The sequence below is a fragment of the Carassius gibelio genome, chromosome B20 (genome assembly GCF_023724105.1).
Source record: "Carassius gibelio isolate Cgi1373 ecotype wild population from Czech Republic chromosome B20, carGib1.2-hapl.c, whole genome shotgun sequence".
In the NCBI taxonomy this organism is placed as follows: Eukaryota; Metazoa; Chordata; class Actinopteri; order Cypriniformes; family Cyprinidae; genus Carassius; species Carassius gibelio.
This window is the reverse complement of record NC_068415.1, coordinates 8,923,542-8,975,214: the sequence shown is the minus strand read 5'-3', so window position 1 is coordinate 8,975,214 and position 51,673 is coordinate 8,923,542. Positions and strand designations below refer to the sequence as shown.

The 51,673-nt window shown below is 36.2% G+C and overlaps 6 protein-coding genes and 1 long non-coding RNA gene across 10 annotated transcripts; 3 read left to right on the top strand and 4 right to left on the bottom strand.

Moving 5' to 3' along the window:
• Positions 1–231: 231 nt before the first annotated feature.
• On the top strand, positions 232–10,177 carry pnocb (prepronociceptin b). 2 transcript variants are annotated; one of them, XM_052587149.1, is made up of 3 exons: positions 232–372; positions 5,758–5,952; positions 9,266–10,177. In XM_052587149.1, exons 2-3 carry the CDS (start codon positions 5,830–5,832, stop codon positions 9,845–9,847), a joined length of 705 nt encoding a protein of 234 aa, XP_052443109.1. In that variant the 5' UTR covers positions 232–372; positions 5,758–5,829; the 3' UTR covers positions 9,848–10,177. The 2 variants fall into 2 exon arrangements, with proteins under 2 accessions (XP_052443109.1, XP_052443110.1); XM_052587150.1 differs by having other exon boundaries at positions 284–372; positions 5,825–5,952.
• Positions 10,178–11,006: 829 nt separating this feature from the next.
• On the bottom strand, positions 11,007–16,765 carry LOC127984490 (zinc finger protein 395-like). Of its 2 annotated transcripts, none has more exons than XM_052587147.1 (10): positions 16,627–16,765; positions 15,125–15,236; positions 14,889–15,034; positions 14,557–14,663; positions 13,415–13,614; positions 13,197–13,297; positions 12,786–13,026; positions 12,550–12,639; positions 12,336–12,454; positions 11,007–12,112 (listed from the first exon to the last, which is right to left on the bottom strand). In XM_052587147.1, exons 2-10 carry the CDS (start codon positions 15,185–15,187, stop codon positions 12,001–12,003), a joined length of 1,179 nt encoding a protein of 392 aa, XP_052443107.1. In that variant the 5' UTR covers positions 15,188–15,236; positions 16,627–16,765; the 3' UTR covers positions 11,007–12,000. The 2 variants fall into 2 exon arrangements, with proteins under 2 accessions (XP_052443107.1, XP_052443108.1); XM_052587148.1 differs by lacking the exon at positions 16,627–16,765 and adding an exon at positions 15,494–15,645.
• A 17-nt stretch (positions 16,766–16,782) lies between these two features.
• Positions 16,783–19,562, top strand: LOC127984492 (uncharacterized). Its single transcript, XR_008160605.1, has 4 exons — positions 16,783–16,906; positions 17,641–17,841; positions 17,931–18,029; positions 18,323–19,562. It is a non-coding gene; the product is annotated as an uncharacterized LOC127984492 (long non-coding RNA).
• An 847-nt stretch (positions 19,563–20,409) lies between these two features.
• On the bottom strand, positions 20,410–24,317 carry LOC127983666 (uncharacterized). 2 transcript variants are annotated; one of them, XM_052585877.1, is made up of 4 exons: positions 23,700–24,317; positions 23,078–23,225; positions 22,579–22,654; positions 20,410–21,381 (listed from the first exon to the last, which is right to left on the bottom strand). In XM_052585877.1, exons 2-4 carry the CDS (start codon positions 23,206–23,208, stop codon positions 20,953–20,955), a joined length of 636 nt encoding a protein of 211 aa, XP_052441837.1. In that variant the 5' UTR covers positions 23,209–23,225; positions 23,700–24,317; the 3' UTR covers positions 20,410–20,952. The 2 variants fall into 2 exon arrangements, with proteins under 2 accessions (XP_052441837.1, XP_052441836.1); XM_052585876.1 differs by having other exon boundaries at positions 23,078–24,317.
• A 157-nt stretch (positions 24,318–24,474) lies between these two features.
• paqr8 (progestin and adipoQ receptor family member VIII) lies at positions 24,475–27,427 on the bottom strand. The gene is made up of 2 exons (XM_052585875.1): positions 27,285–27,427; positions 24,475–26,655 (listed from the first exon to the last, which is right to left on the bottom strand). The coding sequence occupies exon 2, from the start codon at positions 26,621–26,623 to the stop codon at positions 25,565–25,567; it is 1,059 nt and encodes a 352-aa protein (XP_052441835.1). The 5' UTR covers positions 26,624–26,655; positions 27,285–27,427; the 3' UTR covers positions 24,475–25,564.
• Positions 27,428–28,249: 822 nt separating this feature from the next.
• LOC127984533 (DNA replication licensing factor MCM3-like) lies at positions 28,250–34,723 on the top strand. The gene is made up of 17 exons (XM_052587232.1): positions 28,250–28,423; positions 28,576–28,688; positions 28,790–28,998; positions 29,084–29,214; positions 29,516–29,754; positions 29,887–29,995; positions 30,134–30,287; positions 31,229–31,360; positions 31,453–31,661; positions 31,772–31,946; positions 32,049–32,175; positions 32,291–32,441; positions 32,553–32,693; positions 32,895–33,001; positions 33,189–33,274; positions 33,627–33,711; positions 33,885–34,723. The coding sequence occupies exons 1-17, from the start codon at positions 28,349–28,351 to the stop codon at positions 34,081–34,083; spliced, it is 2,442 nt and encodes an 813-aa protein (XP_052443192.1). The 5' UTR covers positions 28,250–28,348; the 3' UTR covers positions 34,084–34,723.
• Positions 34,724–39,329: 4,606 nt separating this feature from the next.
• Positions 39,330–48,646, bottom strand: LOC127983470 (stathmin-4-like). The gene is made up of 6 exons (XM_052585678.1): positions 48,505–48,646; positions 47,442–47,497; positions 42,389–42,484; positions 42,105–42,310; positions 41,828–42,019; positions 39,330–40,507 (listed from the first exon to the last, which is right to left on the bottom strand). The coding sequence occupies exons 2-6, from the start codon at positions 47,452–47,454 to the stop codon at positions 40,448–40,450; spliced, it is 567 nt and encodes a 188-aa protein (XP_052441638.1). The 5' UTR covers positions 47,455–47,497; positions 48,505–48,646; the 3' UTR covers positions 39,330–40,447.
• Between the last annotated feature and the right edge of the window lie 3,027 nt (positions 48,647–51,673).

The window sequence follows — 51,673 nt, the reverse complement described above, 5'->3', positions numbered from 1 at the left end:
ATACAGTCAATATACCTTTGGATAAAACCAATGCATTTTTAGTCCATTACAAATTGAATGATGTGTATTTTTAGCCCAGGTAATATCTTCTGGGGTGGGGAAAGAGGTGACGTAGGTAGTGTCTTGTACGTCAGTCTTGACTAAGGGTTGTATGGCTGTCCAGGTTGTGCGTAATACCCTGCCTTGGTGTAGCCCCATCCAAAGGGGGGGGGGGCTGATCCAGAGGAAGGGGTGTGCCGTTATAAGAGGGGAGAGAAAGGGAGCAGGCAAGCAGTTGAACAAACCAAGAAGCTGAAGATTGGACATAACCGCCACACCTCAAGACCGAAAGTGAGAGACAGATTGAGAGCAACCCGTTATCACAGACGGCAGGTAAAACAAGGGGTCATGTGATACCTCTTTTGTATTTTTGTATTGATTCTAATTCCACAGTGAAAGAATGAGGATTAGACTGGTTTTGCTGGGTCAGTTGTTGTTTTTCTTTTGATTTGCTTGATGTCACAAATGTTTTGAGATTACACACTTTCTTTTGCTTGTTTATTAATATTAAATTTTGTTTAAGCAAAAGTGACTGCAGCTGTAATCACAGTCTGTTTTTTTTATGGCAGTGCGATTCGGCTAATATTATTGTGACTAGGTCCCTGGATGACATTTTAATGATAAGTGCTGCTCTGTAAATAATATTTTTTCCATTACTCATAGCTTTTCTGCATTAATCATCTTCGTGGCTACCAGTTAACTGACATTATCCTTTTTTGTTGTTGTTTGTTTGTTTTTGTTTTATTTTATTTATTTTTTATTTATTTTCTTTTTTTTTTTTGCTTTGTTTTCGTTTGCCTTTATCAAATTTCTTTTTTTAATAAGCTACTTTTTCAATTGTTGTTTTTCTGTGTATGAACAAAACAGAACTTGTCTGGATTATATTTTTTTTTGGAGGTTAGAGAGGTTAGGGTTACAGACTCTTTCAAAATTATTACTCTACTGACTATTAACTGAAATTCCATATAACATATAACACTCTAGAAGACAGTGCTGGACAAGTGTATTTCATTCAAAGCTTTGATCACAGGGACCTGAGTGCACAGTTTGAAGTCAGTGATGAGGGAAGCACAGCTATTTTGACTCAGTTTACTTCTAATTCTATTTATTTGCAGGAATTAAACTAATCTTAACACAATGTGTCCACTGAGACTCCCTTTAACCAACTAGCATAGCATTTTGTGCATAATGCTTATTCCAGTATTTCATGCAATTACAGCCTGCGCAGAATAGCAACAAGTGCCCTATTCGTTTATATAATTTTTTCCTGCTTTTAGCATGACAATTAATTTACACTAAATAACACGATGGTTTGGTTATGGTTTATTGTTTAAGTATAATTTGTTTTATAAAAATATATCATATATAACAATTCAAAAAAGAAGGATCAAACCATATTTCATTTAGAAAATTAACCTATATAAAACTAAATAAAGCTTAATTTCAGATTTTATATATATTGAATGATTGATTTTTTTTTACATTATTGATTTTCCATTATTTTATGTTCTGTGAAGCAGTTTATACTCCATATGAAGCAATCCAATATCTTTTTAAGGCCTGCAAATGTCTTCACGTATTCATACATGGAAATTTGCACATATATTTTGAATCAATTTATGTTTCCATAGATTTTTTTTTTTTCTTGCATCATTGGATTAAGGCAAACTCAAGGTGTACACCGCGTCTAAATATATCTTCCAAATTGTGCATAATATGCATGCCGTAATAAATTCATGCAAAATTGAATTTAAACATGAAAGCTGCTTGTCTAATTTAGTGTAATTATTTTAAAACTTTGCACTGTATTAGGGTGACTAGTTTTCCTCAGATTAATTACCTGAGTCATGTAAAATCCATTAGAGAAGTGTTGCATGCATAATTAAATACATATATCAATTAGAGTTGTATTCTCTTACTTTCCGTGAGTCAATTGATCTAATATATGCATCTGGCTATTTACTTTCACCACTGCTTTTGGTGACAGTGGCATTTATTGCATTATCTTCTTGCTATTGGAATATCATGCCCAGTCCTTCAAAAATCAATAAAGAAAGAAACTTTTCACTCCCTCCCCCCATCTTTTTATGGTAAATTCTCAGCTCATTGTCATGGCCACGGGGAGGATAATGCAATGATTGCTGCTGTTCTGCCAGTAAAGAGGCAGTGTGTGTGGAGGGGAACCATGATCATCTGCAACGGGACTGCAGACTCTGAGCCCTCTGGCAATCATTGTGCTCTCAATTAAAGTAACCACGCGAATCCCCCATTCCTCAACGGAAATGGTTATGACAATGAAAAGAGCCTAGATTATTTTGATACAATGCTATTACGAATGACAAAAAAATTGCTACATATAGCAAACAGGTGAGCTATCATTTACTGCATAATAAATCCGAGATGAAGTGCCTTCACATTCAGGGGATGATATTAATGTGGATGAGAAATGAAAAAGAGGTCATGGTCCTCCTTCCATCTACTGTGTAGCAAACAAATAAAAGTAATTATTATTTGCTCTTTCTTGACATGTCATGACACAGTTGACCAACGCAAATGTTAATGGGAAAAATCAAAGACAGAAAGCATGAAGAAAAGCAGCTTTTCCGGAATCTGGTGTTGACTCAGACGTTTGTGTTTCAGCCACGGTGCGGGAACAGAATGAGAATGGGGTTTGGTGTTTGCCGTGGAGGTGATACGATCAGGTGGCTGTAGGAGAGGGCGAGCAGACCGGTCAAATCAGATTAGTCGCATTCCCTTAGATTAGTCAAAGACTGCAGACAGAGCACCTCCTCTGTGAGCACTGCATCATGACAAAAAAAAAAAAAATCACCCCCTTAATATTTTGTCATCATTTACTCACCTTCATGTCAATCCGAACCTTTTTGTTCAAACTATAGAAGTCAAAAACAGGGTTCAAAAACAACCATCTTTAATGATGTGAACAAAACTCCTCATTATGGATCAGTGTTTTATTTATTGCTTTATTCTTTATTTCTCATATTATTTAACTATTGATGTTTTATTTTATTTGCTTCTATACTGGACAGAACTTCAGCTCAGCATCGGCTTATATCCTATAAATGAGTTGACTTAACTAGAAAAATAAATTACAACTTTGATTTAAAATGATCCATTAAAGCATAATATGTGTGTGTGTGTGTGTGTATGTATAAACATATATATATATATATATATATATATATATATATATATATATATATATGTGTGTGTGTGTGTGTGTATGCATAATTGCATAATTGCATTTAAAATATTTATTTTTTATAATTTTTTGTATGTAATGTGGCTAAAAGAATTAGTACAACAATTCAACACTGCTTCGAAGTTAACGTTTTTGTCATCATTTACTCACCCTCATGCTGTCCCAAATTGTTTGTCCAGAAAAAGAAAGTTATCAAAACGACACTGGACCCCACTAACTTACATTGTATGGACAGAATAAAAAAAACTTAGGTACTTCAAGGTAGAAAGCCTTAGAGTTTTGTACGACATGTATCATTAATATTTTAAAGACATACTATATATCCTTACACCTTCTAAAGATTGAGGGTCAACAAGTACCTTACAGGTCAAACAGGACACTTCTATCTTTCTGCTAAATAATAGGCACAGTATTAGTACTGCAGATGACAGTTGCTGAGGTTGATGCTTTTGCACTTTCCCTCCAGCTGTTTTCATGTTTTCCATTATCTCCGACAAATAAGAGACAGTAGCAGGGGATGATCGTAAAAAGGTTCCATCAAATCACTCTCCAAATTGAACTGTATTAATGATGCAAGGGATTTAATTGGTTGGAAAACTTTTTTGGTGCTGAGCTTTTTGGTAGTCCTTCTCTCAGAGTGCTCTACACGAAGGGCTATAATTACACTCTTTGCTCACTGAGCAGAGACTTCTCAACTGGCTTTTATTGTCAACTTTTCATCACTGCTCTGGAGTTCACCGAAATTTTTTTTTTTGGCTTTCATCAAAGAAAGCTTTTAGAGATGAGCATACATGTGTGCGTTTCTCTCCTAATGCGGTCGTGACTTAATGTGTGCTGGTGCAGTGCGTGAGTCAGAGTTTGATGGAAACTGCATTCCCGCTCTTTCTCTCCCGCACTCATTTCCTTCTCATTATGCCACACACACACTAATTCAGACATTAATTAGGCCCTATGATGAGTTTCCTTAATGAACTTCAGTATGTGTGGGGGGAAAACAGATGGTGAATTGCAAATTTTGACATGTTTCAGTGGTGACAGTAGTGGTGGTGATCATTACCTTATACTTTTTTAATGTGTGTATTTTTCAAACATGTTTGATTCACTTCTTTGGTTCTGTGTTCATTGTGATTGTCATAAGGTGATCTTATCTCTAGAAGCACATGTGTTTGGCTTTAGGGAAACTGGACCCATTTCTGGGTTTATCTTTAAAACGCCTGATTATCAGTCCTAATATCTGGGATTAGCAGGAATTCGTTTAGCTGATTGACATAGGTTAAAAAAGGTGTTTCCAGAGCGGATTATAGCTACAGGTCAAATTGGCAAATGTGCACACACAAACCTGTGAACGTCCTTGTGAAATATTCTAGACCAAGTGTTTTCAACATGTATAGATTCATCAACACTCCTAAAATAAAATGTTCCAAAATGCTGTTTTCACAGAAGAAGAACCATTTTTGCTTCCACAAAGAACCTTTCAGTGTACAGTACAGTACCTTTTTTTTTCTTAGTGTGTGAACGTTTAAAAAATATATATTTAAAAACACTTTTCCACTATAAAGAACCTTTTTGTGTGATGTTAAAGTTCCATGAATGTTCATGAATATCAGAACCTTTTAATAGAAAAAGGAAGTGAAAGATTGGGGGAAAACAGAATTGCCTGGTATTATTTCATGTTTTTATTAAGAATATTAATCAGTTCGATCATGGATGATTAGTAAATGTTCATTCAAATAATTAGAAAATTTATGAAAATACCTTAAATGCTGCATTTATTTGATTAAAAAACAGTTAAAACACTAATTATTAAGTATTATTATCATTTTAAAAATAAAAAATTTTTATTTAGATAGGCTGTATTTTAAAATGCAATTTATTCTTGTGAACGCAAAGCTATATTTACAGCAGCCATTACTCCAGAAATAATTAAAATCATGCTGATATATATAATATATAACTCAAATGATTATCAATACTGAAAACAGTCGTACAGTTTGAGGATTCTTTGACAAACAGAAAGCACAAAAGAAAAGTATTATTTAAAATAAAATAAAATGTCTTTGTCACTTTTTATTAATTTAATGCGTACTTGCTGAATTAAAGTATTTTATTATAATTTTTTTGAACTGCCCCTAAACTTACATGTGTTCTCCTTGGTTGAAGAACATGGTACTGAGCTGTAAAATGAGTTTAAGAACCAGGCAAGATGAAGCAAAGGGGCAAAACTGAATCAAACTAGAATCCCTGGTGTAGCTAAATTGCTTAACATATTCCATTAGAGTTTTAAGATTTTCTTTTTCTGAATATCTTGGAGCCACTTAAAATTTTCTCTGTTATTTTATGAAACTACACTGTCTGAGCCACTATAAAGTTCTTAGAGCATCTGGAGAATCATTCATTTATTCTCCCCTATACAGTAAAAGTTAATTTTATAAGCAGAAAATTGAAGAATAATTACCACTGAAAAATCTCACCCTCTACTCTTCTCTTTCCTTCATCAGATATCCCATTGGCTACTTTGACTAAGTTCCTGATTTATTTGTTTGTTCCGGTGTGTGTTCCGTGAAGAAGTCATGAAGACCCCATTTTGGACCCTGCTGCTCTTATGCTTGTGCTCCTCGGGTCACAGCAACTGCCAAGGGGACTGTTTGACCTGTGGACTCATCCTACCTGAACACCAAGCGTTTAACACACTGGTAAGCACCACATCTAACTAACATAAAAGTAAACTCCCTATTAATATTTGTGGTTTTGAAACTAAATTGGAATAAGTCAGATGTGTCTTATCTTACTTCAGGAGTGGATGAGAAATGGTGATACAAATTAACATTGTTAAAAGTTGGTCACTGTCTTGATAGTAGCTGTAATCGAGTTGCTAATGACTGTTCAGACCAAACAGCTGTGACTGGGGTGATTGGGGTAATGTCAGCCCATAACTGGCTGCTGTGGTGCTGTCGGCTGCTGATGTTGTGGGTAGCAGTGATTGACACTTGGTGGAGGAACTCTTGCCATTACCAGATGGGTCCTTGTGGGCATGCTTTTACTCTGTGACACCACAGTGGTGCCAGATGTTGAAATTTCATCAACAGATTCATACACAGACATAGAAGATACTGTATTCACACTCACATCCAAAAAGGGGGTTCGAAAGATGAATCATTTTAGTTCCCCAAAGAAAACGACAGATTAACCATTTTTAGTTCCCCAAAGAAAATTTTAGGTTAGCCTTATTCTTTTCTTGTTGTGAAGAACATTTTAAAAATCTAAAGAACCCTTTTCCACTATAAATTACTTTTTGTACAAAGGAAAGGTTCCATTTATGTTGAAAGTTCTTCATTGAACCTTTTATGCCCATAGAGAACCATTCTTTTTTTAAGTAATAAACATCTGTATTTCGTAACTGTCTTCTATCTAAATGTTTTCAATTTGCCATCAACATTAAATTTTGCTGTGGCCTATTACTTTCCATGCATTCAACTTTTAGTTTCAGTCCACTGTTATAAGTCCTGTAAAATTTAAGGTTTTCTCCCTTTAAATTGGAGATTCAAAAAAGGCTCTCCCGTTACATACCCATCCTTAAAAGGGGCATAAACATTTTGTGGAAAGAACCTGCAATTGTCTACAGCTGATGATTTTTATCCCATTCTAGTCACTCAATTATCATATCTTTTCTTGCACCAATGCCACATAATTTCAGTAGTATTTCAGACCGTTGCATGCAGAATTGTGCCAGTTTTTTATTAGTCTCGCGTAGCCAGACCTTCAGACCATAGCTTCAGACCGAAGGTCTGGGATTCATGGCAGCTCATCAGGCTGTTTGACCGATTTGCCCAACAACCAATCACAGTTCGTTTCGTTCATTAGCACGTTTCGAGGCGTGGAAATGTCTCCACAATAACAGACATGTAAAACTCTCTGAAATATTTTAAAGTTTCTATGCCGCAAACCTTAAATATTTCACATACTTTTCAGCGTTTAGTTGATCCTAATAAGCGCTAGTCGTCACAGTTATAAATGCTACATCTTTTTTCTTTCATGAGGGGGTTTGGCACCACGGTATATACATATACACACATACATATAAAACAGGAATAAAGACATTTTAAATAACATTTAATAAACATGATAATAATAAGAAATGTTTCTTGAGCACCAATCAGCATATAATAATTTCTGAAGGCTCATGTCACACTGAAGACTGAAGCAATACTGTCACTGTATTATTTTTACTATATATATATATATATATATATATATATATATATATATATATATATACAGAGGTGGGTAGAGTACCCAAAAACTTTACTCAAGTAAAAGTAAAAGTAATTCTACAAATATTTACTCAAGTAAAAGTAAAAGTGCTAGTCTTGAATAGTTACTTGAGTAAGAGTAAAAGAGTATCGGATAAAAAATCTACTCAAGTAGTTAGTTACTAGTTACTTTGGGTCATATATACGGAGCCTATTTTTATTTAGATAAATAGATAAAATGTATGTTATGTGTGTGTGTATAAATGTATATATTTCATCAGCCTTTACTCCAATTTATGTAATTTATTATAAAACCCTGTCTGTTTACTTAAGTAACAAATATAGGTGTCATGCCATAACATATTTTTAATATGACTGACTTTATATTAAATGTGAATTTAACATTGAAAGTTAATGTGATATAAATATTGCTACTAATCTTTCATTGTTCAGAAAGAGAGCAAATAACATCTACATGATTAAAGATCATTTTCACTGAATGTCTAGATTTCAATCACTCTCAGAAACTCCCATTAAAATCACTGAAACTGTTAACACTGTGAAATCAATATATTAATTATAGATTCGTACACACATCTGCACTTTGTTGTTTCTGACGAGAGAATTCGCCAGAAAGAGGTCTCCATTCAGTGAGCGAGTGAAGGAAGCACCAGCATTTTAGCGATGACTCATCGGAACACCTCTGATTGGCCATTGCAGTCAAAAGCTCAAAAGAACCGTGTGTGATTGGTTATAATGCGCAGCGCTGTAAAAACGCGTCTGTCTCTGGCTCAGCGCCAGCAAGCGATCACAAATCTGAATTTAGCAGCTGATATGACTTGTTGAACGTACTCGCACCGGTGTGATTGTATTAAAATGAATAAAATCTTAATCAGCTATTTTTTTGTCTTTTGGAAGCTGCATTCAACTTGACTCCCCTCTGTTATAAGCCACACGTACAACAAACTAATGTCACAGTGGTATCGTGTACTGTAATCGAATGTAGCCCAAGTTATTACCTGTTAAACAGTAGACAGCACACGTGGTGTTCATCTAATAAGGATCTCCATCGCAAGCAAATAATAGCCTTTGTAGATTTGCTTTCAATTCAGTGAAGTTCCATAGCCCCGATATTCTTAAACGTTACAACTCTGAGTGAACCGCTTCAGACGCTCAGCTCGTGAGGCAGGGAGCTGAACGACTCATTCAAACTGATTCATGAACCAATTCACTCGTTTGCCAATTGGTTTGATCAAGCCTTTGAACAGAATTGACTCAAAAGAATGAATCATTCGCGAATGGGCATCGCTCATTGCCCAGAGAAAAGTAGACGGCGTGTTTGGAATAAACTGAAGCATTTATAACATTTATTGCTTTAAGATAAAGTAACGAGAGGGGCGTCGGCCACAGTAACGAAGTAAAAGTACAGATTTTTCCCAAAAAATTTACTCAAGTAAGAGTATAAAGTACCCATCTTTAAATATACTCCGAAAAGTATTAGTTACCCCGAAAAATTACTCAAGTAAATGTAACGAAGTAAATGTAACTCGTTACTACCCACCTCTGTATATATATATATATATATATATATATATATATATATATATATATATATATATATATATTTATATATTTATTTATTAATTAATTTATTAATTTATTATTTTTTAATTGAGAGAGAGCATGTTCAGTACAGTTGAACCAATAGTTGTCAATTTCATTTAAATATTTATAATATTTTGTGATTGTTTTGCAGGTATGTATCCTGGAATGTGAAGCACAGGCATCTCCAGCATTGACCTGGGATTTGTGTTACCAGGCAGCAGGTCTGAACCAGCTTTCACTACCATTACAGGAGGAGAAAACATCAAAGCGCTCTGAGGATGAAGCGGAGCCTCTGGCCACAGTGAGCATAGAAAATGACAATGGTGTTGAGTATACTGAGGCTTTGGAGCGCTTTCGACATGCTGTGCAAGCACTCCGCAGCCAGCAGCCTTCAGAGGAAGAGGAGGAGAAACTGGAAATTTCATATGACCCTGACCTTGACCCGAGGACAGAGGAGGACCAGGAAGGTATGGGAGAAGAGAAGAGCGGAGAAGCAGCCGTAAGCATATCCAAGCGATTTGGAGGCTTCATGAAAGGTCGTCACGGTTTCCGGAAGTTGGTGAGCTCCGGAAGGCCTTTGCAGAAACGCTACGGTGGCTTCATAGGGATAAGGAAATCTGCCCGCAAGTGGAACAACCAGAAGCGCGTGAGTCAGCTACTGAGGCAGTACCTGAGCTTGACGGGTCGCTCGGGGCGTTCAGGTCACACAAGCAACCTCTCCACCAGAATCTGAAGACAGGATGAAGTTTAGCTGGCCTTAGAGCACAGGCCCTGGCCTTTTCACTTACCTCAGCTCAACTGCTCATCAGCCATCAGTAACTGTGAACATCTATCATCCACAACAGCCCAGAACTAGCTAAATCTGTGTTTAATCAAAGAAGCGGAATATTTTGTATAGCGTTGGTTTTTATCATTGACATTTCCATTGACAGTCCTGATCTCAATCAAGTTGTTAGGACAAATGTTGCTGATGAGAACTGATTGTTCATTACAGAATCAAAACTCCTAGATTAACCCTGAAGCATTGTGAAAAAAAATAAAAGGCAAAGCAGTGAAACTTGAATTGAGCACTTGAATCAGTTACCAATAAGAGCAGTGGTTTGTAGTGGAGGATGGGGTTTGCTTGTTCTGTTTAAGAGAAAAGCACTTTATATTTGATCCTTGCACACTGTGTTGTGCTAAGATTGGTTGTTTTGCACACGTCCTTGATGCACAGAACTGTCTTCAAATTTACACGACCAATCAAACGCGCTAATGGGTGATATGTAGCACAATATTGAAAGAACGATCGTCTCTATGGGCTGTTTGACGTTTTTTGGATCGATGCTTCCCCCTGGAGTGTACACTCGAAATTATGCTCCGAATGTTTGTGCAATCCCACGCAAAAACAAAACAACAACAACAGAATACAAATCCTGACAATATCGCGGAAATTATACGACAACTTTAGGCTTTGTAATCAAAACCTCACCTAAATGTGAGTTTGAGTTTGGGAGGGGGATTAACCAGTTTGCCCTAACAATAAAAGATCACTTTAAATTAAATTAAATTAAAACAACCCAGTCATTACATTACAAATATGTATGTTGCCAAAAAGGCGCCTTTAATTGTTTGGTTCATCCTGATGGTAATGGCATTTCGGTTTAGCATGTGTTCCAGCTTTCTGATATTTGTTTATGCATGAACATATACTACTGAGGTCATCTTTAGTGCTTGACAGACTCTCCCTCGCATTACAAGTTTTGAAAACTGACACCCCACATGTTAAGAAAGAACTAGCAGATAGGCTTTCAGTGTACTTTACAGTATTCTTCACATAAATGTACGGTTTTGTGTGTGTAGACATCTTGGATTTGTGAATATTTTTTAATTTCAAACACATTCTGCAAGCATTTTCAGAAAGTGAGTTTTTTTTCTCTTTTAATCCTCTCCACTTGTACATGAAATGCACACAAAGGCCAATAAAATAATTTTACATGGTTCTTGTTATTTGTCATGCACAAATGACAAGCTTTTGATATTTGCATATTTTATCTGTCTTTTAATCATACATGATTATTATTTTTTTTTTTTTCAGTTTGATGTTACACTTTCAAATCCTTTTAGATGTTCCCAAGGGGATGATTCCAGTATTGTACAAGACCTTAACACTTTTTCGGAAGGATGACAAGAAACGTACAAAAGGAAACAAGCCCGATCTATTCTCCGGGCAATATTCAGTCAAGCTCCCTTTAACTCTTTGCAATAGCACTTTGGTATTCAATCAAAAGGTTATAGCTGCACTTTTTATCTCCATCAGAAAACATCCTGTGGGCACCAATGTGGCCAGCATCATTCACATCTTTCAGTCAACACCACTGTAGCTTTATATCTGGCAGTTTAGATTGATTAGGAAGCGCTATGGCATACGACCTTAGTCAAACCTTAAGAAAAGTTGTGACTAAATTCAGGGTAAATAGAAAAAAATAAAGACAATACATGACATTACACGGTTACACCTTTCAGGCTAACAAAACGGCAATAGAAAAACATCATGAAAATGCTCAAAGCAATACATTGTGCACAGTATACAAAAATCAACAATCACTTAAATATCTCAGGTATGGATGAAGTGCAGGACTTGGGTAGAAAAACACTTCGATCAGATACAGGATTACACTTTAATCTCGTGAGAGGGCAGAATTCACCTATTACTCCACAGTCTCAACAGCTAGTACCAGCGCTCACTTTGTGGGAAAACATAACAAGAACACTTTTAACTCAGCTAGGAAAACAAAAAAAAAGGTAGAAAAGTGAAAAGGCGGGTCCTCTACAGTGCAGGAAAAGAGTTGGATGAAAGAAAGAAAATGGAGATTCTTCCTCATCTCCTAAAGTCTTTTTTTTTGTTTAGTCTGGGAACCGCTGACAGGCTTTCTTCCAGCGGCAGGCAGTGCACCATTGGTCCCTCCGCTCCACGCCGTACACTTTTCGGCACTTTTTGGCCTCACCTCGGCCCTTCCTGAAGACATAAAAGGATAAATGCATATTGAAAAAATTCTAATGTACAGTTGTTATCTAATATAACTTTTGTGGTGTAACACACTGTAGTCAGAATGATCAGTCATATTAATATTTACGGCGTCAAAACATACTAAGTTAACTGCGCTAACAGTTTTATCTTTGCTTAAGAGTCCTTTTACTTCGCTACAGAGGGCAGCATTTAACTGAGCATGATCTAATACCTGAATGAACAGTGCCCTCTGGAGGGAGATGCGCTCATGGTCTGTGATCTGGTGGGGGCGCTGTTCCTCTGTAGCCACTGTTCCCCAACACTCACCGACCGGCTGCGAGATGCTGGAATCTACAGATCAACATCATAATAAAAGCACAGATGGCATTAAGTGTTTTAAAATGCACAATCTATGACGTTAAATGTTTTTGGAGAAGCAGACAAACCTGAGGTTTCTGCTGGACGTCACCAGTTGGGGTCCAGTTACAAAAGGTGGGAGAGCCGGGAGAGACCGTCACCTGAATGGATGCACAGGCCTGCAGAAAACAACACAGTGATGGAAAAAACAAATAACTTTTTTTCTTTTTTCTACAATCAAATCATAAAAGGATAGTTCACCCATTAAATTAAATATGTTTATTAGACTTAGACTAAACCGCTCGATTTTAGCCGCTATGTGTACCTGATAGAGATGTTCAGTGTGGATCTGCCACACGCTGCTTGGAGCTGATTGGCTGAGTGGGCTTGACTGAACTGGAGCATCTTGGGGTCCTGGGGTGGATTGGCTTTGTGTGGAGCTGCAGGAGGTCCAGGCCCCGCTGGAGAAGGATGGAGCTGGAGATGGAGGTGCAGTTTCCTCATCTTCAGAGGAGACTTCTGTGTAGTAGAAGTCTTCCTCCCTGTGGGACTGCTCTGAGCCCCCACTGTTAAAGAGAAAACAAAATAAAGGGAAAAAATACAATGCATTATTTGAAGGTTATTTTCAGGCCTAGTAAATAATGTAAACTTGCAGAATTATACATGGTTTTTCAACATTATACACACTGGTATTGCGGTTGTCCCAAGAGTTTGTTGTGTGTGAGGACATACTCACCCCAGGTGAAGAATGCGAATGTGCCGTTTCATTCCAACCCGTGATGTCAGCACTTTCCCGCAGCCAGGCCACAGACACCTGTACGCTCCCCTGCTCAAGCTCTGAGAATGAGAAAGAAAAACAAAGAGTGACTCACATGTATTTTTAAAACGTCAGCTTAAAACTCTAGAGTGTCTTCACCCTGAGGTTTTGCAGTCTGACAGTTTTCTCATTCTCACCTTGCACCTCCTGGCCTCAGGCTCCTCACATGCGGCTTGGTCCAGCTCCATGTGCAGTCCTTCATCTGTTGGTTGGCCCAGGCTCCTGTCCATCTCAGTGACCGATGGAGAAGGGGCTGGGCTGACATTGCCATGGTCCCAGCTCCAGTAACCACTGCTGCCGCTGTCAGACAGCTCACCTCCACAACACTCCATGTCGCCTGTAGTCACAGACAAAAAAAGGAAGTGTGAATAACACGCTTAACCATACAGTTGATAAATTAAGTGGTGGGGTGTGTGTTTTATACTGTTTAATGTAACATACAATCATTTTATAATTAAATGTTAGATACAAAAAAAGTTATATCAGTTAAAAAAGTTAAAAGTGAGTGAGAAAACCACAGAATTGGTCAATTACATGTTGGGTTGCATGTTGGACTGTTTAATAAAATTGTAATAAAACAATTAAATATTTATACAATTAAGTGTATAATTAAAGAAAAAATAATAAGTTGTTTTTTAATTACATGTGTGACAGGTTGTTAGGTTGTAATGCTGGTCTGTATGTTGGACTGTATAATATATGTATAAAATGTTACATAATCATCAAATATTTCTATAATTTAATATAAAGTGTATAAAGGGAAATTCATAAGCCAAGAAAAATTTAAGTAAATTGCTAAATTAATTATTAGGCTGCAAGTTACACTTTATAATAAAATTATAATATAAAAATGTAATTAGTTTTTAATTAAGAAGAGATATTAATAAAACAAACAAACAAAAATACAGTGACAAAAACAAATAACTCTTAAAATAAAACTGAAACATTTAATATGCTAAATAAATATATAATTAATTGAGTGCATAATTTAAAAGCAAATTTATAAAACATACAAAAATGGAAAGACTGACAAATCTAAAGAATTGCTAAATTAATTGTTGGGTTGTGTGTTATACAAAATCATTGAAAATATATAAGATGCACTTCATTAAAAAGTAAAATTAATAACATAAATACATTTGAAAGAGTAGATAAATATACTAGATGAGAATCTAACGAGACTTTGTTTAAAATAAACTGTCTGCAGTGGTTTGTCAAGTATACTCTGCAAAGTGCTCCGTGTTTGGCAAGGTGTGGTTTGCAAAAGAAACCAGTTCACCTGGTAGGAGGTCCCTCTGCGGGGGGCTTTGGACCACTGGACTGCAGGACAGACTGGTGAGAACCATTGCAGCCATGATCTCATCCATCTCCACTGACTCAGGACTTCTGAAACAAGCCAGAGAGTAAAAACTCTTCACACGACTACACTACACTGCATTACAGATCTATGAGGTAAGATTGCCCACAATAATGTTTCACCATTATCACACAATATCTGCAGAGTAATTCTGCTCTAACAGAGTTAGGGTTACTCTAAAGTGAAAAAGGCTGGTATTAAATTATATTTAGAAGACAATGAACTAGACAGATGAAATGGATCTGTAGGTTAACCTGTATAGTAAGTCCACACCGGAAGACCGTGGGAAGGATAAATGGTTTGTTTGCTGTGCGTTTCCATCAGCTGACCACTCTGTCCCTGCTTTCAGCTTCTTCTGCACACCCACCCCTTCTCCCTGACCACAACACTGCATGTAGACCTGCAGGAGCGGAAACAATCAATTACACACTTAGGTTTATCTATGTATAAGTTACAGGGGCTATATATCATCATTTATTATGATACATACCAATTCGTCCTGGCCATCTGTGCATATCGTGTCTAGTCCTGCTCTGGATCCCACCGCTGCCATGCTGTGCCCTCTCAGCTAAACAGTCGGCTTTGGCTCTCCGCACAAAAAGCTAGAAAGCAGTGAAAACCAAGTTAAAACACCGTGCATTTACAGTGCATGTTTTAATCTAAACGCCAAGTTGGCTTATAACAACTCACAAGCTCTGCGACAGAGCCACGAGGCCATGAAAACGTGGAAAATAATAAATAAATAATGCCATTTACAAGCAACACCCTCTATTAAAAACTAAAGCACTTATAATAGACTTTTAGGATAAATTAATAACCCAAAACTAACATGAGAAAGACAACAATGTACCAAAAATACCTTTAGCGAATACAAGCGATAGATTTTTGCATACAGATAAGCTGCGCAGTCGGATATTGCTCGATGCCTTTACTTTTTTTTAGGGCAACACACCCCCTGACTGTGAGCCTCTCAGATACTGTAACTCCGGATTTAGGGAGTGAAATCGTTGAGAGATCAAAATCCCGGATCGGAATTCGGGTTCATCGTTGTGACTCGAGTGTTTTGAATCCATTCGCTAAAAAGATTCATTCTCTGATTCATTCTATAGCTCCATACCATTGATTGGATACACGGTAGGCGAGTCTTTTACTAGCGACTCAATGAATCACTTACACAACCGATTCGTTAGAAACCACCAGTTCGAAGTCTGACTCTGTATCGTATTTTCATCCATTTGGACAGTATACCATCAATTTGTATTGTGACTTTTTGTCTTTTTGCACGTATTTACCAGCTCATATCCATCTTCACACTTGCATGTGTAAGTGGCATACATAAGTGATTCTCGCCAAAGCTGACAGGAAATGAGATGCTTGCTGAGAGCATATCATTTACACAAAGCCAAAGCCGAAAACAAAGGCTTGTCTAAAAACTGCTGCCTTGCAAACACTTTGCGTTTTCTTCAGGAAATGGTATTTCTAGTTTGAATATTCGGAACAGCTAAAATAACTATGCCATTTGTTAAATCCAGATCCACACTTTAGCTCTGACTGTCGTAATGGGTGTATACATCCAGCAAAAAACAGCCTTCCCACTGGAGGCGGAAGCAGCATTCTGATTGGTTGACTCGGTTCTCTGAAGGACACACCTTCGCCCAACAACGTGTGCGTACACGAGTTTCTGCTCAACCCCCGTCAATGTACACAGTCCAATAGGCAAAACACCAGACATTTGCAATACAATAAATCACATTTGTGCACATTTTTCTTAAAAATGCATATATAAAAACATATAAAACCACATGCATTAGGCTGTCACACCAAAACAGATCATTTTAAACATCGTATCTTCTCGAAAGAGATTAAAATCAGACCAGTTCACATAAACACCTGCTATATAATTAAAGTGGGAAAAGTCTGTAGACATGCAGTAAAATAAACACTCAATATTGGCCATGCCATCACTGAAAAACCGGCGTTTAGTGATTTTACCTTGAATGTTTTCGTAGGGAGAGATGCCGCTGTCTGCTGCTCATCCGTGCTTCTCTGCCCAGCAGGGGTTCAGATAAAAAATCGGCAGCTGGCAGCAGGAAGTGGCTGCCATTGACAGCCGGAAGGCAGTAACTGACAGCCGGAAGGCAGTAACTGTCAGCCGGATGGTAGGCGGGACCTGCCATTCTGTGGGAGCCAATCAGTATCGACCAACGTGGGCGCAACCAATCAGATATAACTGCACCCAAACGCTTCAGTAATGGTTGCGATTGATCAAACGGTAAGTTCAGAAATTGGTCATCGGAGTAATTAATGTTTTTTTGCGTTGTAAGTTTGATTTTAATTGGTATCTTGGTGAACGACTTGGTAGACTTGGTGTCTACTTTGGTTTAATTGTTCAATGAAATCTAATTAGTGGTAGCAACGTTGTTTGTGTACCTTGTTAGGGGCCTACCATTAACTTCAAATTACGTTTGACGTACCATTAAATATTAACGTTTATTAGCGTGTTAACAGTCTATTGAATAATATAAAAGAATGTTGTTTGACTGGAATGATAGAAGATACATTTGCAACACTTACCATATATTTTTGCATGTTAAGTCTTTCAGGAGATTGTGTGATATACATTAACTTAAGAGTTCTTAAAATAAGTTTTTTTTTTGCACTATTGAGGTGTGTTTTCTCTAATACTATGCATGTGCAGAACTGTTCTGTGTACCAGTTGAAGTTGTAAGCATGTGAATGCAAAACAATTATTTTTTTTAAAAAAATTTTTATTGTTATCTATACAAAATATAATGGACCGGTTCATAATTCCTTATAACTTTTAGGTCTAGTTTCACAGACAGGGCTTGGATTAAGCCAGGATTAGGCTGTAGTTAAATTTAGAACATTGAAGTAGCTTATGTAAACATGCATTTAGAAAGAAAGAAAACACATTACTGATGTGCATCTTGAGACAAAACCATGGCACTGACACCTTTTTTTTATTTTTTTTGTAATCCCCAATAGTTGCCAGATACTGTCCTGTTGAAAATTCTTCTTTACGTGATCCTGGAAGGAGGGGTGATGCTACATTACTAAGTCCGTCTTTGGTTTGTTCCAAATTCAGAAGTCTGCTGTACTGTATACAGACTCCTTTCGAAAGAGGGCACAATCCAGCTGGCTTGACTGAGTATCTTCTTTTACAGATTTGATTAGAGGTTTAAAAAGGTGCCATAACATTACATTTCTCAGTTGCCATGTCTGAATGTTTATCTTTGTAATAATGCTGTTTTCATACTCCTTATCTCAATATACAGGTGGAACAAAATGGAGAACAAGTCTAAGCCATGTCAGGAATTCAACAAAATGTACACCCTGCAGACACTGCGACGAGGTTTACAACAACTGCTTACCAGGTGTGCAAATTATGCATGAAAATGTAATCACTGCTCTGTACATGATGACAAGATGCAATGGGAATAATCATTAATATGGCTGTGCATGCATGTCTACTGTTAATAAAGCAATTTAGGTATTAAAGTCACCAATTTCTTATGAATAGTAAAATGCAGCAGCTAGAGTTCTTCCTAGAATCAGGAAGTATGACCGGATTAGCCCAGTTCTGTAAACCCTGTACTGGCTCCCTATCAAACATCGTATAGATATTAACATCTTCAATTATATTAATCTGTTTCTTTCTTATTCGAAGGTCACTGCAGTCACCCGGATCCAGTACGTATCCAGACCAGATGGTGGATCGCACCTAGAAAGGACCTCTACATCCCTGAAAGACAGCGAAGACCAGGACAACTAGAGCCCCAGATACAGATCCCCTGTAAAGACCTTGTTTTTTTTCTCCATTTTGTCACCTGTGGAGTTTTGGTTCCTTGTCGCCTCTGGCTTGCTTCGTTGTGGTCACTTCATTTACAGTGATATCATTGACATGATTGCAAATGATTCCACAGATACTGTTTAAACTGAACCGAGCTCAAGGATGACATCACTGAACTGAATGATAAACTGCCTTTTAAACTGACTACAAACTGAGTTTACTAATGTCCTTCTGCATTATTGACTGACACACTATTTTCCTATTTAATACTGTAAAGTTGCTTTGCTTTGAGCTGTATTAATTAAAGCACTATATAAATAAACGATGCTTGACTTGACCATGTTGCAAGAGGAAAATGAGGGGAGATGCACATCCACCCTGGGTTTTACAGTGATTGGTGCAAGATGCTGGAGAAGTAACTCTGTATACCTCATCAGTTCTGATCTAAGAGTCTTGAAAATACCTCCGGATTGTTGTTAGTGATTCTGATTTGATATTTTAGTCTGCTTGCTTACTGGATATATTTTATACGGTTTACATTGTAAAGCACTGACTTTGACAACTTACTAACCCAGTTACAAATTTAACAGCTACTTTATACTATATATATATATATATATATATATATATATATAGTTGTTTCTTGAAATACTACAAATATAACCGCAAATTATGATTTTAAATAAAGGTCTCTGAGAGACTTCTCTCTTTTCAGTCATTTGTGTATATAGCCTATAATAAATATACAACATACACCCAGTAAGTGCCACTCTCGTATATAAATATAAATTGTTTTATTTCACACAAACAATGATACATGCATAAACATTCAGCTGGAAATTAACGTTTAGCAAAATGATCTTATTTCTTTGTTTATATTTGATCAATATTTTAAATTAAATAATATACAATACTGACCTTTATACTTATTTAAAAAAGTATTAAACATAATCATAAGTGTATATAATTATTTATTTGTCTTGTTGCCGCCGGCAGCCTCCTCCAATTTCCGGGTATTAGCGACAGCTGCCATCCGGTTTTGTTGGCAGCCACTTCCTGCTGCCAGTGACAGCCACTTCCTGCTGACAGCTGCCGATTTTTCGCTGAACCCCCTCTCTCTCTGCCGTCAGTCAGTGGGGGCGCAGCTACGTGTTTGTTTGTTTGTGTGTGTGTGTGTGCGTGTGTGTGACCCTGGTCCACAGAACCAGTCACAAGGGTAATTTTATTTTTAATTGAGATGTATACATAATCTGAAAGCTGAATAAATAACCTTTCTGCTTATGTAGTATGGGTTGTGTTTGGCTGAGATACAAAGATTTGAAAATCTGGAAGTTGAGGGTTCAAACAAATCTAAATATTGAGAAAATAGCCTTTTAAGGTGTCCAAAAGTTCTTAATAATGCATATTACTAATCAATAAATACGTTTGGATAGCTATATTTACGGTAAACTTACCAAATATCTATAGGCTAAAGGCCTATGGAAAATGATCTTTACTTAATATTCTAATGATTTTTGCCATAAAATAAAAATCAATAATTTTGACCCACACAATGTATTGTTGGGTAGTTTTGTGGTCCAGGGTCAAACACACACACACACACACACACTAGTGTTATTCTTGTTAATTAATAGTTATTAATATAAACTAATTGATTGTGTGGTACTATCATGTTATGGTGTATAAGAAAATAAGATAATTAAAAAATGGTTATTTTAACTGCTTCTCCTCTAATACTGGTATGTTGCATCAACTCTTACAAAAATAGAAACATAAACAAAACAAAAATCAAGTCAATACAGTTTCACAGTTATAGTTCAAAGTATTGTTTTTATTTCCAATGTAATATACATGATAAAAAAGTATTCCATAATAATAATTGTTTCAATTTTATTCATATTTATATATATATATATATATATATATATATATGTGTGTGTGTGTGTGTGTGTGTGTGTGTGTGTGTGTGTGTGTGTGTGTGTGTGTGTGTGTGTGAAAAGACAGATTTGCAGTTTCCAGAGTGGTCCACTGGCATGTCACCTTTCACCTACATTATTTGGTCTATTTCCTACATATTCAGCATTGTGTATTTGCAAACAGACATTTAGAAGAAAGCATTAATCATGTAATGATGTCTGGGGATTATAAGCTTTCTTCTGTCGACGGCCGTGCCCTGACGGACTTCATCCTCCAAAGGGGATTTTAGGTCTGGACAGCACAAGCATGTTGGGTTTCAGTCTCTGAATCCAGTCTGGGCATTGGCTCGAGGCATTGTGTCATGTGACTCACACTGACCTACAATAACCCAGACATGGTTGGATTGCTTTATAGTTTTATATGAAGTTATGGCAATGAATAGACATATTATAGTTCACATGATAAAAAAAAAAACTCAAATAAATACAAAATATTTATTTTTAATGACATGTTTGTGTTGCAAGTTTGTTTTAAGGCTTGCAAAATGCGAATAAATACAAATAATGTATTTAAATTAAAATTCTCTCATACTAGAAATGTTTGTCAGGAATAGGAGGGACAGCCTCCTTAGCAATATCACTCATATCAACCACAGTATCTGTATCAAACAGAGGTGCTATGTTCTTCTGACTCTTGGTTTTCCAGTTCACTGCAGCATAGACAGCAGTCTGTTCGGAGTTGGTCAGATGTTGAGGTAAAGCATCAGGCTGCTCCGCTGCCTGCTTGTTTACTGGTTTGTTGGGGGCTGAGACAGAGTGATTATGATCAGGCTTTGTCATTGCTGGGGAAGGGCTCTCATTCTCCCCTTCAGCTTTGTCAGATGGAGGCTGTAATGGAGGCTCACTAATGCACTCATAAGGATTTTCCTCATTCAGTTGAGCCTCCACAAGTGAGTATATATGATCAGTCAGATCCCTGGCATCTGGCATACATTCAACACTCTGGGACTCAGGTAGTTTCTGCAATAAGGACATTAGTTTGTAAGAACAATTATGTCTCTTTTAGTTTTTTTTTATCACTATCACATATTATGACTTTTATGTTTTACTTATAAATAAAACATTATTAGCTTTCTCTATCTGCTTTCCATTCCAGTGTCATTTCCTTTAGAAGATTAATCCAATAACTCTATGGAAATTACTTATCCTCTCTTGCTGATTCACTGCAATTTACCACTAAATGATTTTAATTGACCATAACAGGATAGATATGGTTCAATAGTGTACTGCAAACGGTCTCATAGCAGGAAAAAGTGAGTTAGTCCTTTTAAAGCAAATTGTCGTCATTGGTCATGGTAAAATTTGTATTGCTGTAACCTTATCTGGTCAGGTTTCTTTGGTCATATTAAAGAAAAAAAACATTTAGAGAAACTTTGGAAAAACATTTCTTGCTCACCAATATGTTCAACAATGAATGCAGTGAATGGGTGTCATCAAAATGAGAGTTTATACAGCTAATAAAAACATCAAAATGATCAGCAAGCAGCAAATAATGGAAGTAATACACAAGTTGCATGTTTGTTATACACAAATCATATACATAAATAAGATATTTTTAACTTGAAACCATTGTTTTGGCTAGAATACAAATCCTCTATTAATTATATAGCTTTCGCCATAGAAAAAAAAAAATCATCTGAATCAGGAGATAAATATGCACAGATCAAGCAAATTTACAAGCTTAAACAGTCCAAAACAGTTCACAGTCACTGGTGCAAACATTATTATAGAAAATGGACAGCTATTTTCACCAGAAGCAATGGTCTCAAGTTAAAACACTTGATGGACTGGAGTCGTGTGAGTTACTTGTGGATTATATTTATCAGCCGTTTGGACTCTCTGACGGCACCCATTCACTGCAGAGGATCCATTAGTGAACAAGTGATGTAATGCTAAACTTGCCAAATCTGTTCTGATGAAGAAACAAACTCATCTATCAATTTTTCAGCAAATTAAAATTTTTGGGCTGAATTTTGAGTTAAAATATATTATATTTAAAAGTAATTTAGATGTTTTCAAGTGAAACACATTTTTTAAAGAATTTTTTTGCAGTATATTTTAATGGTGAACAATTAGCCATTGGATCAACAACCAAGAGTAATACTAATTAATATATTGTATTCTGAGTTTGAGTTTTGCCTTATTTTAGTCTCTTACATTTTGTTGGGGTGCAGATGGAATATTTGTTTTCTCTCGTCTGTGCAAATGCCTGGGCGAAACACTTTCAGATATACTGGAGACAAAAAAAGAAAAGAAAAGAAAAGTCACTATTTCAAATGTTACGGACACACAGTAGAATCCACCTTTTTGATCCTGTTTATTTTCCTGTTATTTTTTGCATGGTCTCTGCATGCAAACATCATGTTATCAGTCCATCTTTGTGGTTTACATAAACACAAAGGTACTGGAGTTGACAAACAAGTCTCTGCTTTTCTTAACCTCAACGTTATTCATGCTGCGTGACATGCACTTAGTGACTTGTGCTTCTGGACCTGTCATTGCACATTCCACCCATTTACTAACAGCATTCTGTTACAATCACTCCCTTCTCCTGGGTGTGTTTTGAATCAGCACAAAATGTGATAACCAATTTCCTAAATATGCATGAAAATATATGAAAAAAGAAGAAATGAAAAAGAGAAAATAAGAGACTTACCTGAAACAGCTTGTACAAAGGCTGTAGACTGTGACATAAATGATGATGAAGAGGGCTGACACAATGCTAATCTGAAGGGAGGAAGAACAACCTGAAAACCTGCTGTCCAGACCCTCCTCAACAGGATCCATCACTCTTCATACAGTTTCTGTAATGAATGAAATGTCAGAACTGAGGGAAAGTCAATCCAGTGATCTGTAACAGCTGCTATTCTCAGTGAGATTGTTGATGGGGCAATGAGTAAAAAGTATGAAAGCGAATATAATGTAAGCAGTTATTACGGTTCTCACGATCACGATGACTATACAGGCGAGTACTTGTACAAGTCACACCTCTCTTTCATGTTAAAACAGACAGGTGTTACTGCAATGTTAACTGCATTACTAATTGAAGAAATTCAAGGGGAAACAGTGGATGAAAAGTAATGCCAAAAAAGTAGAAATATTAAAGAGTAATACCAAAAGTAGTGTAAAATTGACCTTAAGCATACAGATCTTTCAAATAAATATCCAAACACTGATATTGTACATCATATGTGTGAGAATTTGCATAGACTAATGTCTATAAACAGCCGCCTTCTCTCAGTTTGCTAATAATAAAATAAAAGGGAATATCCAATTACCTCAGTCACACGAAGCTAGATCACCTGTCATCATCTTGGCTTGACTGGGAGCAGGAACACACTGATCCAACAGGGGTTTGACAAAGTCACACTTCCTCATCCTGGATTCCTGTCAATCCAGTGCCTCATCCATGCATCCCTCAAAACAATTCACTTCATTCTCATAATTGTTCATTTGAAAAATAAAGTATAATTTCTCTATTCTTATTTCGATTTTTGTATATTAAAAGGTTAGTTAGTAAACAGTTAGTTCTGTTTTGAATGATATCTACAGCTAATTAAAACAAAAATTTGTCTCAGTTCATGTATGGAACACTGCTGCCTCCTACTGGACAAATGTTTGATGAACTGTATTTCACTACTGTTCTGATACACTAAAATAATAACTATATGATATATAATTTTAACTTTTTACTTACAAATATTAAGTCTAATTCAACTTGCTTAACTAAAATCAGAACTCACCAAAGATTTATTACATGGATTTTAATGTATATTTGTGACCCTGGACCACAAAACCAGTCATAAGTGTCAATTCTTCTAATTTGGTATTTATACATCATCTGAAAGCTGAATTAATAAGCTTTCCATTGATGGATGGTTTATTAGGATCGGACAATATTGGCAGAGATACAACTATTTGAAAATCTGGAATCTGAGGGTGCAAAAAAATCTAAATATTGAGAAAATAGCCTTTAAGTTTGTCCAAATTAAGTTCTTAGCAATGCATATTACTAATCAAAAATTAAGTTTTTATATATTTACAGTAGGAAATTTACAAAATATCTTCATGGAACATGATCTTTACTTTATGTCCTAATGATTTTTGACATAAAAGAAAAATCAATTTTTTTGACCCATACAATGTATTTTTGGCTATTGCTACAAATATAACAGGGTCACATTTATTAAAGAAAAAAGCAATATGTAAGATACCTTTTTGTTTAAACAAAAGGGTTAAACTGAGGTAGAATTGATTTGTTGTTAAATAAATACAGTACATCATACATCATGGGTGAAAAGTAAATACATTTTAAAAGTTAATTTGTTCAGAAGAATTATTGCACAATTACTGTGTTTAAAAAAAAAACTTTATTTTATCAGTGTAACATTTTACGTTATAGTGTTTTGTTGCTTTACATTTTTTTTAATTAAAAAAACTATTTTTCTCTAGGTTTAAATCAGATTTTGACTACTAGATTTTCAGTGTGGTTCTAGACTGTTGGACTCTATACAGTATATAACAACACACACAGACAACAAAGTATTTAAGCATGATTTTTTTTTGTTCAGGCTTACAGATGGCATTTTTTTTTAACAGAGTATTTATATTCTATATGAATGTTCTATAAGATAAACAAGAAGCAAACAAGAGCTGATCTGTTCCTCCACCACAACACTGTTGCCTGACAACACTGGGTGCAAAATAAAAGTAGCCTCTTTGTTTCCCTTATCCCTCACCCCTCCAACTCTCCCTCATTCTAATTTGGGCCAAATCCATATTTTCTCCTTAATTTGAATGTTTTTGCCTTCGAAAAATTCATTCTCAAACTTTTGTAAACAAGCCAGTTCTGCAAAGCCATACAGTACTGGATCTCAGAGGAATGTCGGCTAAGTGGAAGATTATACTCAGCAGTCAATTAATTTGTGGGAAAACCCCATTTAGTATGAGTTTCATTTGATTTGTAGGACTATTAATATAACAAAAATGAAAGAAAGAAAAGACTTCCCATCGCAATTCTCATAATAAATGCATTAAAATAAAACTATTTTAATTTGACAACTTATATTAATAAAGGTAACTCTTGGTAATACAGTACATAACTAAGCAAAAAATGCTTGGTAAAATCTTTTCAAAATAGTTTTCAGTCTTTTTTCTTCAGTTGCCTTTGCACAGCTCCTCTCATAAGAGCTGCAGTTAGAACACTGCACAGCACCAACAAGAAGAACGATCCTCCAGCCAACATAATGAAATGTTCTCCATGCACATCTACAACAGACTGCCGATGCACCAGAAAGTCTCTAAACATTGCTTCCAGCTGGCACATAGTACACATAGCCAGGAAGATATGGAAGATCTGATGTCCATGGCCGACAATGTCACATCTCCCTGGAAAGAAGCGTTCAGGAACAGGACAAGAGAAAAACAGAGCCGCTAGCATGAAAAACACCACTTGTAGGGCATGAAACACCAACACCGGCTCATCCCAAGATCTAGTGACCAGGCGGTGTGCAATCGGGCTGATGTCGAGCATGTAAGCCATGCTGGTGGGAATGATCTGGCAGATCTTCCGGCGGACCGGGTACGGGCGGTGGTAACGGAATTTAGCGTAGCAGCAGCTGGTGCAGGACAACCAGGCCAGGACCGCAGCACCAGGCAGAAACACAACACCCACTAGGCTGTGCCTCCATGATGGCTCTGAACAGTAAAAATAGTGGCCTAGAGAGCAGCCATACTGGTAAATAGCTACACCAACGTAGTCTATGAAGAAAAGGGAGTAATGGGACAGTTCAGACTGTGACTGCAGCAGATGGGCAGCCACGCTGAAACTGAGGTAGGTAAGTGACGACAACACGTACAAAAACAGAGGCAAAGACGCCACATTGAGCTTCAGCTCCCATGTCCCTGCAAATAAAGAAAACTGGAGTAGAATGGCAGGAATTGCCAGCAGGTGTGTCCATACATTGAGTGACTCATTGTGGCATTGAAAGAGGCTACAAAAGTAGCTCCGCCATTCCTGATGCACTGGACGATAGCCCGACAAGATATAGGGCTCACGAAACAGGCTCGGCATATCAGATGCGAGTACGGTGGCTTGAGGTAAAGGTAGACGGGGAAACCAGTGCGACAAGTGTGGTAATTGACCCAGCTGCTGTATACTCAAAGTGAGCGTACTCAGACGGGCCAAAACTCCGCTTGACATGGTGAAACTCTGGATCAGTGTCAAAAAATGAGCTGCAACGAGAAGCAGAAAACAGCACGTGGATCAATTATATTGACAAATCAGCATGCCATGATTCAGAACTCTGCCAGACAAAGAGCTGATTGTTGCCGAAGTAAACCTCTTAAACTTGATAAGTTAATAACTGGCCTGGCTGAATAGATCATTGTATACTCACATTGTGCTCCAAAGCAGCATTCTATATTCTAAAACACTGAAAATGCTGTCTAGATAGTGAGCTCGCTATGTTTTGAGACACAGACATCATCTTCATTCTTTGTTTATCATAGTATGATCTACTGCTACCACACCTTGCTTCACTATTGCAGTTAAAGCAGACAGGGATTTTAACAAGTTTGCAAAACTTGTTTAGATTTATAGATAATAAACGCATAAAATCAAAGAGAAGAAAATTACTTTACACTTTTAATCATTCCTGATCAGGTTAAGAGAGAGCAAGAAAAGGCTATCTTATATATTTCATACACCAGAAAACATTATTTCAAAACGATCTGTGTGCGTGGTAAAAAAAGAAATAAAGAAAAGAACAGAAAAAAGAAAAAGAAATTCCTTACTTCCTATTTTTAAGTAAAAGAGAGTAAATAGCCTAGTTATCATGCCTAATATATTAGCAGCTTCTCACCTGTGCGGAACCGGATCAAATTCACTCTTCGTTCTTAGTAATTTTTTTTTTAAAGATATAGGCTAAGGGGGTTCATATCGACCCAAAGATTAAATCCGGTCCTCAGACTTTTTGCATTTTACCCTTGAGAACTGCGCTGTGCCCGTCCCAGGGACCTGTTGTGCCAACGGCTTCGTGAATCTGGGCGGGGTTATAAATAATATCTCAAATGACTCAGTTGAGTTCACACGCATACATCATCACTCAGTTCACTGTTCGAATAAGAAAAATGATCAAGGATAAGAAAAAAGGATACAACTTCAAAAACACTACAGTAGCCTTTAATGAATATAAAATCGAATAGTATTTTGATATGAACATACGTTTTCTCACAAAATTAACTGTCCAACAGAACTCATGCTTGACTGAAATGAAGAGCAATCAAATTGAAAAAAAAAAATAAAATAGACAATGCATTACAGTACGTGTATTCGCCGCTAGGTGGCATTAAACCATTGATCATGGAAAATATGTCTCTTACATTAGATTTTCTCAAGACTGTAGATTTAAAGGAGATAAATTGTTATGTAGAATAACAAGTTTTATTATTATTCTGCTAGTTATGGTGGCGACTATACAACTTTAGGCCTGTATTTAAAAATGCAAAATAGCCTTAAACAGAACTAATGCCTCCACCGAAACATACTTTCTGAGGGGGGGGGGGGGGGGGCATTCATTTTAAAGTGTATCGACATATTTGCTGGGGGCAACGACCATTATTACTCGCTACAACAGCTCCTCCCCAAATGCTGTATTTGCTGTGAGCGCATGCGCACACAACCACTCTTTTCGCGGGAAACACTCAAGTGGGCCTGGCGAAGCTTCGTTCTGTGAATTTGATTGGACGCCGCAACCCAGGAGACCGAATATGTTGATGAGTCACCGGTGTGTCGTCCAATCAGCACTTGGATTCCTCAGCGAGAGAAGCCCGGTGGCGCGAAAAGACACACAACAGTGCCGAGTCCGACACGAGGTGTTCTGCACTGACCTTTTCTCAACGCTTTTAAAAGCTAGATAGGAAAACAATGGCTGTTGAAACGGTGGACGATCAGGAAATGAGGGAGGCGCAGAGGGATTATCTGGATTTTCTTGACGATGATGTAAGTATAACGCATTTATTATATGTTTATTAACTGTTAAACTACAGAAGTTCGTGTGAGTTACAGGAACAAAGTCCCATTCGAATGAAGCATAGTGTAATTTTTTTTAATTGTTTGTTGACAACTTTCTTTGCGCTTTTACCTTTTACCAGCAAGACCAGGGAATTTATCAGAGCAAAGTACGACAGATGATCAGTGAAAATAAATCCAGGCTCATTGTGGACCTCAACGACCTCCGCCGCCGCAACGAAAAGCGAGCAGCCAAGTATGTTTAGCCTTATTTAACACGTACACTTTACAGTACAATGTACACATACATAAATTGTGAGCATGTTTTCTTTGAATTGAGCAATCTCTGGTCCTCAGGCTGCTGAATAATGCTTTTGAAGAGCTCCTGGCGTTCCAGCGTGCTCTCAAAGATCTGGTGGCTTCGATAGATGCCACTTATGCCAAGCAACACGAAGAGTTCTTCATCGGTCTGGAGGGCAGCTTCGGAAGCAAACACGTCTCCCCTCGAACCCTCACCTCTCGGCTGTTGGGTAGCATGGTGTGTTTGGAGGGCATTGTCACCAAATGTAGGTCCCATCTTATTTATGTACTTAAAGAGTCCATATGTTGGATGAATGGTGCATTGATAGAATGTTCTCTTTCTATTCACAGGCTCTTTGGTGCGTCCCAAAGTAGTACGCAGTGTGCACTACTGTCCAGCCACTAAGAAGACCATGGAGCGCAAATACACTGATATGACCTCTCTGGATGCCTTTCCTTCAAGTGCCATTTACCCCACCAAGGTACTTTGTCCCACCTTACCACTTTGATTATTGGAATAGCACATAGATATTGAGGTTTTCAAATATTATGATGATGACCTTGCAAGGAACCGATTTCTAAAATGCATAGTCACATATTTATTTATAGATACATATTTAGAGTCTGTGAGAGAAATGGTGAGTGTGATATTGTACAGACAGAAAGTTTTTACTAGAAACTTTACTGTAGCACCCTTCTGGACCCCTGTTTGACAATCCCTGGTCTAGATGGTTCATAAATGCTTTCTGTAATGTTCTCACTCTCTATATTTGATCCATTCAGGACGAGGAGAACAATCCACTGGAGACTGAGTTCGGTCTGTCCATCTATAAGGACCACCAGACCATCACAGTGCAGGAGATGCCGGAGAAAGCCCCTGCCGGACAGCTGCCCCGCTCTGTGGACATCATCCTGGACAATGACTTGGTGGACACTGTAAAGCCAGGGGACCGTACACAAGTGATCGGCACATACCGCTGCCTGCCTGGCAAGAAGGGTGGGTTCACCTCGGGCACCTTCAGGTAAAGCTGTTTTAAAATGTCCTAAGTGTAAAATCAGTTTTATTGTAGCATTGGTATTTAAAATGTATCAGTATTTATAATATTATTTGTTACAGCTTTGATAAGTTTTGTTCCCCATGTGTGTTTGTTCAGGACCATCATGATCGCCTGCCACGCCAAACAGATGAGCAAAGAAGTCTCTCACTACTTCTCTGCAGATGATGTGGCCAAGATCAAGAGCTTCTGCAGAACCCGCTCGAAGGTAAGAGGATGGAATGTGTCTAGGATTTGGACATGAAACCTGTGTGCACATGCATCACTAATTTGGACACTGGTGTTTTGTAAAAGTATGTTCTTTTCTCTTAATATGAACGCTTTATTTGACTTTCTACTCTTGTAGAATTTGTTTGATCAGTTGGCTCGCTCCCTGGCCCCCAGTATTCATGGTCATGAGTACATAAAGAAGGCGATCCTGTGTTTGCTTCTGGGAGGGGTGGAGAAGGTTTTGGAGAACGGCTCACGCATTAGAGGAGACATCAATGTGCTTCTCATAGGTATTTACTCGCTTAGATTTGGACGGGCAATGTTATAATAAACTAACTATAGTATCTATAACTATAAAGTTAGGCCTAGATGGAACCTGTATTTTAACTTTAATTTTCTGTAGATATCTATCCAAATTACTTATTAAGTTTATATGACATCAGAATTAAGCTTTTGGTTGTAATGACTTAAACCAGATGTTTCAAACAGTTCGATGTCCCAAATTTGATAATCACCTTGCACGTGGCCCTTCCTTAAACTATAAAAGCTCTATTCATACAAATGGTAATAGGAGTGATATAATAATGCTAGAGTATTATTACTATTTAGTTAGTATTACTAGTAACAATAAATTGTAATTACTAAAAAAAAAATGTTTCAATACTTTTTAATTATTATTTTTTTAAATTAAAGTATTTTTAAATAGAACTATATCATAATAAACATTGACTTTTTAGCAGCCCTCTTGATTTTTATTTTGTTGTAATTTATTTTCCTTTTCTGTAGAGAATGACTTTTAATATATATATATATATATATATATATATATATATATATATATATATATATATATATATATATATTTACGCTTTTTACATTTTAAAAAGGGGATTAAAATGATTTAAAAGAACTTTTCACTGCTTTGATGAGGTTTTTGAGTGCTGTTCTTTACAAACCAGCAGATGGCACTGTTTATTCATTTTTTGGATTTTAAAACAATAACGGCTGGAGACCAGTGTAAAAATGTGTTTGTTTGTAAATGTATGTTCTGATTATGAGGAAAATGGATTTTTCCATGTGGTATGGATTTTAACAGAAATATATTAGTCAGATACAATATATTTGAGAGTATTATACTCCTAATCGGTAGCTTCAAACCTAATCGATTCACATAAAATGCTTATTAAATGGACACGTGTTTAAATTCAGCATAAATCTCTCTATTCCTCAGGTGACCCCTCCGTGGCCAAGTCTCAGCTGCTCCGGTACGTTCTTCACACTGCTCCTCGTGCCATTCCCACCACAGGCCGGGGCTCATCAGGTGTAGGTCTGACCGCAGCCGTCACCACTGACCAAGAGACAGGTACTGCGTTTCACACGCTCTGACAACACAAGAAATCACAGCTTTGCGTATTTCGGTTATTCTGTTAATAATAAGTCGTGTCTGTCTCTCAGGTGAGCGACGTCTCGAGGCTGGTGCTATGGTTTTAGGGGATCGCGGTGTGGTCTGCATTGATGAGTTTGACAAAATGTCAGATATGGATCGCACTGCTATCCATGAGGTTATGGAACAGGGCCGCGTCACCATCGCCAAGGCTGGCATCCACGCTCGACTGAACGCCCGCTGCAGCGTCCTGGCAGCTGCCAACCCCGTCTATGGCAGAGTAAGTGCTTCATTTGGAAATCTGAAATTTCAGAGTAAAATGAAACTAGTCATTACTAGAATTTTCCTGAATTGTGCGTCGTTTCATTGTTTCTCTCTCTTCGTCTGCAGTACGATCAGTATAAGACGCCCATGGAGAACATCGGTCTGCAGGACTCTCTGCTGTCTCGTTTTGATTTGCTCTTCATCATGCTGGATCAGATGGACCCAGAGCAGGACCGTGAGATCTCTGACCACGTCTTGCGCATGCACCGTTACAGAGATCCTCATGAGCAGGATGGAGCAGGTACCAACTGATGGAGAGAAGATTTTATACTTCATATTTTGTGTTAGATGTGCCATTTCTGTGCAGTCAGTGTCATCAGTATCTCACTCTTGTGTGCTTCAGCTCTTTCTCTTGGTGGTACAATCGATGCACTGGCCACTGAAGACCCTGATGCAACTCAGGAGGAAGAAGAGGAGCTGCAAGTGTACGAGAAACACAATCCACTCCTCCACGGCAGCAAAAAACTCAAGTAAGGAGAAGTGCCCACTTCATTTACTTTACCTCCTGTGCGTCCTTCTCTAATACAAATGACCGTATAACTATAAAGTTACACACATCGAAATGTCTTTTTGTGGTCTTTTTAGGGACCGAGTGGTGAGTAAGGTGTTCATGAGGAAGTACATCCACATTGCCAAGGCTCTTTCTCCTGTTCTGACTCAAGACGCAGCCAATCACATTGCAGAGGAGTATTCACGACTGCGCAACCAGGAGCAGCTCGGCTCTGACATTGCACGGGTAAATACAGACGCATTTAATAATTCGACAAGCTTATGAAATGGTTTCCTGGTCAGGTATTGACTTATCAGATAATGAATCTGATGAATCTGTGCTGTGTTTTGTCCTCAGACGTCACCGGTCACTGCGAGAACCCTGGAGACTCTGATCCGTCTTTCTACAGCACATGCCAAAGCTCGAATGAGCAAAGTTGTGGAACTGGTGGACACCGAAGTCGCTGTGGAGCTTGTGCAGTTTGCCTATTTCAAGAAGGTATGTTTTATTATACTGTAGCTCATTTGTCACACTTGTTTACTGGTTCAGTTCAGCAATATGTAATTATATCTGTGCTTTTTAGAGATATAGACATACATAGCATCTATAGACTTTTTGATTTGTTGTACTCATGTTGCACTTTAGTTAATTTCATATTTATTAAATGAGTATATTCGACCCTTATTCCCCATTCCTCAGGTTTTGGAGAAGGAACGTAAACGCTCTAGAAATGGAGAGCAAGATGCAGCCTCAGAGGAGGAGGAGGAAGATGAGGCACAAGACACACCTCGAACACAGAGAAAAAGGTCTAGTGTTATTCCATAATAACTTGTCAAAATCATTGTTTATGAATTTTCCCAGACACACTGCTGTTCAAAAGCTTGGAGACTGCTTTTTTATGACTAGAAACATATTCTGAAATCTTATTGCAATTTTTTTCTGTCATGGAAAATCAGAATTTTGAGAGCAAGTTTTGTCCCGTTTGTCCTGTAGGAGGCGTCATTCTGAGCGCAGAGCATCACAGGGCAGCGAGCAGTATGACCCGTATGACTTCAATACTGAGACTGATGTACCACAAAGTAAGCTAAACCAACAACAAGCATTCTATATATTACTTATATTGAATGGGTTAAATTTGTTCTTAATGATTTTTTATGATTTTAAGTAAATACAACATCATTATTGAAAAAAGAAAATATATTTTTTTTTTAAACATTTATTAAAATAGAAACTTCACTGATACAGTTGACTGATAAATTTAAATTCATTCTAAATTCCATTTTTTGAAGAAATACTTTTTAAGTAATTCAAATGAGTATAAATAACTAATTAAAATTATCATTAATTACACAGTATTTTAAATGAATTAGAAGATCACTTTTCATCATAAAGTACATTCAGTTGATTCATTAATTTATTTTTTGTTCTCAGTTCAGTCCCCCGCTCCTGCGAGGCAGGATGAGGAGCCAATGGACACTCCTGATCAGAACGGTCACACAGAGCTGTCTGACGACAGGTAAGCATTCAGAGTTTGATTCTATTCTCTACACTCATCTTTTTTAAAGGGTCGTCACATTCTTTTGAAGCACTGTTTCTGATTAAGTTCTAAACAGAAACTGCATCGCTTGCAGGAGGGCTGATTGTTTCGGATGCGGTATGTTTGACGCACCGTGTGTGTTTTTGCTTTAGGTTGAAGGAGTTCAAAACCGCGTTGCTGGAGGTGTTCCGCTCTTCTCATGCTCAGTCAGTTGGCATGATCGCTCTGATGGAGGGCATCAACAAGAGCCTCCCATCACCGTTTAAAGAAACTGAGGTCCGTGCTGCTCTCAGCCGCATGCAAGACGACAACCAGGTTATGGTTGCAGACGACATCATCTTCCTTATATAAGTGTGTTTTTTGGAGAATAAGAGACTTAGAAAAGTTCAAGTGAAGGTCTATTTCAGAAGATTTGCAATATATGTATTAGTATTAGTACATGCAAACACATGCATATATTTCTTAATATTTTTATTCACTCAAGATATTTTCATTAGATATTTCATACTGTAATTCTTTTTCCGTATGCTTGTCACGTGCATACAAATGCATGTATTCAAAAAACAATTCAGTTTAATTCTTGCAAAGACATTTTTAGTTTGTTTTTCTCTCTGTAACATTCATTTGTATATTAGCATTCTCAGATTTGTCTTTTCTTAGTGTTTTATATTTTTCTTAAGAACAGCTTGGACCAGTGTCTGCAGAAAAAATGTATTTTTTATTTTCTTTTACTTTTAACTTGTAAATACTGTTATATTGTTTTACAAATGTTAAACAACTGAAAATGTAAAAAAAAAAACTGGTGTCAGAATAATGTTCAGTAATACACTTCAGATTGTTCAGTTAGAGTTATGGCCTAGTACTTCACACACATTGAGCTGTGTTGCTCAAGTAGGGGACACAGGTTTCAGTCTCCCCCCTCAATATTTTTTTTGTGTCCTGTCAATTCTGCCTCTGTCAATAAAAAGGGGCCAAAAGATTTTCTCATTGACTATATTGTATTTTTTTCTCTACATTATAGATAATATACACAATGACTACTGATCAAAATCTAGCTTTACACAAATCTCTGCTCTTTTGCATAAAAGACCATAAAGCCACATAACCTCAAACTAGTCATGCATTAGACATGTCCCAGTAATTACAGTTACTGTTTGCCCTCTTTGCCCTTTCAGTCTAGTGTGGGTAGAGTCTGTCTGTATCATTATGACTGGATTGTCTCATAGATGTAGAGCAAGTGATGCTTTAAATGCAAAGTGCAGCTCCTCATTCATCATCTTTTTCTGCTCGAGTTGCTTCAAGATGTGTCTTTTTTCTGTCCAGCTTCCCGGTTCTTTAAAACTGCTGACGGTAACCTTTATGTTTGTGTGTGAGCTGGAGAAACCATAGTAAGTGAGCAAAACCTACAAACCTGCAATCATTGAGGCTATTACTGCCGACAGACAAGATGATATATACACGATATATTCCAAATATATTATTAGGAACAGCATACTAAAATTGTGTTTGACCCCCTTTCGCCTTCAGAATTGCCTTAATTCTATGTGGCATTGATTCAACAAGGTGCTGAAAGCATTCTTTAGAAATGTTGGCCCATATTGATAGGATAGCATCTTGCAGTTGATGGAGATTTTTTGGGATGCACAGCCAGGGCACGAAGCTCCCATTCCACCACATCCCAAAGATGCTCTATTGGGTTGAGATCTGGTGACTGTGGGGGCCATTTTAGTACAGTGAACTCATTGTCATGTTCAAGAAACCAATTTGAAATGATTCGAGCTTTGTGACATGGTGCATAATCCGGAAGGAAGTAGCCATCAGAGGATGGGTACATGGTGGTCATAAAGGGATGGACATGGTCAGAAACAATGCTCAGGTAGGCCGTGGCATTTAAACAATGCCCAATTGGCACTAAGGGGCATAAAGTGTGCCAAGAAAACATCCCCACACCATTACACCACCACCACAAGCCTGCACAGTGGTAACTAGGCATGACCCCGGTGGGGTCTTCTGCTGTTGTAGCCCATCCGTCTCAAGGTTGTGCGTGTTGTTGCTTCACAAATGCTTTGCTGCATACCTCGGTTGTAACGAGTGGTTATTTCAGTGAAAGTTGCTCTTCTATCAGCTTGAATCAGTCGGCCCATTCTCCTCTGACCTCTAGCATCAACAAGGCATTTTCACCCACAGGACTGCCGCACACAGGATGTTTTTCCCTTTTCACACCATTCTTTTTTAAACTCTAGAAATGGTTGTGCGTTAAAATCCAAGTAACTGAGCAGATTGTGAAATACTCAGAACGGCCCGTCTGGCACCAACAACCATGCCACGCTAAAAATAGCTTAAATCACCTTTCTTTCCCATTCTGACATTCAGTTTGTAGTTCAGGAGATTGTCTTGACCAGGACCACAGCCCTAAATGCATTGAAGCAACTGCCATGTGATTGGTAGATTAGATAATTGCATTAATGAGAAATTGAATGAACAGGTGTTCTTAATAATCCTTTAGGTGAGTACACACACACACACACACACACACAGACACACACACACAGACAGACAGCATTTATTTTTTTATTTTTTGGGGAGCCCAACAAACTGACTCTTATTGTACAGTATAGGGACAAAAAGACAGGAGACAGGTTTCAGGTTTGAAATGACATGTGAGTGAGTAAATGGCAGAATGTACATATTTGCAACTCTATGCAAATGGTTCTTATGCAGTTAAACATTAAACATACCATTGTTTTTTTTTCCCTCATCTGCTTGTGATGTTCTAAAAATGACTCAGGAGATGTTATCGTATGCTCGTGGTCGTGCTAGTGTTGGCTGCTGGAACGTACTGTTTCAAGAACCAAGTCAGCACTTCAGCGACCTACATTGAAATTAGTGGGGGTGTATAAGAACATTGTGTAGGGCTACAAGTGTCAGTTGGTGTATCTGGGGCAAATTTAACACTGATTCACCAACTGCAACCCTTTCAAAAATGTTCCTTAATGAGCACTAACGCTTTACAGTTAACGCTTTAGGGCTGTGTTAACATGAATAAAGCAGATCATAAGACGTTACAATAATTTTACAGCATTATTAATAATATTAATATTACTTCCTGTTGATTTCAATGGATACAAAAGTAAAAAATAAAAATATTAGAAGTATAATTATTTATATTTATGTATTTTAATTATTAAATGTATTCCTGTAATAGTAAAGGTGAATTTTCAGAAGCCACTACTCAAGTCTTCATGAGTTTAACATGATCCCTCAGAAATAATTCTAAGCTGATTTGCTGCTCAAGAAACACATTTCTGCTTATTATCAGTGTTTAAAATAGTTACTAAATATTTGTGTAGTAGTAAATTCATATTATACACACAATTCTTATTATAAAAATCTTCAGTTACATTTGACAAATTTAATGCATCTTTACTGAATAAATGTATTGTAACTTACTTGTAAAAACATATTGTAGAGACCCAAACTTTTGAAAAGATTTATACAAATCCAAGTTGTATAAATAAACATTAGTTTAAATATTACAAAGACTGCCTGTATAAATCAACATTAACCCAGATGAATAAATGAACATTTTTAAAAACTAACAACCTTACTCTAAAGAGTTAATGTGTTCATTTGACTGTGTTACGGATGAAACTGCTCTAAAAACATAGAAAGAAGAGTCCTCATTGGGTTTTATACTGAGGTTATTTTGTATAACAATACATGGATAATTGAAACTAGAATTCAGAAGATTAAAAAAATTGAAAAGTTTTCCCAGTTATTTTGTGAAAGTCTAACTAGTCAAAAAGATTATCAACTGAAAAACAAGATCTCAGTAGGAAGGCTAGACACAGTTAGATTAGACATCTTAGGTTTTTTATGTGCATGGCCATAATTGGAAAATGTATATGCATTCAATCACATGTATATGGGTCACTTTGTCTCACATTTGCAGTAAAAATCAACATATCCTGTCAATCCTGTCAGGTGCTGACCCATAAAAAATGCATCTCAGTGCACTGCTGGTGTACAAATGTGTTTTTCAGAAGACGGCTGATGTGTTCAGTATGTGAGTGAAATGTGAGCGCGTAGGAGGGCACAGAATTAAGTGTCCAGTTAAACATATAGTGCAACAAAATAACATCTAATGAACAGCCTTCAAGCCAAACTTTCAGATTACATGTGAAAAAAACTAAAGTGAGTGTCAGTGAGTTCAGTGATCTCAAGATGACTATCTATTTTACTCTAGATTTGTCTCCGTCTACATCAAGATCAGGAAGTTTGAGGCTTTCTCACCAGCCCATATAAAAAGAAGATTAGATGCAGGGCTCAGACACTTGCTAGACCAGCTCTGAAGAGCCACCAGGGAACTTACATTTTTATTCTGAAGATGCAGCTCTCATTGGTGAGTTTGACACACCAATTAATGAAACTAAAGATGTATTTTTTTATTTTAATTTTAGCCAAGTTTAATTAAGCAAGAAGTAATCTACTTGAATTTGAAATTTGACTTGCAGGACAAAGTTTGCAAAGGCTTTCTGTTGTTGACTCTGAATATTCTGTTGAACTTTTGGGATTTGCACCTGTGATTTTGAAGACGTTTCACGTTAACTGACATTGAATTCAACAACCTAGTATCAACAGTTCTCAATAGAAATGTCATTGTCATAAACTGTCTAAAATGTAAAAATGAGTTATTGAACAATATAAAAAAACAAACCATTCAACCACTCTTGGTCTCCATCTCCTCAGGTTTTCAGATCCGTGCTGCTGCTTTACCTGCTTGCCCTGTTATTAAATGGTGCTTCTTCTGAAAAAAAGTCTAAAAGAAACAGAAAATCGTTGTATCAAAAGAAAGGAAGGTGGGTAACCTTGGATCCATCACTGAACCTCTCGATGATTGTCCCCCCGTCTCCAAACAGATCTTTGTCACCATGGACATATGAGTGAGTCTTTGATCTGATAAATCATTACAGCTGTTCACTTTAATCTCATATGTGTGATGTGCAGAGGATTTTGTGTATCAGATACATGAATTTAACAACTTGGAGTTCTTTTGATTAGTTCAGCTAATTTGACTTTTTTTTTATAACAGAATATTTATAAATCTTTCCATTCAGAGATTCCTATGATAGTTCACGAATCCCATCCAAAATCTCTGAGGCAAAATGTGAAAAAGCAGGCTGTTTAACCAAAAATGGAGAGGAAGACTTTGGACTGGAATCTAAACCCATCTATTACCAGATCAACGTCTTGAAGAGAGTGAAGGATAGAAAGGCTACGCACTACACCCTTCAGCTGGAGACTAAAGTAATTAGTCTAGGCTGTACATGTGTCCAACCTGTCGTTGTGCCTCAGAACTAGTTCTGTACTCTAACTGTATATTGTTGTATTCATTTGCTTATAGGTACAGCAAACGTCTGTGCCACTTTTGATCAGCTTTATATTTATTATCTTGATTAATAAAATATATTGTAACATTTTCTTTTAAGTTTTACTTTATAATAGTCTGTTTCAGTGCAACAGCTGTATGAATGGTACAAGTTCAAATGCAAAAAAATATATATATATAAAAATAATAATAATAATAAAATAAAATCTTTGGTTTAGTTAAGAGAAGCATTTATTTGACTCATCTTGAAATTACAAACAGGGAGCATTTACATTCCATTTTCTCACCAAATCTGGTCGATTAACAACAATTCTCATCATTGCAAATACAACGGCTCTTTTTTGATGCTGCAGGCACCAACATCAAACTCCTTTGTCTTTGTATATAGAACGAGTAAAATAAATGACTAGAATAAAGCTCAGTGACATGCCAAAGCAAAGTGCACCATATCCAAAACCATTTCCCAAATCCAAAGAGGATCTTTTTCTCACACTTCAGTGATATCATTCTTCATCTCTGAGATGCCATTGTGTGTTTTCCTACTGATGAGCATCATAATAAAAAATGTAATGACTGAAATAAGCTAAATGTGCTTCTAAGTTGTGCGTAAAGTGTCACTGTGCTCCACTTTTAATGTATCTGAGAGTTTTATTAGCTTTTGTATTTAAAGGCACCTAGAATGTTCTAATCTAATATTAATTTTTTAATCATATTTTACCTCACTTGGTCACAACAGGAAATGTGATAGATAATGTGATAGATTAACCTCTAGTCACCTGATTACTGATGCTTAATAATGTATATTGTATAGGCATGCCTTAGGTTGTATGAAACCCTATTGATTACTGAATATTAATATCAAACGGTTTTTAAAGAAGCATGAGCCAAAGCCTCAGTAGATGGCACATGATCCGGAAAAAGATGCATTTATGATACTGCCATTAGTGAAGAGTGACTTTAAGATGTAGTTTATGTTAACATATTTATCTGTACTGGTTATGGAGGTAATAAAAAGCATCTCTTCATCAATTTTTCTTCTTGTCCTCTTCATGTCATTTCTAAAGACTGGTTTGATGTTTTCATTCTTTTTCTCTTAAAGCATTCTTCTCTCTGTGCACCTTGCATTGTCATTTAGACAATATCTTTCTGTTTTTAATAATATTAAGTCATTTTGTTGTTGTCAAACCCCACAAAAGCTTGGTGTGATGCAAATTGTCATTATCAATGTCCAATGTGTCCCCTTTTTTTTTTAGATGTGTTGGCTAGCGTTTGCTATATTTTCTCTTCACTGGTTTGATCTCCCTTGGCTATAGTCAAAGCAGTCTTCTACCGGCAGGCCTCCTCTTTCAGCTCTTTGTTCTTCCTCACCTCCTCTGCGTGTTTGTCCTAAATAGACACAAAAGAAAACTTACTCAACCTGTGTTCATGCATGCATTAGTGTGCCTGAGGGAAGCTAAATACAGCGGCAGAAATAAACTGGAGAAACAAAACAATCCACCCCTTTCTAATGCAATATTCATGCTCATTCTATAATTAGACTGGGATGGGACGAAAATTAGACACTGAATGTGTAATTGTCACAAAAATTTGGGACACTTTACTATTATGACTAATTTGTAATCTATAAATATTTTAAAATATAATATTATAATTTAATTTAAATACAATAATAATTTAAATATAATAATATAATATAGAATATATATTTTTAATATTATAATTTATATTTTGTTCTATATATTATAAATAGTTTTATTCAGCAGATGCACTAAATTAAACAAAACAGACAGTAATCATTTATAATAGTAGAAATGTATAATGTTAATTGGAAAAAAATGGATACATGTCGTTTCTTTTAATTTTTTTTAAATGAAATTACAAATATTTCTTTAGTACTGAACAATGTGACACTTAAAACTGGAGTAATGGAAAATTCATAGGAATAAGTTACATTTTAAAATATTCTAAAATAAAAACCTGTTATTTCAAAATATATATATATTTTTTTAATATGAACTATTACTGGTTTTTATATTTTTACTATTTAAAAAGATATTTAATTACATTTTAAATTATTCGGAAATAGAAAAAGCTATTTCAAATGGTAATATTTTTTTAAAATATTACTATTTGTACTATTCTAGTTCTATATTTTATATTTGGACTATTTTTATTATTTTACAATAAAAAGCAGCCTTGGTGAACAAATGTTTTATTTTATTTTTACAATTTACTACTACTATTTTTAAAAACATTTTTACAAAAAAAAAAAAAAAAGAAAGAAAAGAAAACAAAGGCAGCCTTGGTAAGCATAAGATAGTTTAAACCTTTTATATATATATATATATATATATATATATATATATATATATATATATATATATATATATATATATATATATATATATATATATATATATCCTGTAAAACCCAAATTTTGGATTGGTAGTGAAAAATTATATGTATGAAGGTAAAAGAAAAAAAAAGTTTCCATATTTGTTTGTAATTATATTTTTTTAAGTAAATTTTTTAAGTAAGTAATTTTTAGTAAAGTTAAATGTTTTAGCTATGCATAGACAAATGAAAAACATTTTCATTAGAAATAATCTTTAAATCATATATTTTTATTATTTAAAAAAATAAAGCAATTCACATTGACTAAGTGCTGTAGTAAAGTACTTTACATCCCTTTCAGTTAGTTCATACCTTTTCCTGTAGTCTCTCCAGCATGGCGGCAAGCAAAGCCTCGCGGTTCTCTTTGTTGGCCTCCATCTTCTGCTCCAACTTTTCTTTAGCATTCTTAATGAAGTTGTTGTTCTCCTCAAAGGCCTTCTGGATGACCTCTCTCTCATGCTCCCTCTTCTCCGCAAGATGCTTTAACATCTCAGCCTCCTGAAACTGGAGAGAAGAATACTGTTTCAGCATCAAAGTCAGACCAAAGAAAGGCATGGTTTGGGAGTTTATTTTGGGTGTAAATTCCAACCTTCCGCCTCTCCTCAGCGGCTTCCAGTTTCTTCTGGATCTCCTCCAGAGAAGGGTCCTTACGCTGGGGCATTGATGTGTTAAGCTCAGGCACGCCTTCAAAAGAGGGGGGTTTCAGGATCACCTCAAATGCTTGACCCGAGGCCCGCTTGTTCAGCTCGATGACCTCCATATCTTTGATCACACACCAGTTGAGATCCACTGCATCTTCAAGAATGAGCACACATAGAGTACTGTGAGTATAGATAAAGTATAAATACCAATGAGTAAAGTTTTATTATTTACCCTCAGCCTTGTATGTGGGATTTTCTGCAGGGTTTGAGTTGAGGCAGGAGCACAAAAGTGACACTAGAGGGAGCTCCTTCATCTTGTCTCGATATGCTGCGCGGAGAAACGTCAGGTAAGTACAAAATACATTGTAAACATGAACAAACGCTTGTATTTTGACAAAGATCTTGATCATACTTGGTTTACATGCAGATAATTAGACAATTTAAAAGTAATTAACTCATTTAAAGCAGCTGTAGGCGATTTTTTTAAATAAAATGTCTCAAATCAATTTATCGGGTTTAAGGCGTCTCTTTCACGAAATCAACCAATGATGTGATTATAGGGGGTGGGACTATACACTCTTAAAAGAAATGGTTCTATTTAGAACCAAAAATGGTTCTATCACCCGCTTCATATATGGAACTCCAAAATGGTTCTATATAGAACCACTTTAATGGGTTCCATAAAAAGAACCCCAAATGGTTCTTTGAATCCAAGTTAGATGGTTCTATATAGAACCATTTAAGGGTTCTTTATTATTAAACAAGTTAAAATTATTATTGAATAAGAAAATATAAACAATCCAGAAAATTTAAAATGTTTCAATTTATTCAACTGTTTATACAAAAAATTTAGTGTCATTTAAAATTACACCTCTGTATACTCTGTGTTAGACAGCAAATTTCACATTTAAGATGTTTAATTACATTTAACCATTTAGTTTGAATTATTTCATTTAAGCATTTTCACTTTGCAATAAACATACATAAGCTTGTTTACGTACATATACAGTACTTCACTTTTACATATATCTCTGAAATGAGGAAAAACAAATCATTTTTTATATTTAACAGTGCAGATAAAAATCAATACATGAACAGTTAAAACAACTATTAAATAGCTCTACAATTTACACAAGTTGACTGTACATTTTCAGTACAGGTATTGGTGTTCTTTTGCCGTGCTGTTGTCTAAGGTTAAGCATATATTTTTAAATAAAAGTCATTGTGTGCTTAATGTCAACCGGGTACTGCACATTGAAGAGAAAATAGACTGCAAATAGGCATTCCACAGCCTGTGTCATGTCAATGTCTGCCTCTCTTAGGATGTTCACATTGTCCATTATTATGCTGACACTTTCAGCCTTGAGGGGATCAGGAGAGCCGTTAAACACTATGGTTGGTGTAGCACCTTTGGGTTCCTGTAAAACAAACATTTCACCTTTTGAGTGCTTTTCACCAATTAGTGACTCATCAGTGAGTCATCAAATAGACTTAAAAATTACCCCATAATTTACTTACCAAAAAAACAACCAATGTATATGACTGTTTCTCCAGTTGAACACAATCTGAGATATATTTAATAATAAAAAGCTTTGTAATGTGTTTGAATGTCAACATTACCACGTCAGTTCCACTTTGATTACTTTGAATCTCATCGGTTCTTTCGTTCTTTTAAATGAATAGTTCATGACACAACACAGATATGACAGCTAAAAACGTGACATGCAAGAACCAGCAAGGCTCATAATTATCGATGTAAAGCTGATGTGCCAACCCATTGGATGTTATTCCCTTATCTATACATAGTCTAATTATAGCAACCTATCTTGGCAAATGTAATCTTACTAACTTACCATTTGTACATACCATTTTGCTTTAGAAGACAAGTATTAAACCCTGGAGTTGTACAGATTTCTTTTATGATTTAAATTGGGGTGCCATTCAATGACATTGCACAGCAGTGCAAACAGTACAAAGTTTATGACTAAGGAAGAGAGTGAGTAAATTATAGGGTAAATGTAATTTTTTTTTAAGTTGTTACAAATTTGGCATAAGGGTGAGTAAACTGACTAATATTTTTATATTTGCATGAACAGTTCCTTTAATTCAAGTCAAGTGCATCAAATAATGAAACTACAGAAGACTATACTTACACTATCTACACGGTAGAGGAAGCTGGCGTTTTCTTTAAATAGTGCTGGCAATAAAATGAGTGCAGCATTCCTAACGAGACCTACAAACAGATACAAATTATTGTATATTAGGTACAGAAATCAATTAAAGGGATAGTTTACCCAAAAATGAACATTCTGTCATCATTCACTCACTCTTGTCATTTTAAACCTATATAGCTTTCTTTCTTCAGCATGACACAAAAAAATTATTTTGAAGAATGTTGGTGACCGAACAATGCTGGTAGTCATTCACTTCTATTATATAGACACCAAACCAATGGGCACCGTCGTTGTTTGGTTACCATCCTTCTTCAAAATATCTTCTACTGTGTTCTGAAGAAGAAAGCCATAAAGATTTGAAACGACAAGAGGTGAGTAAAGGATGACGATTTTTATTTGGGGGTTAACTGTTCCTTTAATATTTGCATTATTTTAATACATGTTTTCACTTATACAATTTATAGGAGATACAACCTTTACATTGACAATGCAAACAATGCAACTTTACACTGGGCATGGAACATATAGGTTAGATGGGGAAAGATATATGGTGTAGTTACCTTCTGTGGTTTCCTCTGCTAGTCCAATGAGATTGGCGTAGTTTTTTTGTTTTTTTTTTTGACTTCCTTCTTTTGCACTCCTGATGATGTTTGGGACAATTCCATTCTTAAATGTTTCCATGTTCTTTGCCAAGTCGGTTCAAACCTCATTTTCATTTCATGCAGAATCTTAAATACAAAACAACAGTACATGCTGTCTCAGTCCCAATAACACAGTTTTTAAATCAATTCCAAGCAAAGAATTTTAGTTGTTCTCTAGCAGATCATCTTCAGGAACCTCCTCACTTTCATTGTTCTCTTCAAATAAAGTAGCCTTTTCAAATAGGGGATGATGCAAAACTTGTCTGTGCTTTCGATAGATATGGTTTCTGTAACTTGCAACAGTTTTATATCTTCTAAAACATCCCTCAATGTCACAGGTAAATCTAAAATCTGCTTGGTGGTTATGTTGCACTTGCAGGTGAGTTAGAAACTTTGTGAGTTGAAACTTCACAACATCACAAAATGAACATTTATACATTTTCATCTGTAACGTTACCTCTGAAACTTTATTTTGCATCAATGAGGTTTATAGTTTCAAGCCAGTGGCAAGTGTCATCTACTGACCATTTATCAACCATGGTTATCTGGGGATTAAAAAAAAAAAACAAAGCATAAATAACACTTCGTAAACCAACTATGCATTAAACACACCTAACGTTAAACACACACGTAACATTTTTGGCTTTAGAATATTTGATTACTAAAATGTAACCTTGTGCTATCATCACTTTAATCCAGCGCATGCGTCACAGTAAACAAAAAAAACCGCTGCACTGCAACGGTGTCTTTAAACAGTTTTAATAGCGACAGACCGGCCGGAAGTTTTGAACTGTAGCAGTGTCCACTTTTCTGCTGAGTTTAGCTCCAACCCTGATAAAACACACCTGAACAAGCTAATCAAGATCCTCGTTTGGTCTGGGTTGGAGTTAAAAAACGGCACGAAAGTATCTTGCGGGCCAAAGTTAAGAACTTCTAACGTTACACCTGTTAACATAGGCCTGGGGAAAATACTCACCGCAAAATGAGTAGGCCTATGTGTGAAACTGCGACACACTTTCACATAATCATTCACCTCCGTCTTCCACCCGGCTGACTTTTATTTGAATCGGAGCCGTTTATTTGAACAACGAGCGCTCGCTTCATTGAAATGAACGTTAAAATTCACGCTTCTGACTCGAAGCTCGTCTCATTATAACACAGCTATCTTACTGTAGTTAACAATTCCATTAACATTAACAAGGAAATAAAGGAAGACTGTATCTTAATTAAATTAAAACGGAGCAAAATTAATTTAACAGGGCTAGAACCGATGGCTGACGAAGCCCTTCAGTGCTTCACGCCAGTGTTTTTGAGGTCAAATTTGCTTCTAGTATCAGTGTTTAACACAAGGGCTATTCTAACAAATATAAATATTAACTTTAATACAAAATATTTCGGTAAAATCATTTCAAAAATGTAAAAACTTAACTTACCTTAGTGTATGAACGAGCAGAAATGGCGGACTCCTCAGTTTGAAAAATTAACTGTCACTTGCCTCGACTCCTCTCGCGATTTATCTTCGCCCATCCACCAATAGGAATTCAAGGATGACGCAACGCATATGCCACCGGGGAGGGGTCTTTTTATGATTATTTGTTTTTTAATGTTCCCTTAGGTAGATTAAAACAATCACAATATGGTAAACAAAATAAAGAAAACTCCTGGTTAGTTTGTTTTTCTTCACAAATTGATTCGTCAAAAAGGTAAACTATAATGTAAAGTAATATAATTTTCATGCTAATGTACAGCTCAAATCATACATTGAGTAGATATTAATATTTTTGACTACAGCAGTCATTCTCATGGGTCTTGACTCAAAATGCTTTGTGAATGTGTTGAGTAAGGATAATTATAGTGTAATCTTTAGTTTACACTTCAGTCATAAAACATGAATAATAGAACCATTTTAATAAAAAAAAGGGTTCTTTGCATGCAAGGGTTCTAAATAGAACCATTTTTTTGGTAAAAGGTTCTATTGGCCAAGTACGGAACCCAAGGGTTCAATATAGAACCTTGAGGAACCCTTTTTTTTAAGAGTGTATGTTTGCTTGACCAATGGGAGTTTGGGGGAGTGTTTAGGAAACCTGTTTGGAAACAAGTTCATTTCAATTAATTACTTGTATTTCAATAACAATTTTAAATATATAATTATAACAGTATAGCCTATAGAACGTAAAAAATATGCTTAAAAATAATGCATGATATTTTTTTCTCTAGAGATAAAATACAGAACTAGCTGAGCTCTCGCTTGGACATATTATTATAATGTACAAAATTAGCAAAAATATATACTTTTTGAAATTATAATTGAAGTTAATCAAGATATAATTGTAATAAAAAAAAAATCAAATTTGTTCCTCCTATTTCTGAAACTCTTGTGTTAACATTTAGTACAAGAGAAAAAAATCAAATTTAATTTGATTATGGACGCTTTGGAGTATGGGAATCAGGGAGGACTTTTGTAGCTTACCTGCCAAGGTCATCTTTATGCAGTATTTTGTACAGTTTACAACTCGTCACTCTGTCCTGTTTAGAGAGAGAAAGAGATGATTAGGAAAGTGTGTGTGTGTTTAGTCCTGCACAATGAAAAAACACTCTGGCCTAGTAAATGTTTTGAAACATAAGAATTATTAACCATTAAATAAAAAAATACAGTACTTTTAAAATAAATATACAAATACAGATCCATTATTCATGAGATGTCTGAAAGGAGCTTGTTGTGTTGTGATGTGGCAGGACACTTGGTGAGAGAGGAGCATGAATTCAGATGAGGAGCAGCAGGGAGTGTCACGCACCATCTCTGTACTGTTACTCTGCCTCAAAGCTGCCACTTATCAGAATACAAAACTATTTTAGAAAACAATAATCATTAAACATGACATAAATCCTAAAACCATGAGCAAAACTGACATATAAGCTTATGGTATTATTAAGCTTATATTCACACACTATTTATCCAAAAACCTGCATGTTATAGGTGCTTTTCAGTAACTGTATTTGTAACTATATTCTCACATCTCTTTTACAAAACATACTGATACCACAGCTTTACATAATTGATGCCCCAAATGGCAAATACCCATAATGTCAGGCTAAACGCATGTAAAAATCCACTCCCAAATGACTACATTAATACATAACAAAATAAAATAAATAAAGTCCAACCCTAATCACTGCAGACAGTGCTATTTATGCGAAAAGTTGTTTACCGACTCTTGCCTTGGAATGACATAATCTAGTGCACCCTTGAATTATGTCATCTTTTAACACATTGCTGCGTATACACACAGATTCAAAAACATTTGCAATACATTCCCATTTTCATGAATATAAAGTTGCTTCGCACACATTATAGATGGCATGACAGAGCATGCTATAAGAACAATGAGTTCCCTCTAGACCTCTGGTGTGGCATATTTAGTCTTAACTCTAAGGTACCCTTTATCATTTTAATAATCAATGCAAGTAAAATCACAAAAACATCAGAGCAAAGCAAGTCTCCTCTCATTTGATTTTGTGATGCCCACACTTACCTTTTTTTCTTGATGAGGTGTTGTCCCTATCTCCCCCTCTCTCTCTTTCTGTCTCTTTCTCTTTCCCTGGTATCCTCTTTTTCACCTCCCTCTCTTTTGCTCGGTGCCTGCTGCTCCTCGGATACAAGAGCTCAGCAGCATCAGCAGCAGCATCCCTCCTACCGCATGACATCATCTTCCAGTGCTGCTATTGGACGAGGTGAGTGGCCCAGCATTTCTCCATCACTGTGAAGAACGGGTGGTGTTAACTCTTTGTGCTTTACTGCAGGTATCCATGCTAAATATAGGGTAATAATGAAGCAAAAACAAAACTGTATAAAAAAAACTATATAACAAAAATATCTATTTAAAATATGTGACCCTGGTCTTAAGTCGCTGTGGTATATTTGTAACAATAGCCAAAAATACTTTGTATGGGTCAAAATTATCTATTTTTCTTTTATGCCAAAAATCATTAGGATATTAAGTAAAGATCATGTTCCATGGAGATATTTGTACATTTCCTACCATAATATATAAAAATTTCATTTTTGATTAGTAAAATGCATTGCTAAGAACTTAATTTGAACAAATTTAAAGGTGATTTTCTCAGTATTTTGATTTTTTTACACACTCAGATTTCAGATTTTCAAATAGTTGTATGTCGGTCAAATATTGTCCGTAAAAGTGTGAAAATATATTTCAAAATTTATTGAGATCAGACATTGCTCTACTGCACATTACTTCATAGTTTTTTCATAAGTAATATGAAAAATTACTTATGAAAAGTACACTTCATATTATATTATATTATATTATATTATATTATATTATATTATATTATATTATATTATATTATATTATATTATATTATATTATACCTTGGTTTTCATAACGCATAAACTACAGTCACATTTGTGAAGCACCACTTCTGCTAGAGAACTCCATAGTCATCCTACAGTATTTAATGTCACTCAAGTATCTGTCCACAAAGAATGCAACAAGAGAAGAAGACAGAAAATGAAGGGATGTCAGGAAGCAAGAAGGTCTAAATACATTTATTAGGGAGTTATGGACTCAAATAAGGGGTGTGGCTCTTTACTGTACTGCAATTTAATACAAGCCAAATTGCTCTGACAGGAACAAGCACGATCTTTAGTCAGCCAGTGCTCCTGATCTAATGACTGAAACACTGACTGGAAAAAGAGAGGGGCATCAGCACAATAAGAGATGTGATGATATAATTTAGGCATCAGTGCGATGCTGCAATTCATTTGTAAAGAAATAGTTAGAAAGAAGTCAAAACAAAAGCTTTTTTATAAGTGGTCTCAGACTTCCAGACCACTTATATGCTTCTGCATGTGTCTCCAGGTGTGGTCTGTGTATTGATTTTAGGGGAAGGGAACAGTGGAAGCATAACGAATAAAAACCCTTATTAAATCCCTCTGAGGTGTGACAGAAAATAAACAGTTACGGGAAGCACAGTCTCCCTCTCTCAGCACTGCACACATTCACTGTAAATTGTTTAGGATTAAAAACACCTGCTCTTTTGTATTGAAATATTAAATATTCTGCCCACTACTGTGCATTTCAGTCTATTAAAAACATATCAACACACTCCTCTTATGGTGTACTCCAACACAAAGCATGACTCACTGACTCACAAGCATGAGGTACAGCTGTGAATATGTAATCTGACTTCATCCTGTGCCTTTTGATGACTTCACCCACATATATTGAATCTACTTCACCAATTAGACATCATTTTTCAGTAAATAATGGCATTTTTTATTGTTTGTGATTTTCATTGTCAGCCAAACCACATTTCTCTGACCTACTTCAATACTCTACTCAGCCTGGTAATTTCTTCTGGTTAGGAGGTTTTTTTTTTTTTTTTATATTTCTCTTTCCTTGCAGCGTTTAGGTTGAGATCCCTAATCAGAGAAATTACACCGGTGATGTAATGGGACTGGACAGCAGTGGACATCGAGTGAGAGAGAAAGGGAGGGAGAAAGACTGATAGGATGAGATTAAAGGGCAGGAAATGGATTTTTTTTCCTTAGAGATTTGTAATTAAAACGGGGGGATGTTAATGCATACTAAATGTGCCTTTTCTTTTGATCTTTTCCCAGGCTTCGGCTATAAGCAAAGCTGGAGACTATGAAAGCAAAGAGTATTTGCAAAAAAAAAAAAAAAAAACATCTCAAATGAAGCATTTTTATTTGAAAAATGTGAGACTTGACAAAAAAGGAATGACAAAAAAAGTTGTTTTTGTGAGTGACACTAGCTACAATGATAACAATACACACCACAACTTTAATGATAAGTGCAATGGTCAGATGCATCCATCTAGTGTGTGCAAACATAGGAAAACAATGCAAAAGTAGTGCAGTGGAATTAAAAAAATAGTTTTGTGTGAATAGCACTAGGACATTTTTACACTCCTCCATCCCATGTTTTTACCACACTTGGACCTGTTGACATGCCAGATGCTCTCTTCTCTCGTCTCAGGCTTGTTACCATGGACACAGTCTTGCACCATCTACAACTGTCTGGAAATTATTGACAGCTTTGATTTATTGGCAGCTTTGCTACAGAGTTTTAAATGTCTGAAATCACCAAACTGACCGGAAACTTTTCAAAGTTAATTCCAGGGCCAACACAAACATCAACCTATTTGTTTCAGTTGCGGTTGAACCCAATGTACAGTAATAATGAAAAATAAAAAAGTTTAAAAAGTTTAAAAGTTTATTAAATCTGAGCCATTTACTTTAAGAGTGGTTAACCTCAGATGAAGTGGAATTTTATCTTTGCTCTTTCAACAAACCCTGTTCTGCAAATATGAAGGTCATTTCTGTTGTGGCAAAGCAAAATTTTTGAAAAATGAAAATTCGGGTTCCTACACAGTCTGAATGTCAGTTTTTGAGACATTAGACATAAAAAGGAATTAAATGCCTTATAAAGTAGTTTCACAACACTTTTTCCAGATGTTCAATATGACTTCCTCCTGTCTGTGACCTTAACAGGAAGGTGGTCTGGAAATGCCCCACTACTCACATTAAATGGCTTACAGGGGAATTATGTTCTTATGGGTCACTGCCTAAGGTCATAGTTTATGGGTGAATTGACTTGCATTCAAGAATGAAGTGTTTATGGACAGGATCTACTCAAGTTCCTTCAGATCTCTTTT

Excerpts from the sequence above, each read along its gene's own strand:
- pnocb (XM_052587149.1), top strand. The coding sequence starts at position 5,830 with ATGAAGACCCCATTTTGGACCCTGCTGCTCTTATGCTTGTGCTCCTCG. Across the intron at positions 5,953-9,265 it reads ACCAAGCGTTTAACACACTG|GTATGTATCCTGGAATGTGA; the intron begins GTAAGCACCACA and ends ATTGTTTTGCAG.
- LOC127984490 (XM_052587147.1), bottom strand. The coding sequence starts at position 15,187 with ATGGCAGCGGTGGGATCCAGAGCAGGACTAGACACGATATGCACAGAT. Across the intron at positions 13,615-14,556 it reads GCAGAGGGACCTCCTACCAG|GCGACATGGAGTGTTGTGGA; the intron begins GTGAACTGGTTT and ends CTGTGACTACAG. Across the intron at positions 12,640-12,785 it reads ACACTGAACATCTCTATCAG|GCCTGTGCATCCATTCAGGT; the intron begins GTACACATAGCG and ends TGTTTTCTGCAG.
- LOC127983666 (XM_052585876.1), bottom strand. The coding sequence starts at position 23,208 with ATGGATCCTGTTGAGGAGGGTCTGGACAGCAGGTTTTCAGGTTGTTCT. Across the intron at positions 22,655-23,077 it reads CTTTGTACAAGCTGTTTCAG|TATATCTGAAAGTGTTTCGC; the intron begins GTAAGTCTCTTA and ends TTTTGTCTCCAG. Across the intron at positions 21,382-22,578 it reads CATCTGCACCCCAACAAAAT|AAACTACCTGAGTCCCAGAG; the intron begins GTAAGAGACTAA and ends TCCTTATTGCAG.
- paqr8 (XM_052585875.1), bottom strand. The coding sequence starts at position 26,623 with ATGTCAAGCGGAGTTTTGGCCCGTCTGAGTACGCTCACTTTGAGTATA.
- LOC127984533 (XM_052587232.1), top strand. The coding sequence starts at position 28,349 with ATGGCTGTTGAAACGGTGGACGATCAGGAAATGAGGGAGGCGCAGAGG. Across the intron at positions 32,694-32,894 it reads AGTTTGCCTATTTCAAGAAG|GTTTTGGAGAAGGAACGTAA; the intron begins GTATGTTTTATT and ends CCCATTCCTCAG. Across the intron at positions 33,712-33,884 it reads ACAGAGCTGTCTGACGACAG|GTTGAAGGAGTTCAAAACCG; the intron begins GTAAGCATTCAG and ends TTTTTGCTTTAG.
- LOC127983470 (XM_052585678.1), bottom strand. Across the intron at positions 42,020-42,104 it reads CCGCTGAGGAGAGGCGGAAG|TTTCAGGAGGCTGAGATGTT; the intron begins GTTGGAATTTAC and ends TCTTCTCTCCAG. Across the intron at positions 40,508-41,827 it reads TGGAGAGACTACAGGAAAAG|GACAAACACGCAGAGGAGGT; the intron begins GTATGAACTAAC and ends GTGTCTATTTAG.